The sequence below is a fragment of the Oreochromis niloticus genome, linkage group LG9 (genome assembly GCF_001858045.2).
Source record: "Oreochromis niloticus isolate F11D_XX linkage group LG9, O_niloticus_UMD_NMBU, whole genome shotgun sequence".
NCBI classification, from domain to species: domain Eukaryota; kingdom Metazoa; phylum Chordata; class Actinopteri; order Cichliformes; family Cichlidae; genus Oreochromis; species Oreochromis niloticus.
This window is the reverse complement of record NC_031974.2, coordinates 27,400,009-27,458,926: the sequence shown is the minus strand read 5'-3', so window position 1 is coordinate 27,458,926 and position 58,918 is coordinate 27,400,009. Positions and strand designations below refer to the sequence as shown.

Here is a 58,918-nt window from a genome sequence, read left to right as displayed (position 1 = left end):
GCACATTTATTTTCAGAGATATAATAAATATAGGCTGTGTCTGAATGGCAATATTCTACAAACAGTGTAAATATGTAAAAAAGAAATAGAAAAAGTATAAAAGACAAAGTTGACAAAGATGTGAAAGAGATTCTAAAATGTCTAATTAAGATGTAAATTAAAGTCTATGAAGAATTGCTGCTAAGGTCTGTAAATTGCACTTCAGTAACAAATACAAAGTGAATGTTTGTACTGTATATGTGAATAAAACCTCAAAATCTTGTAATTTTATTTTGGTCTTTAAAGTTTTTTTTCTCGTCACATCTACTGTCAGTTTGATTGGAGGGTGAAAGAGAACGTTTGACCCGGTAGAAGGAGAATATTTGGTCTATACTGAGCACTGATATTGGCCTGTTCCCATTTTCTCATGGCCACCTTTTTGTGCCATCATTTTCTGAGGCTCAGAGCATCCAGACTATTATTAAAGAGGCCTCCCTTCTCCTGCATCTCCCAGGGGAAATCCATGGGGAAATGGTTAATCTCTGTTAAGCTCAGTGGCAGGTGTCACACAGACCAGCCACCAAAAATTAGCCTGGAGGAAGAATCAAGTGAGGACGAAGAGGGGGAGGCGCAGGGAGTTTAAGGTATGTCTCCTCAGTAGCTTCCACCCCTTCCCCTAAGGCCACGGAGTCGGCTGTGTGCTCAACAATATACATCGTAATTGACAATTTGCTCCAGCGGCTGGTCACGGCCAGCCAGCTCTAATCTAATGGACGAGGACGGAGAGGTGAAGCTCCACAGTGTATTCTGACTCCCAGTTTCATGCTGCTTCTCAATGAAATCTAAGAACAGGAACACAGGATACTGTGTCATCATGAAGGGTTACACCAGCGGGGTACGGTCTACAACAGTTTCAGATTAAAAAAAAAATAGATTATGTTTAATATGGAAATAAAACAGAGTGTAATAACTCCTTTATTATATTCAAGTATAAGGTAAACATTAAAAATGCACTGGGGCAAAGAAGTTGTTCTCAGTTTCTGACAGATGGTTACAATATGTCAAAACTAAATAGGGATAAGTGGCTCAAGATTAGCAGGAACGTGTGAACTTGTTAAATTTGGGGAAAAAAACAATCTGTGATGGCGTTTCATTGCGTGGTGCATTTCATGATGAACTTGTTTGGAGGAACATTACGCCACCATCGGAGGGCGTCTTTTTTTAAAGAAAGCTAATGCTAATCTTCACAAAATGATGCCACTTTTGTTTGTTTTTTTTCCAAGGGTACGTGTTATTGCCCGGACTTACTAAACCACAGCCCCGTGACCTCAGTATTCCCAACCTTTAATTTCTGCAAAAACATAAAAGCTTCATATGAAAACTTTCAGTTTGTGTTATCCACAGACTTTATTTCAGAGATCAAATCAGAAAATCATTGATTTCAAGATGAGGGACCCACAAGCATAAAAATACTCTTTTCCAGGTTTCCAATATTATTTACTTTGTTAAGGTGAACTTTGTCTTAACTCAGTAGATTAAAACTTATTTATGTTGAATCGTGTGCTTCAGAGAAGCTGCCACATTGTTACTGATTGGAGATATAATCATAACTTAAATCATTATAAGTTGTTGAATTTTTAATCAAATCCTTAGCTTTTTTGCTTTGGTGTTATCACTGATAACATGTCTGATTTCCAATAGCCTTCTGACTCTTCTTGGCATCCTGAGCCAAGCCCCTTGTTGACCTGGGGAAGCAAAAGAAGCAGACGGATCCTTTTTATGTTCTTGGACATTAGCGAAAAAGAGAAATAGAAGAAGTTGTTGAGCACTAAGAAATAAAGTAGCTGCATGCCTGCTATGTGCAACGCTGTGGCTGCCACATGGCTTCCTTTAAAAACGAGTTAACAAGCAAATTAAAAGTCTCATTAAATCCACACACCTCTTAAATCCGTTCTCATCAACACCATTTTTACATTGTTTTTCGAAGCTACCTGATGAATAAAGTGCGACTTTCAAAAACACATCTGAAGTGATCAAAAGTGAACAAGGGACTTGTGTTTGAATAGGATGAAAAAGAGATGTGAGACTGGAAAAAGGAAATCACACGTTTTATTGGAAAGTGTCAAGAGAGCACATACCCGTCACAATAAAGTATGCAAAGTAGATCACATAATGAAGTTTGAGGTGAATATGATTCGCTACAGTGAAGCGAAGCCCATCCACTCTCTTTTTTTTTTTTTTACCCCTACAGCCTGGCACGCAATAATTTAATGTATCAATCCAAAATCATATTTCCTCCAGGTTGAAATTCATAAGCGGGGCACGAATCGGGCCGTGCCGTTCTACCTGCAGATTAAAATGACATTGATACCGGTGGGCGCCAAATTGAGTTCCCTGAATGAAACAGGAATAAAAATCCTATCTTTGCTGCGCTCGGGAACACAATTAGTTCTTTAACAAGCATTTGGAAAAGTGCACTGATGCTTGGATGGATAAGGCCCATGCACCGGGTTTTTTCTCCTCAATGCAATGTAAGGCATTTCAATAAGATTATTACACTTTCAGGTTCATGCTACTTCAAAATGCATCCCGTTTGTGTTGTGGGTAGAAACAGCAGTGAAGTCTGAAGCCAGCTTTTTCAGTAAGTTACCTTTATACACTGAGCTACAGCTACAGCAGTCACACAGGTACACAGAGTCATTTGTATGGGTTTTACAGCACTGAAGTCGATTAAACGTGTGAGAAACTACAGCATGACTTCATGTTTAAAATATTGCACAAGTGTAACAATTGGAGCTTCCTGGAATCCAGTTAAGCCTAATTCTAGACAAGTCAGAACTCAAACTGAGATTCAGTGTGTATTTCAAGTTCTAGTCACTGATTTCAAAATGGAAGAAAACAAGAAAGAAAGACCCGGGCTTCACTCCGAGCACCAGAAACATCGAGTCAAGCTGGGTTATTGCTTCTGTTTTTGGATAAAGAGCGCTCCTTGCAGAGAGTAAAAGCGCCGTCAGCGACAAAGATGCAGGAAGTTATAGAAGACTGAGGGCTCAACACAAACTGCGAGAGCATGTTGACAGGAGCGCTACTGAAGCACAGAAATGACCTGACAAGTTCACTTAAGGATCACACAGTACAGCAACGCAGGGCTCAGGAGCTGGCAGCAAGCTAAAGAGGACGAGTCTATACTGAGCTTATGGACACACAGACCAGCAGCACGTAGGGAATACTGGATTATGATAATGCACAACACATTCCCGTTCACAGAGAGTCATTATTGCTATGCTCTTGACACTTTACATCCTCACAGAAAAGGCAGAATAAAGCAACATGTTTAAAAAACATAAAAATCCACTGTAAACACAGAACAAGGCAGAGTTACAGTTTCAACTATTTCTGGAAATATGGAGGCTGGCTGTGAAACTGAAAGCATCAAAGGTAACAGGCAAGGGAGCGAATCTCAATCTGTCAAAAGCTTCCCACAACGGCTCAGACGCCGTTTGAAGCGCTCGCCGACTGGCCCGGCAGCCCGCTCGCTGCACAGGTGATATGGCGGAGATTTGTGATATGTTTCTGCGATAAGAAATCTTCCAAATATTTGACCAAAAGGATAAAATAAAATAATCACAGAACTGTCTCTGCCAAACTGTAAGACACATTAGCTAACAACAACCTGCAACACAGGTCACTTAAAACAGGCCACAATATATTATTTACACATCGTATTCTACAAATTCTATTCTCTTGTGACTTTACAAGTAACATTTGCAAACTGGGTTTATCTACATGCAAGAGCGACCATTCAGCAGTAACTAAACAACAGTGCCGTGATCGGCAGCCCCGCGGCACACGGGTCAGAAATATATAGAGGAGGCTCGGGGCGGACAGATCGGACGAGCCTTGTCACAATTCACGATCCATGCTAAATAAGTGAAGGGTCAGACGCAGAAGGTCGGCTGTGTGGCCTCGTACACGCGTGCTCAGATGACCTGAAAAGGCTTTCATGTGAGAGTAATTGAGGAGCAATTATTGTCTGAACTTGTAGCTCACTGTTGGAAAGCTGTGAAGCACATGACAACCAAACTGCTCGACAGAGGAAACACGCGTGTGCGAGGCCACGGGTTACAGTGCAGACGTGTGCTGCGCCGTCTGTACACGGAGGGACTCTGATCACTTCTCCTGCAGCAGGGCGGGGATGTTGATGTTCCAGCCGATAGCCTGGCGGTCGAAGCCGCACGTGAACAGGTTGCATGACTGGTTTTCTTCATTCCACGTCGTGCAACACACCATTCGCCTGTGACCCTGCATGCGCACACACACACAGGTTTTAGTTCATGGTAACTGATGCCGAGCTAACAACCGCCTCCCAGTCAGGGTTATTCTGCTCTTACCATTCTGTTGCTGCGTGGAAGTCTGGCCAGCCTCACCCCACTCATGTCAAACAGGCGTACTTGTCGATTGTCGTGTGGCAGAGCAATGATCTTCTGGTTGGCAGACACGCTGATCCTGAAAGATCAGATGTAGTCGCACTTTAAACTGGAGCCAGAGTTTATCTGCTGACCTGAGTTCTCCTGATTGACTGGACCGACTCTATGTCAGTGATTTACTGAAAGAATAGAATTTAAATCTAGCGACGTCTGAAGCACATTTTCACTTTCTGTTTGAACAAACAGCACAACGATGACATAAACCACTTACAATCTTCTCTGGTAAATGGTGGTGTGGTGCACTTTAAAGGGAGGACTGCACTAACAGTACATACAATGCTTAACAAGTTTATTAGACCAGTGTTTCCCAACCACTGTCCCGCGGCACATAGGTGTGCCGTGGAATATTATCTGGTTCCACCTGATTAGTACTCTAAGCCATTGGCGTGAGTAACATGCAGAACAATTACATTCTCTTCCACTAGAGGGCAGAACTACCTGCTCTAATTAAATGGGATGCCAACTGCCAGTAAAACAGAATTAGATGAAGAAAAAAATTACATAATAGTCATGCTGTGAGACGGCACAGCGCGTAATAGCAATAGATAGTTATTTGAAAAGAAAAAGTAGTCAGTCTGACCTGGGTCCTGGAGAAAATTGCGACCCAGATGAAGGCCCTAGCATGAGTAGCGGTCAGAAGAAAGCAAAAAGGTACACTGGGGACAAACCGAGCCAATTCCACTATATTTGGTGCGTAGGGAAAAATGATGAATATGCTTTTTGTGGTATTTTTGTTATGTGGTGTGCCGTGTGATTTTTCTAATGTGAAATATGTGCCGTGGCTCCAAAAGGTTGGGAAACACTGTTTTAGATCACCAGTCACTAACAGAAAAAACAAGTATTTTAAAAAAAATCTACTCTTATTTATTATACAAATGACAAAGTGAATTTAAACCCAAATTTAAGCCGGCATGCTGGACTCCTCCGAGAAGTCCGAAATTAATCAAGTGTAACATTCATCCATCTATCCATCCTGCTGCTTATCCAGGTTCAGGTCACGGGGGCAGCGGTCTAAGCAGAGAAGTTCAGAATTCCCTCACCCTGGCCATCTCTTCCAGCTCAGACGAGAGGCCTCCTACCAGCAGGACATGCACTAAACACCTTGCCAAGGATGCATTTAGGAACCATACTGCTTAAACCACCTCAACTGGCTCTATTCGATGTGGAGGAGCAGCACCTCTACCCTAAGTCCTTCTCAAATGACCGAGCTCCTCCACCTATCTGTAAGGGAGAGCCCAGCAACCCTTTGAATCAAACTAATTTCCACCACTTGCATCTGCGACCTCATTCAAGAACATTCAATAGCTAAAACTATTTTTTCTATTCAGGAATGGAAGTGAATAACTGTAATTTGACATTTAATCAAAAATAACAGTGTGCTATATTATTTTTTCAGCTTTTTTAAAAAAAACTCCAGTGAATTTCAAATTTCATGGATAACAACAGTAATTACATTTTAGCATTAAAAATATCATTTTGACTAAAGAGCTTGAGCATACTGGCAATTACCAGTATTGGTAGTTACCATCACTTCTAATTTAGAGCAGCGGTTGCATAAACAGTACATCAGGTGGTTTTCTAATACATTTGTTAGGCATAGAGTATAAGGAACAGTATAATACACAAAACAAATGTGATGCCCAGAATGCTGACTTTAACTACATCAGCCTAATTTAATTACTTGTAAACTTTTCATTCAATTTATACTTTATATTGAATAAATAAACCTCAGAGCAATCTATGACTTTAAATTAATTTATAGTGTTGACAATCAGTGACAGAGTGCTCAACCAGCCAACATATCAATTTAACACCATAGTTTGTAACGTGCAGCACCGAGTGCTACAGTTTCTCTCCTCCTTTCACCTACCTGTTCACAGCTGAGTCAGTGCGGATGGTTGCTATAGGTGACCTCATGTTCTTCAGATCCCACACCTTGACAGTACGGTCATCACTTCCTGAAACCACATTGTCACCCACTGTGAACACCGCAGATGTCACCGTGCTGCAAGACAAACACACACAACAGCGTTACACACTTGTTACGCACGAAAACGTGTAAGCAGCAAACGGAGGTGGTAATGAGCTGCTGTATGGTTTTCTATTTCAGAGATCATAGTTACAAATCTCTACCAGTCACAGAAAGAAGAAAGTTTTCTGAGTGACAAGTTATTAGTCACCCCCTGCCACAGGGCAGTGCTATTATTGTTAATGTATAAAAGATGACACAATCCGCACACATGCGTCACAGAGGGTGTGTCAGGTACAACACTGTAAAGCTGACACTGTGTGCTTCTTCATTTATAATGCGACTCTGCATTGTTAAAACCTTACAACGTGTCATTTTGCCACTTGAAGTTGGCAGGATCTCACTCATGCACAGAGGACATCACAGAGATGCGGCAGTCGGGACAAAGTGAAGAGCTAAATAATGACTTGAAAGCATTCACACCACCAAACGTGTTTGAGCCATCAGGATGCTGTGAACGATGATTTCCTCTCTATGCACTGGCATTTAGTCACGTTTTCTTTCTTTCGGTTTACGATTAAATATGATGAACCACATGCTCCGAAGTTTGGGAACATTATACATATAACATAATACATACATGTGTAATCCATAGTTGCTCCTGATGCAGTCATCAGAGCATGAACATTAGACAGAAAGCACTTAGAAATGTAGAACAAAGTGCTTGTATGAATGTAAAGCTCTTTGAGTACTCAAGTCGAGTACACAAGCACTATATAAGAACCAGTCCGTTTACCGTGTCCTCTCTGAGCCTTTTGAGGTAACCTCAAGTACCCCATTACTTGCAGCACTTTTGATATATGCTTGGGCACAACGGAGCCACACCAATACAGTATATATATAGATCCACGATAACTCACTAACATTTGATACCAGTGTTAACTTTATAGTGGAAATCTCCATGTGTTCACAAACTTAAATGTTCTTTTGTCATATTGTTAACAAAAACAAATATGTGTGCTCAAATTCAGGCAGTACTTTATTTGGTTGATCCTGTTGACAGGAATGTTGGGCACACTGGAGGCAGTAGTGCATACACCCATCCCCTCCTCCGCCACCCTATATTCAGCCAGGCATGATTCCTCTTTCCCCACGGTAGGACTAAGGTCAGGCCTAGCCATACATGTAACAGATCTTTAATATTTTGAATCTATTTAATATGACGATACATCAGTTCTCTTTTGTTCCTACTCATTCATGGAGGTAAGTAAAACCAAAAACCTGAATAGGATTTCTCATTCTTCATTAAGGTTAGTGTTGCCTTTATACACACACACACACACACACACACACACACACTATCTTGGGTTCTACATCCCATCTTTTTAGCTAAAACTGGCTTCCTGCTTAATTCAAATCGACATGGCATTAAGGGCTAATTAGCGGACTAAACTTTGTGCTATTAGGGAGGCTGCGGCTCAAAGAAACTGCTCTATCGTTACAGGCACCTTCTGACATTGCAGGGTACAGCCCACCTGGGAATACACGAAGAGCAGGGAGAGATAGCGAAGAGGAAAGATAGGAGGTGTGTTCGGTGGGAGGTGTGAGGGGAGTGTAATCAGACGAGATAATTGATTAAAAGGTTGATTAAGGTTAAAGGGTTTTTAGAATGGGTGTGAGGAAGGAGGGAGTGTTCAGTAGTACTTAATGCTTTGCAGTGTCTCTGACAGCCAAGGTCGAGACTCTTTGTGAGACTTAGGGTGCTGGAGAAGAAGCGAGAGATGGGGTCCGTTCATGCACACAAATACTGACGTTGCCACGGTTCAGTAGGATTTACACCAGCGCTGAGCGTGCGAGTACAGGCTGCAGTATTCTCCTGAACAATAGGTGTCGTGACTCCGATAAAACCTCGACCGAGTTTTAACTCACAAAGAGGCCTTTGAACAGATGTGAAGGAAATGAGCACAATGCAAAACTTCCAACTTTTGACCAACTCTGATGGTCTGAAACTCAAACTTGTTCTCACAAAGAAAGCAGATCATTTCAATTCAGTTCAATTTTATTTCTACAGCAACAAATCACAACAACAGTCACTTCAAGGTGCTTTACATTATAAGGTAAAGACCCTACAATACATCGTTTTATCTCGCTGTCACTCACTCATGATGTGTGAAAGAGTGAATCTCGAGAAGGCAGAAAGCTACAATCTGCCCGTGCACAGCCACATAAACACACACTCGGGGCTGTGCTTTTTCAAAAGAGAAACTTTATGACAGCCTCATGTGATACATTTAAGGGACATCACAGCCCAGGACACACCTGTAGCTTTAGCATCTACAAAGAAAGCCATTTGGACAGTTATAGCTAGTCTTCACCGTGAAGCTTCAGTCCAATCTTCAAATGAAAATACTTTCCCAAAATATGTTTTTGGGAAATTTTTAACAGCACTCTGAATGCCTTTGCGTTGCTGCGTTCAATTTTTCTGTGCATTATAAATGCAAATATCACATGAAAGCAGTGTGTAAAATGATCTAACCAGACTTATTACAACAGTTTGTAAGACTCCTTTGTGTTGTTGATATTGACCCCAAACTGCATGTTAATTTTTCTTACATAAAACTGTTAAGTGGACTGGAGCTTTTTGTTCTGGCACTGAGGCTTTGAGCTAAATGACTGCATTTAAATGTATGGAAATCTCAAAGAACCTTAACATGTACTCACTGTTGAGTGGGTGAGAGCATAAGCCTAAAATGTTAATGAAAATATTCAGGTAGAGACGACTAAGAGGTTTAAGAGCACTCTGTTATTTTGCCATGCTGCAGATCTGACAGTCGCTGAGAACCCGGTAAGTGCTGTTGTATTCCTCCAGAGACAGGATGTCACATCTGCATGCAGACACACACACACACACACACACACACACACACACACACACACACACACGTACAGAGTTGCATTTCTCCAAAACTGCAATCAGATGTCACCGAAAGCTGTCGACGGCAGCAGAGACAAACGTGACATGGCAGTCCGTCTGTAGAGCAAGTCCACTGTCATTTCTCGTTTGCTCTCGGTCGTTTTGTTAGCTCACGCGCAGTTGTCATTACACTGCAATTACGGCGGGGGTGGCGGGACAGAGGGGGCGCGCGGCACTTTTAGCTGCCAAGGTTCGCTGTCAGGGAGCGTTAGCTGTAATTGCCAGTGAAGACGGTGAAAACGAGAGGCTGTCTCCCCTCTAGCTCTCAACCTCGTCTGCCTATTAAACCATTCACACTCTACTCTCTCTGATGTTTCCACAGGAGGGACGGGGAGATTATGCCATTTATGCCACACCATTATGTCATATTGGAGATCCTGGGAAATTAGAAGGAGGAATGGCAACCTGTTAGTGCTCTAAGGCACTGTTAAAACAAGGATACCTCACAAGTAGTAAAGTGGGGAAACTGTAAAAACACACACAGAGTCAATGAGCTTCTTTCCAGTCTCCTGTCCATTATACTCTACTACTCGCCCAAACATACAGCAAAAGCAATGAGTTGATAAACAGAGTACGCCTGTCTCAACTCCTCTTCTGCTTACTACTCTTCCAAACCATTAAAGCGAGTATTTATGAGTCTTTAGCATATTTGTTGGACCAAACTCACCAAGATATCAACACTGAGATCTAATCAGATTCTGTGTCTTATTATGTTTACAGACACTTCGCAGCAGTGTCACCATGTTCTTTAATAAAGTAAATAACAAGACTAAATATATTTAATAATTACTGAGCGAAAGGCAGAGAATGGATTTGCAAGCAATTAACAAACTAAATCAATTAATTAATCTTTGAAGTCATTTTTAGCAAAGTCTGCATTGTGTTACTTGTTTATATCTTAGCTAAATGAGTATTGTTGGGTTTTCAACTCACTGATGCACACCTCATGAGTGAAAACATGACATCTGTGTTCTTCTGAGATGGGCATTGTCCTCCATTTACACATATTTACAATACTAGACTATCAATCAGTAACTTGAAAAACAGCTCAGCTGCATTCTTATTTACACTGAGTGTGTCAAGTGGCAGAAATACTATTACAGACTAGGCTTTTTGCAGTCTTGTAATGAGCCTGCAGAAGTTTGGGGAATCATTACATCTGCCTGAAGGTCTACTTGTTGCTTTAAATGCAGCGCCACAAAGAAAGTGGCCATTTGTGAAGGAAATAAGGATGGAGGGAAGGAAAGGAGGGGAGGAGGGCTGTTGTTAACTGTGAAACACTGGTGCTTAATCTCATTACAGCAATTGTCTATGGGAGAGAATTAGAGTGGGATCTGCGGGAATTATACATGTTGGGGTCGTACATAATGAGCTCTGCCATAATCCCCCCACTTGCAATCAAAGGCTGCCAGCCAGCCGGCACACGCATGTAGACACACACACACACACACACTTACACTTCTTGCGCCTTTTAAAGAGCACTGCCATTGAAAGCCACAGACAAGCCTGACAGTCATCGTTTTGAAATGAGCGGCTGCAATTGAGTGTTAACAGCGAGCGAAGTGCCAAATTACACAGAGTGGGGGGATTAACGCAGAAACGGACAGATAAATGAACGGGAGAGGGAGGGAGAACGAGAGGTACGAAGAGCAGAGAGAGGAGAAAGAGAAGCAAACTGTTGAAGTGAGGAGAAGTGCTCCGTAATGAATGAGAGGCAAGTGGAGGATTTGGCTTAGAGCAACAGGGTCTGTAAATTAATGTAAAAGGAAAAAGAAAATGTTGGAGGGATTTATGGAGAGGTGAGATGCTACAGCACCACCCTGTGGGCAAATTATAAACTGCACCCACATTTAAGTATCTGTCAAGGAACCAGGAAGGAGGAGCGTGTGTGAGAGAGAAAGACTCACTCGGTGTGTCCCTGGAAGACGTTGACAGAGTGGATGGATGGGTCTCTGAAGTCCCACAGTCTGAAGGTGGTGTCTCTGGATGAAGTGACCACCAGCCGCTGGGTTGGGTGGGTACAGCAGTGAGTCAGCTCCTGGTCATGGCCTGAACACACACACACAGCACATTGTGTTGCATAAAATCACACCTTTTTAAGTAATCTCAACATAAAAAAACAACAGCATGTGATTTTTACACTTCAGATTTTCTTTGGATTAAACCAGTGTAGGTGGAGCGTGGACAAGAAGGTGAAAAAATATGAGGCTGAATGTGATTTCATGGAAAAGAAGAAAGCTTGTTGGTGCTATTGCTCTGACCTTTTTAGTAAAATTCAACCTGGATCGTTTAGTATTAATAATGACTTTTAAAAGTTGTAAGTTGGCAGCTTTTGAAAAGAGTTTGAGAAACACTGAAAGAAGCAAGCTGGCTCCACAAACTACACAGATTTTACACATGACATCAAACATCAGCATGGAGGAAAGCACTCACATCGTTTAGTAATGACAACATTATCACCTGTCCAACAGACAAGGGTAGGTGCACGGTTTTGCTAAACCAGAAAGACTATCATGAGAAACTTTTGTCCCTGCTCAATGACAAAATTACTTATGAGCCCCTGAAACGAGACCCAGGAAGCGGCTACAGGAAGAGGGTGATAGATTGTCTGAAGCAGTTAGAACAAGACAAGGCTATTGACCGGACCTGATACCACAGGCTGTACCCAGGGGAGTCTACACCAAGTCTGTATGGTTTACTGAAGATAAATGTATGATTTCTGTATGATCATCTTTGATATGTCAACACACTTTGTTGAGAAGGTGTGTTTGCGCTTGGAACTGTGTCTTAATTACAAGGTTCAGTACTACAGGCAGAAACATGGGTGTGCCATGGGTTCCCCAGTTTCACACGGTGTGGACAACGTATACATGGAAGAAGTGGAAAAGAGGGCTTTGTTATCCTACCCTGGAACACCACCAAGCCATTGGTTCAGGTATGTGGATGACACCTGGGTGAAAATCAAATCTCAGGATGTATAGGTCACTGATCACATTAACTCATTACACCAACACATTAAATTCACCAGGGAGGATATGAAAAGTGGCAGGTTAGCTTTCTTAGACTGTGAGATTTCCATCAGCAATTGGGGACATTTAACAGTTGATGTGTACCATAAACCTACACATATGGATCAGTATTTAAGGTTTGACTCTCATCATCCACTGGAGCACAAACAGGGTGTCATCAGGACGCTACACGACAGATTGAACACCATCCCCACAGACACAGCGGCCAGGGAAGCTCCAGCTGATCCAGGAGAAAAGGACAACTGCTGCCTGAGCAAGAACCTGTAGTGATCCCGTATGTGTCAGGAGTATCAGAACAGCTGAGACACATTTTCTCTAAACGCCGTATCTCTGTGGCTTTCAAACCCCAAAACACGCTGCACCAAAAACAGGTCAACCCCAAGGATCGGGCCCTGACACAAACAGAGTAACATAGTCTACACTGTTAAGTGCCAGGAGGATTGCCATAATTTATACATCGGGGAAACCAAACAACCCCTGGCTAAGCAGATGGCACAACGCAGAAAAGCTAACTCATCAGGCCAGGACTCTGCAGTCTATTTACACCTACAGGCCAGTGGACACACTTTCAGTGATGAAGATGTACACATCCTGGACAGGGAGGAACGCTGGTTCGAGCGAGGAGTCAAGGAAAAGGGAAAAAACCATCTCTGAATTGAGGAGAGGTACATCTTTTACCATCCTACAATGCTGTGATTGCAGCCATTCCCCAACTCTCTGTTGGGGAATGGTACTCATGGTCATTGATCAGTGGTTGTTGATCAATGGTTATGAGATTTTGCATATTAATGACTGACCTCACAGCCCGTAGTTCAACAGTGGTGCTAGTTTCAGTCATTATGCAAATGTACTGTTTATAAGGTTAGGGAAACCTGCAGTCAGCTGAGACTGAAGAAGTCACTTCGATGATTGACGAAACGTTGTTCCCACTGAAAACGCTACATCCAGATGAAGAGAATCAACCTTTTGGGATTTCCTTATCTGGATGACTGAGCATGCATCAAGATAAAATGTCTATAGTTTCATATTTGACCTTTAAACAATAACGGTCTGCTTAAACTGTATTAATTCCTCCTTAGAGTGTCATACAAAGTACACTAATGAGGAAGAAAAATAACAAAAACACTGACTTCTGTTTACGACTCCTCTGCCATTACATACCAGTGAGCGTGTGAACCAGTTCAGAAGTCTCAACTTCGTACAGGTTGGCAGCACGATCCCAGGAAGCTGTCACCACTTGTCGGCCTCCCACTAACCAATCAGCTGCTATTACGACGCCCTGGTGGCTCTTGAGTGTTGCAGTAGCAACCCGGACCGTGGGCACTTCACAAGGGCCCTCGCCATCCACCTCGCCTTCCTCTCTGTCCGATGAATCCTGGTCTTCATCGCACGGAGCCTGTGGAAGTCACAAAACAAAAGCTCAATCGAGCTCCTGTCTTCTTTTGGTTTGATTCATTTGAGAGTAAAGTGACCTATTGTAGAAACACTGGGAAGAGAACAAGTTCAAAGCTACTCACACTGACATCTGGTGGTGGCTGTGGGGCTGGAAGCTGCACCATGTACCGCCAGATGTGAGCCGTCTGGTCCCCAGAGGCTGTGGAAAGTACAAATCAACAAAGAGCACAGCTCATTCACATCTACACATAAGTGACTGCTGGAGGCAACAGATGCAGCAGAAAACGGTTGAAACGACGACAAGGAGAACAAACCTGTTGAAACAGATGCTATATTTAACGTAGTCGATTTGACAAGTCAAACATGCATTCAAATGCATACCTGTGAGTGCCATCTGCTCTGTGGGGTGGAATTTGATGGAGTTGACTGTGGCAAAGGGAACAATGAAGAGACGTCATCTAACAAGCCGTGTAAGCAAATGTTGACAGACTGTGTTACATCTAAGAATAAGCTTCGAAATGCATCTGCGATGAGCCAGCCAGTGTTTATTAACAAGAGATGTTGCACGACAGGCTGTGCATCACACTATTGTTATTATAAGCACTCAGACAGGCTATTAAAACATTCTATTAGAAAAAATATAACCGCTTTAGGATAATTTTTTTGTATGGACTTTGAAAAGTGTGCATGTCTGTAAACAAATAAAGCTTTTGGTGGTGATTACCTGATCCTGCATGGCCAGCATACCTCAGCAGACATTTGCCAGTCTCTATACTCCACAGCAGCGCTGAGTGGTCTGTTAAGGGAGAGCAGGTATAAACAACACGTAGCCATTTCCATTTTTACAGTAACCAGCTAATGATTTCACGCTGTATGATCCTGCATTTACGTAATGGGCTGTATAGTCTGAGTGGATGTGGTAAGAAATTTCTGGATTGTTTAACAAGCTTCCTTAAAGATAAAACGAGGCCAACGAGTTGTTTCTGAAGGACTGGTTTGGATAAATATTGATACTAAAACACTACTTGCGCTGCATCAACAGATGTAATCAATCATCTTAAGTATGTTCTCATTTTCGGCTAATTGCACCGAGGCATCACAATTAATTTGACAAAGATATAATGAGGCAAATATTGCTTGCAGCACCTTTAGTCCTTGCTATTTATTCTTATTTAAAACTAGGGTGCCACATGCTGCCTGTGTGTACAACAAAGCTATAATGATTGATTTATATAGTCTGTGAATGGAGTTTTGGTTTTTTTTTTTACCTGCAGAGGCAGTGCCCAGCACCACTGGCTGAGTTCGGGTGACACTGAGGTCCCAGATCCCATCCCGATGGCCCACATACTCCTTGAGCAGCTGGCACAAAGCCCGGGAGCCGGTGGTGGCTTTGAAACTGGACACGATCTGAAGTGAGTATGACAGAGGGAAAAGTAAAATGGTTTAACAGCACTCAGTACCAGTTAAATTATCAAAAAATGAAAGTAACAGTAGGCTCGCAAGTATTACACTGATAACAAAATATAAGAATATATAGAGTTTAACTTGTAGTACTCCTGTCTTACTGCACAGCTTCATTTAGGTTCCATAAATGCTGATATAACTCCTAACACCTGGCTGCATACAGGTGTTGCCAGTTAACTGTTACTCGCTGTCAAACAGAATAAAAGCTAATGTATTGCTCGCCAGATTAGATCAAGGGTGTGTATCACAAAACAAGGTCACCTGGAAAGGCGTCTTCTTAGGAAACAGGTTAAATCTCTTTGAGATTTCATTAAACCTAACTGTACAGCTAAATGGCTCCAAAACAATTTAACTTAAGGACATGGGAACAAAGCCAGCCTGACATTTCTCCCACATGATCATAATGACAGCAAAGGTTTTCATTAAAGAGATGAGCAATAAGAATAATGAGTCGTTTTTACTTTTGGTGATAATTATGTCAGAGATAACACATTTTTTTTCGTGTCCGGTTTTACTACAAACTGAAGTTCAATAACCAATTACAATGGAATATTAACTGTGCATGCTGTTTATTAATTCAGTTAATTACAAAAGCAACATTACAGCATTATCGCGTACCTGTTTTATTTTTCAGCCCAGACTATCTGTACTGGTCACCCTCTGCATTGGCGGCAGGTCGAGCTTTCCTTAACTTTTAACTGTTTTTAATGTTTATCTGTTTATAACCGCTCTGTGTGAAAATGCCAAACACATTCACAGGACTTCACTTTGTGGTAATTCTGTTTGTTTAAACACATTAGTTATATTATCGGGAAGTTATGTAAATATCTCTATACTGTGTTCCTCTATTTAGAGTTATGCATTTTCATAGATAAATGTCAGCTTATCAGAATAATTTAAACTGGCTTTGTGATACAGACCCCAAGTGTGTTTGTACACTGCAAAAAAAGAGCTCTTCTTTTATGTTAACCACATTTGTAATTTCAGATTAATGACATGCAGTATGGTGCAGAGTATCAAATTATCAAGAGGACAGATTGTGATTGTCCTTGTAAACGACCGGTGCAACCTCTAAAAATAACCAGCGGTCTGATTGCACATGGACCTGTCACTGCAGGCTACCAGATAAACAAACTAAAGTGCAGTTTCACTTGTCACAGAGCTGTCACAGCCAGTACATTACATGCTGCTGCAGACAGCTGACCACAGCAACAAGCTAACAACATTGCTAGACATTAGATGCAGCAGCAGCAAAGTATTTGGTTCACGAGTGCCAGACTGTGTTAATATAAACCCTTGTTCTGTCCCGAGTGTTTATATTCACTTTGCACTCTGATGCAACCTTATTATACACCTCCTGTTGTTAGAGCAAAATAAGCAGACAAGATGAGCCCATTCCAGTCTATGTCAACCCCGTACAACACTGAAGCTATAGTTAGTGAGAATCATTAGTTTCAAGTCCCCTCCATTTTCCAAAATTAGTTTTTGGTCATGTTTCTTAGCCAGCTGAGAGGTTAGTGGTATTGTACATAGCTGCTACTTCTGTCATGGGGTTAATTCAAGAAGCCTTTCCTTGATTCCCTCAATGCTCTTTTCACTGTGGCTATATTCAAGGTGTTTCTCTGCACTGAAAAAGCAAAACAGCATTTTACATAGAAGACAAAAGAGAAAAACGATTCTCCTACTACTGTAAATACAGCAATTAAAAAAGATAAATATTTTAGGTATTTTTCTATTTTACTAATTTTATCTGCACTCATGTGATTTTTAGCTCACACCAGTTTCCTCTCCTCTGCTCTCACTGTGTGTGCATGAATGTGGAGAGGAGCAGAGCAAAGTAGGTAAAGTGAAGATAAAATATGGTTGCTTTTTCATTACAACAGATTTCGATCAGACAGAGGTCAGCCCTAAACATTTTAACCAGATGTTTAGATGCTGATTTTTCATCTGTAACCTGATGGCAAGCACAGATACAGGTTTTTACCAATTAGAGAGGAAACACTTCATCTAGCTTTAGAAGACAAAAGGCATCAATTTGTCAGATTAATGAAAATATCTGATGGGGGTTTTTTTTTTTCAAAATCCAAATTTTCTGAAATACTTTTACAAAAACTATCTGTTAATTTCAAAGGCAGAATAATAGTAATTGTTACTAACAACATCGGTATGGGAAAGACAACAAAAAGAAGCTGAAGCACACCTGTCCAACATAAGTCAGTTCGGGGGAACACTGATCAAAACAAACAAACAACAACAACAACAACAACAAAAAACACTGATCACTGGTCAAGTTGTCAGTTAACTTTGGATAACATAAAATCTGAAAACAGGAAAAACAGCTAGCTGGCTCAGTCAAAAGGAAGCATAATCTGCTTCCTGGCACACAAAATCTTTTATATCAATTGTTTGAACTGTGCAAAAACTTAACTGTAAAAACAACAAAACTTTATGAAGGCAGGGATCATGTGCCAGACTAGTTTTTTAAGGCAACCAGCAGAAACTTGAAATTACTAGCACACAAGTTGCACAGAAATAATTGTTGATAGATGTATTTTGTTACCTTTCGGGCAATACAATGTTGCTTCCTCATTACAAGTCTTTAGGCCTAGTCTTTGTGCTTAGCTAAGCTATCCAGCTACTAACGTCAGCTACCCCAAAAAATTGGGACTGATTTTGATCTTCTCATCTAGCAAGAAGGCAAATGTAGCCAACTGACACGCTGTTTGAAATAGCTGATGAAAAGTGACTCAAAGAATCGCCAAAGTAATGAAAGGTGATACAAAAAAGGATAAACAAATAAAATACAAAGTAACACTTTGTACATCTAACAAATGCAGCTTTGCCCAAATGACTTCAGTAGGAGTGCAGAGCAGAGAAGGAGTCAAGTTCAGACTGCAGTTAAAGAGACATTCAAGCCACCACTGCCTCCCCCATGATGCTTAGTGGCAAACAGAGCATTCAGGAAGTTACCCATGAATCTCCGCCCCACAACTCCCATGTTGCCACACTGAAGTTGCGAGGTCCACCTATTTTGCCCTGGAAAGTGTACAAGCACTGAGTCAGAGAGTCAAGAAATTACAAAGGATAAATTCATGGGAGATGACATTTTGTGGTAAATGCTGTAGTAAACATATGATTTCTTTTACCCCTGTGATTAAAATCCTCAATCATAACAGTGAATTATTTGTTTACCCACTTTTTAGAAACACATTATGATCTCCTCAGAGGAAGATTCTTCCTTCCTCTCACTCAGCATTACAGGGGCTTTCCACAGTCAGTTACTTCACACAGGCCTGAATCCCAAAAGCTCAAATATTTACACACATGACACGTCTTACGAGCTCTATTGAACAGGCTAACATGGCTTGTGCCAGGTACCTTGCTGGTAGAGGCTTTGTAGGTCGTCTTCAGCTTCTGTGACAGTTGACTGGTGCTGTGGCTGGCTGTGTGACAAAGACACAAAGAACAATGAATGAAATTCATTACCCAGTGACAGAACTCTTGCTTGCTTTTATTCACTGCTGCAGTAACGGCCTCATAAAGTGTCAAGATTTTAAAATAGCACACACCTCGACAATACAAAGCCTTGTTGAGCGTTTCTAGTTATGAGTTGTTAATACTATCTGGACTGCTGCTAATGACTTTTGAACATTTATGCAGTGTAAATGTCCCTGTGTCCAGCAAGGACGGAGCTGTGAAAATACTGTCGAGAGCTCAGCTTCACAAAGTGCGATCACCAGTTAAACTGAGCTTATTTTAGAAATCCAGGCTGGCTTTAAGGATATTAGGTGTCATAATAGAGAGTTTACATAAGTCTGACCTATGTGAGTGTCTCACCCCAAGCAGTAATGAACATCAGTTTACAGAACGTGTCATTATTGTTTGTACAATTTTTATATGGCATCTTATAGTGATTCACAGATTTCAGTCATGTGGCCAACTTGCTAACCTGGAGGGCAAACGTTACTCCATCATGACAGTCGATAGTGGGCACTCAGTAGTACTGCAGGACTAAAGTGTTTGGGGGTATTTTTACCTTGCATTGCTGCCAGGTTGGAAGCTTACAGCTACATGTATTTTCATATGTATTCGAATCTCATGTCTTGTGGAAATTTACAGTGTCGTGTCAGAAAAGTTCCAGTAACCTTAATTTGTCACATTTGTCATACATCCAATTTAAGGTAAATTGTTCCAACAGTCCAACTGAGACGCTGCTGACAGTGACAGCTGTGGAGAAACAGGGACTGGCGCGTTTGGCCTGTAAGTCAGGGTTAGGAGAGGTGAGTTCACAAGGTGAAGCTTTAAATTAATGCTCAGATAGCACAGGAACTTTCTGGTATTTTCAGTAAGTTAAACTTAAAGACTTTCAAAGGGCCGCCATACTGTTTTTGCCCTCCAGGTGGGCATGTCCCTCGAGCTCTGATGTCAAATGAAAACTATGGATACTGCAGTTAAAATCGAGGTAACTGTTGGCATTGAAAACACATTTACTAAAAACAGGGATACACAGCCAGGCTGAGGGTTACTGGAGAGTATTTTCACCTTATGGAGGCTGCTGGATGCCCAAATAGTAAAATCCAAGTAAACATTAGCTCCTAGAAAATGTTCACTCACCCCGTATCATCATACAAAGAAAAACAGGTGGCTCATGCAAATGTGTAGCCATGTCATATAGCAGCCTGGTCAGCATATAGACACAACATAAATAAACACAGCTGGTACAAACGCCTGCCATGAAAAGGAATTTTAAAAAATGAAATGTTAAATCTACTTTTTAGGCTGTGCAGGTAGTGTCTGCCTGTCTGAGAGAGCTGATAAAACATCTCAAATTAAACTTTGTTGTACTAATATGCTTTCATTACCTTCAATCTCATTCTTATTCGTTACAGCATTTTTTTAAAGGTAGAAAATATCCGTGACTTTGAGTCCTTCACTATTTTATCTTGAATTTTGGTATAATCTATAATTTTTTGAACATTTAATTCCTTGTATCTTTGTACTTTTCTTCTTCTCGAATGCTATACTATGTTTGATTGATTTTGGAGCACATTTCCCTTCAATTTATGTTCCTGGACTCCTGGTAGTTTGGATCCAAAATGTTTTTTGCGATACTTTTTGAGAAATTCCATGACATGCATGTGATGCAGAACACGAAAAGCTGGCTAGAAACAGGGTGGAAATCTCACTGTCTGTAATATCGCTCAGATCTATGCAGGAGAAATCAGTTTACTGAAAAGTCCAACAGATCTTTGTGGGTGTTATGGTGCCACTCAGCCGGCGCAATTCACCGCCTTTGTGATGCTGGCGACTTCTCTGTCTTTAGCCTGTGGCGATAACACTGTGTGGACTGTGATCAACAACTTCTTGGAGTTTTAATCAGCAGTTTAATCATTTACGAACGCCCTGAAAGTCACCATTTATCTATCTGCATCGTGACTAAACCACAGTAACTCAAAGAACAAACACAGTTTGGCTAAAAATAAAAACAACTGCTCATATGCGTACAGCTGTTTTATGACAGTCTGTCAAAAAGATGACACATAAGTAACATGTCAATTTAAATCTTTATGTTTAGGGAGATTACTTCAGCCACCATGAGATGAGATATCCACTTTAAACACAATCAATATTTTCCATTTCAATTTCCAAAGACTTCTATTAACTGTACTCAGTGTAAATTACAGACTTAAATAGATTGGGGTTGGAAATTACGGACCTTTTGTTTTCAAGGCTCCCTTGGTGGGGTCTCCTCCCTCAACAGCCTGTCCATCTCCAGTCAGCCGCTCATTCAGTGATTCAATTTCCCGACGTACTGCAACATAAGCACAGCGATGACGTGTCAGTAATTAAACACTGAAAACGTCCACTCAGTAAATGAACACTGAAGCGTACACTGTCAGTTACTCACATTCAAGGTTTTCTATGTAGAGATTCTCAAACTCCCGTTCAATCTGACCAAACAGGTCAAGAAGATTGCTCCGCAAAGCAAGAGGCAGCTTGGAGTCCTGGAGAGACAGACAGAAAACAGAACCAAACACACAGTAAGTTCATACACACGGCACGCTTCAAGGTCAGGAATGTAGAGCAGGAATTCACTACACATAATGTAGCATAATGCTATGCCAAAAATGCAGAACAGTTGTATAACAACAATGTTCTGTTATTACAGTCAGAAGTTTGTGACTCTGAAAGGTAAAATGATTAACTGAACACACGTGTTTACACAATTTAATCGGGCAGCAGATGAACTCTGCCATAGTTTGAGCTACAAAGCTACAAGCTAAAAACAAATAACTACACAACAGGAGTGTCCACCCAGCCTCTACTAACTTACCTCCATGGTGCAGTCCTAGATGTACCCAGTTACCAGCTGACCACCAATCTCTACCAGACTAGCATGTGAAGACACATAAATGCTGCCATGAAAACACTAGATTCAGAAGGCTGCGTCTCACAGCTCGCCCTGAGAGCTGCTGCTCAGTCCTTCAGCCGTCCAAAAGACAACGATACCAAACACTTCACTTGTCACCCTTCAGCTGAGGCACGTGTTAAAAAAAACCAACCGCTTGGCACAATGACGCTAGCCACATGACCATTCTGTCATCACCACGTTCACACACTTTATCAAAAAAAAAAAAGCCGAAACAAATAAATAAAGGTCATTTAAGAAGTAACAGGCAGGCCTTATGAATTTAAAGCTGCTTTAGTAGTGGCACTTAAACCTGCAGCTTACTCAGGCCAAAGCCGGCACCGTTAAAAGTGAGGAAGAATATCTGTTCTGTGTAAAATATGGGTCCATAAAACTGTCTGTGTATGTGTAGCTAGTGCTGCAGGGAATAGAGGAGGTACATAAACAGCGCCAGCCAGTCTTGGCAATAAACAAAAAAGGACTGTTGAAAAGACTAATCAGACCTGAACAAGCGGCCCATATTAAAACTTGATGAGACAACAGGCGAGTGCAAGCTGAGCTCTAGTTTTAGTGGCTGACAAAGTGCAGAAAGTAAAAGGGAAAGGATTTCCATGGTCTCGCACATGGACAAATTCAACCATCCGATTTTTGAGAGCAACTGATAAGTAGGTCTTCCAACGTGTTTTTCATTTTAATCCCACACGCTGTCTATCATCTACCCTGATAAGAGAAACCTGTCAATACAATGTAAAACACTCACAAACCATCTGTTCATCTTATCTGGGAGATGACTTTCAATAAGGTCGCTGTAAAGCCAACTCCCAAAAGTTAACAACCAGGATATTCTTGATCAAACAGAAACAGTTTTTATTATCTCAGCAGGGAAGAAGCAACTGGTCTGCACCAGGAAATGGCTGCTCGTGAACAGGTTCTCAGTCTTCCCTTTTCTGGAAGAAATAAATCAATTGTAGCCCTAATTTAGAGAACCGTGTTTGGAGAAAGTTAATAACCAACTTGATACCAGAGACACAGGCGAGCACTTTGTTTTAAAACAAAGAAATGAGTAACCAAAGTCTAAACCCACAGAGGACAGAGACAGCATTAACTCTTTGACTAAGAAATATCTGCCCAAAAGTAAGAAACTGCAGCCACTGTTTCACAAAGAGGGAGAAACTCACAAACACATGAAAGCATGGCGTTGTTGATGTTGCAATGTCAAGTACAAAATAAAAGAAATGCTGCTTAACCGGCTCGTACTGTACTCTTGCGAATGAAAGAACCAGCCTAGCACCAAAACAGCCTAACAATAAAAATGCTAATTATGCGAGAACAGCCTGCTCGGTGTTTTAAAGTGAAACTCCGTGTGTCTTGCCCGTAACATATGTTATTACGCTGTCTTCAAAGGTTCAAGTTAACATAGATTGCTTGTCTGCTGTTGTCGATTTGCTTGTGTGTAAATGAGAAAACCCATGGATCCATGACTTTGTGTATTTCCCCCTCACCTGTCCATCCAGCATGTCTCCTCTTTGGATGCCTCCCGGCCTCTCCTCTGTGCTGTTGGTGCGCCTGATAGACAAACTGTGAGCCTTGCGCTTCTGCTTGGGGTGACGGGCAGCTGAAGCAGAGCCGCTGCTGCTTCCGCCCTCCACGGGCATCCCTCCTACCTCGTGGGTGGCCCTGCCCCCTGTTCACACCCTACCTGAGAAACAGGTAAACACTGGCTGGACTTTCTGGTTGGCTGGTTCAGGCTTTCAGTTATTGCCACCTGTCTGTCAGTGAAATGAAAGTAAAGTGCAGGTTTAGCCCCATTAAGGTAAAACAACCTAAATCCTAAATCAATTCAAAATCCCAACAATTTAACGATGTGTTCACGTTACTCTTTTACACAGGGAAATAATAAACACATTTATACATTTGCATAAATGTGTTTATGTGTCATTTGTACATTTATAGACCTTTTGTCCAATTAATAAAGAGTCCCGAGGTAAATGGTGTCGCCTGAATTTACAATAGACAGCCAGTAAAGCCTTAAAGACCCGTGATCATCTACTAAATCGTACATGTCTTTGCCAGCAGACATTACCACATTAATTACAGGATATTATTGAAGTTCTGCAGCGCTATATGGGGCTCTGTGTGTCCGCTACTTCCGTTATTATAGCGCAGTATGATAGTAAGCCAGAGGACAACGGGTAATAAATATAAGCCAAAAGAAATTTTACAGGCCAGGCAATGATGTGTAATAAATATTAGCTCGCTTGTTAGTATATATTTGAGCGTGAAACTGATACTGGAAACGGTAAACGCGCCTGAACGCGTCAATTCATAAAACATTACGTCTATTAACTACCTTAAAAGGTAATTTGACATCATTTTGATATACAGGTACACGAAACAAGACAACACTCACCACTGTCATTGCCTGACTGAATTTATACACGCCAAGCAGCCCGAGAAATTACAAGAGCTAAACGCTAGCACAAGCTAACTGCCACATATCAGCTTCCTCGCGGCATCTTAGACCAAACAGCGCACAGCAGCTAAAGGACACGACGGGTTATATCATCCCTAACGTCACACGAGCTCGTGTACAACGAGTTTGCAATTTTTACAAGGCTGTGACGCATGAGTTTGGAAAATGGGTGATAAATTATAGTTTTATTACAAAAAGTATCAGAATTTTGTTAGAAAATTTTGACACATGACGTATATTATTTGTGCACTCTACTTCCGTGTAACGTAGACCGTGTTTGCACTTTGTTAGCCAATGAGCTGTCACGCGGCTGGGAGGACAACGAATGAAAAACCGTGAGGTTAGTAACTGGAAGCGGTAGTTGGTCCGACAGACTGCGCTCTAAAACACCGTCGAAACACGGTAAAAGACGTGATTTGCAAACCTTAAAGAAAGCACAGCTTTCGTGAGTAACTGAATGGTTTATCGCTTTCTCCGTAGCGTGTACATACAACAGCCGGTGCATACTTATGTTCAGTTGACAGAAGCCTGGGTGGCGCAGAAGTGCTGTGCAGTGGTCTGATGGCGTGTTGACAGTCAGGGCTTGGAGGAAAACATGAAGCAGAGTCTACGGGAACGGAGCTGTTGGGTCGTTACCATTTTCAGCTTAGACCTTAAAGTTGTTTTATGCAATTGCATTTTAACTTGGGGTGTTTGAGGATTTGTACTTCTTATTTGCTCCTTTATTCCTTTTATTTTATGTGGCCACTATTAAAAATAAGAGTTACCTGGTAGAATAAATGTTAGATGGAGTCATTGCGCCATCTTGTGGTACAACTTGGTATTGCCCTTCTTTCGTCACCTCTTGATAGCTTTAGTAAACAGGTAAGGAAGAAGGTTTTGACGATGCAAATTGAAAATAAGTAACTTTAATGTTTTATTAATACATAACTACACTAAAATGATTAATATAACGCAATCATACCATGGTCCTAATTTTTTTTTTTTTATCAAAGTTGCATCATCTAAATATGTCCTCCTCACTGAATTAAATATATGTAATATGATGCAGTTCCATTATAAATGCAGGGCCAGGCTGTCACAAGTTGTTCGGGTTCCCTTTTAAAGATGGCTGTCTGCATATTTATAAGCATATATGCATAGTACACTTATGGAGAGGTGTAGCCACAGTTATAAAAGTGCAAAAATGTCTCTCTAAGATTGCAGAGGCAAAACAAGAGAGGCATTTTCCTGGGTGTAGAAGTGGATCACTAGCACAATAGCCTCATCATATTTTCATTTTATTTGTTTTGCCATTTTTGAGTAGAGCCATGCTTTAAAGCTAGCTGTACACCTGGTGAATCACTTTGTAGTGGTTTGAAAGATACTTCCCAAAATCTGACCGTATCGGCTCAGTGTTCTCTTGGTTACCGTGAATGTTGCAGAAGCAATCATGTGAATAATTGGTTGGAATAATTAATGGAGCTTGAATTGCATTAATTTACCAGAAATATAGGTATTTAAGAGTTTCACTACCAATTTGTATGAATTAGTTTAACTTACAGTCAAAACGGATCAGTAGAATTCAGTTGAAGGGACACAGTGGGCTTGGTAAGCAGGCCTGCATGTACAGTATATATGCATTCCCAGTGACAACACTGCTGGAGAACGTCTTGTAATATACGACTAGCAGACCCAGACTCAAAGTCATATAGTACATTTAGTTATCAGGTAAGGACAAACACCTGGAAAAAAGAACACTTATTACAGTTCTTTGATCCTGTCACTGGCCTTTGGTTAGGCCCTGGATTAAGTTCTATGGCTTTCCTATATGGATGTAACATGAACTGCACTTGATCTAAAACAGGAACCTTAATGCTAAAACATCGAGTGTTTGAACAGCACTTGATAGCCGAGCTCTCTCTCTTGTGTCATTGTAAGTTAAATATATCTGAATTATAGGGTGGTGGTAATCTGGCAGAATAACCTTGTCAAGAAGCGTGATTTAACCTTCCGATCCCGACCCACTGCGATCCTGGCCGTTTTTTACCGACAGCCACACCCCCGGTCCCTATGATTGGTTTTCTGTTTCTCTCAGGCCATGGCGCGGGCTGTGTGGGCGGTCCTCCGGGTGCTATCCAGGGAGGGAGCCGCTGTGCTGAAATCAAACGCACCTTGTGCCGCCACAGGAGCTTTACGGAGATCCAGACCTGCGTGCGCAGCTGTTACTACCTGCGGCAGAGCGATATCCAGGTAAGATGGAAGACGTAGGGTTCTGAAACAGGCCCAAAATAGTGAGTTTAAAAGCCAGCTAACGGTTAAGCTTATTAGCCGTAAACAGGAAGTAACGCTGTTTTTTTGGGCTATTGATAGCTGAGTGCCGCAGCGCGTTTGTTTGTATGCTCCGGGTAATCACAGCTACTAACAAAACTCAGGCCAAATTCTGTCTAAAACAAAGTCTTGCACTTGACATAGCTTTACATAATTGTTAAAGAACACACTGTTATGATCGTGGCTCAAATCCTCAGTATATTGTCGCCAGTACGGCATGCTTTATATGTTGTAGCAGGTGTATTTAGTAAACTTTGGTCTTAATGTAAAAGCTATAGAATCAGCGCTAGCAAGATACCAACATTTCATGTGTTTCACTGTTTCAAAGAAGGCTTCTTGATCATTTCAAGGAGTGTCTCTTGGTTTTGGATTTTCAGTGTTCTTGCTATACGATATTCCTTGAGTATGAATATTGAATCCTAAACTTGGAATAAAACGTCCACTTTCTAGAGCTTTCAGAAGCACCTCACAGCAATCCTTTTTTCATCTACTGTGAAACTACAGAAGAAATACTATGATGAAGCCTCTCAGTCAAATGAAAAGTGCCATTTAAAAGCCAACGCTGATAAATTGGTGAATCATCAACTGTTTCCTACCCTGTGCTCCGCAGTGAAGTTAGACATCTGCAGTCTGCAGCCAGAATGCCTGAAGTAACCACCGATCACCTGGATGAGAAGCAGGTGCAGCTTCTGTCCGAGATGTGCATCCTCATCGACGAGAATGACCGCAAGATCGGAGCGGACACTAAGAAAAACTGCCACCTCAACTCCAACATCGACAAAGGTGCCTGTCTGCCACATTGGGATCCACACAGATCCACACAGGCTCTGTTCTGCATCACTCATTTCTATGCATTTTGTTTGTTCTTGCCAACAGGTTTGCTGCACAGAGCTTTCAGCGTCTTCATTTTCAACAGCGAGGAGAAGCTGCTTTTACAGCAGAGGTCTGACGCCAAAATCACTTTTCCAGGTCAGTCTCACTACTTTTAAATTCTCCTGTGGTCCCCTCAGATGCTGCTATATCGAGGATAAGCAGTATTTATAGGTTTTAACAATCCTCTGTGTCTCTGTGTGTGTTTTTGTGCAGGTTGCTTCACAAACACATGCTGCAGTCATCCTCTACACACAGACAGTGAGCTGGAGGAGAAGGATGCATTGGGGGTGAGGAGAGCTGCTCAGAGGAGACTCGGAGCAGAGCTCGGTATTCCCATGGAGCAGGTGTGTATTTCAATTCTGGCTTTTACCCACACTGGAAGAGGATTACTAAGGATTGTGGCAAATCTTCGCTTGTGTGTGATCTCCTCCGCTTTCCTATTTCTCTTCAGGTGACTCCAGATGAAATGACGTACCTAACAAGAATCCATTACAAGGCCCAGTCCGATGGGGTTTGGGGAGAACATGAAATTGACTACATCCTTTTTGTGCAGAAGGTAGTGCTGTAGTATCTGTTAGACCTCAAATATATGCAGTGGATATAAATGGTGTGCACGACACTCAAAGGTTTTCCCATGTGTAATGTGCATACAGCCTGAACAGTTCAGTTGAAAAACATTCAAATCTGTTATGGGAAAAATGTCATTTTTTTGTCTTTTGCAACAGGCTGCTTGCATAAGCATGCACACCTTTAAACTAAAACTGTGTTGAAGCAACTTTTTTATTTAATTACAGCATTAACCTTTTTTAGGCAAGAATCCATCTGCATGGCACTTCTTGATTTGGCAATATTTGCCACTCTTCCTTGTAAAAGTGCTCCAGCTGTCAGATTGTGAGGTCATCTCCTGTGCAAAACTTTCACTAAAAGTTTCACTAGAAGAAAATATTTCTTATCTTGATCTGGATATATGCTTGGGGTCATTGGGGGTGAAATTCCTCTTCATCTTCAGCTTTCAAGCAGATGACTGAAGGTTTTGAGCCAAAAGCGATTGGTATTTGGTGTTCATAATTTCCTCCACCTCGACTAAAGCTCCAGTTTCTGCTGATAAAAATCAACTTCAAAGCATGATACCGCCACCACCATGGCTCACCATGGGTATGGTAACATGCTTTTGAGAGACTTTAGCTTTTTTTTTTTTTTTTTTTTTTTTTGCAAATTGTGCCTGGGCTTGGATGTCTTGAAACCCTGCCCCATAGTCCACTCATATGACAACATCCTGTATGTTGTCATATGTAGCACACAACCACGCCAGAAATACCTGCACATCCTTCAGTATTGCTGGAGGTGTCTTGGCAGCCTCCCTTATTGTATGTTTTTAATTATTCATATTTTTTCCCCACAACAGATGTGTTTGTTTTTCAGTAGAATTGTGCAGAGGTCAAAGGTCACTTTAATGGTGGGAAGTGATTTGAAATAATTTTATTGTGGTCTTTCTTTTTTTTAACATCACAAAAACCTGGCATTTTAACAGGGATGTGTACACTTTTTATATCCACTGTACTGTAGTGATTTTTGTTTTAACCTGAAAGGCTAAATCTACTTTGTACAGCGTGCAGGTATGATGTGAGAGCTTCATTTCACCTGTGTGAATAACAAGCCTTGGCCTGAGTTTACCTCTGAGTAAATGAGTTCTGTGGATTTAAAATAATAGCTTCATTTAGGAATATTCTCCATGTACAAACGATGCAATCATTAAGCTCTTCAAACTAAATTGTGGACACTGCAGGACACTGATGTGAGGTGGACCTGCCTAAGGTGAAACTGCTCTAATGTGTGTGTTTGTGACTGGCATGCAAAAATTAAAATATAATTAGGTTCATGTTAGCTCAGTGAGTCACTGACCACAATCATACAACTGAATATTATCACCTTAAATTTTAAGGTGTTCCTACCGATACGGATACAATTCTGTGATGATTTAAAGTTAAGCATGGAAACTGTGACAAACTGTGATGTAATCACTGTTATTGAAGCTCACATTAAACTTGGCCAGTTTTTCCTATAATGAGGTCAAGTAATGACTCCTGACTCTGTATGTTATAGAGAGCATCCCTAATGTGGTCTCACAGGCACACAGCTCTGGGTATGAGCTCAGAGGCCTCATGTTTACAAGGTGCAGACAATATGAGAGAGCACCGGCTTAGAGGAAGCAGGAATGGAGCAAAAACATGATTACTCCTGAGCAAATTAACTTTACAGACAGCTGTATTCATTTATCTTGATGTAGCGTGTGTCTGGATTTCATTTGTCTGTGAGTCTGCCTTTTGTCTATCAGTCATGCATCAAAGACAATCCTTTCGTATGCCTCTCTACAGGACGTGGACTTGAATCCAGACCCCAATGAGATCAAAAGCCACTGTTATGTAAGCAAAGAGGAGCTGAAGGAGATGTTGGGGAAGGCCAAGCGCAAAGAACTGGAGATCACGCCCTGGTTCAGTCTCATTGCAGAGACCTTCCTCTTTACGTGGTGGGACAACCTGCAGAACCTCAAACAGTTCATGGATCACCACAAAATCCACCGCATGTAATTACAACCAGTATCAGGCTCCTCCTCCAGCATTTCAAGCTCTTTGATTTATGCAGAACTGACATAAAAATACAGTCGGCTGAGCTGCCGGAGACCTGAAAATAAACCTCCACTCAAGATGTGAGGTTTCCACTGGCTACTTTGGAGAAGGTGTAGAGCTTCTGCACTAAAACACAAAGTAAAGAATGTCTTAGTCATGTGATCTATAAGGTGATTTACGTAGGTTTGTAGCACTGAGATGCATCCATCTTCACGGTAGATCAGATGTTTGCTGTAGTGCTCACGTGTCATCTTTCAGGCAATAGTTCAGATAAGCTGGGTTCACGGCCTGAGCAGAAGGTGATGTTAGCAGGAAATGTGACACTAATTAAGAAGAGCTCCACAAAGGCAGTAACCTATTTTTATATAAAAATAAAAAGTGCCTGATTATAGGTCGTTAGCTTGAGGGGATTAGTATCTCTAAGTCACAACTGCTATCACTCTACATTGTTGACAGTGACATCAGTGAACAAGCTGTATCTTTTTACACTTTTACACAATAAAGTATTTGTGTGAACTTTGCACGAGCATTTATTTTTTAATTTTAGAGAAAAAATCAGGTTTATAAAGTCCTGAGTTGAGCTTTTTGAAACCAGACCTCAACTGAAGTGGTTAGGTCTGACTGAGAAGCCAAGCGAGTGATTATACTGTGGTGATTTGGCAATATCGTGGGAGGTATGCCCTTAAGTATACTTTGCTTTATAATTTCTTTGACTCACGGGGGGAATGTAACTCACAAAATGAACGTGTTATTCAATAAGACTTAAATCTAGAGAATGCTGATATGTGAATATTTTTTTAGCTGAAATCCTGTAATTGGTGAATCTTGAATCATTTACTTTGTGGACAGAAAAACACCTTCGTAGACTAGGGTCACTTTTCATAATGTGGAACTTTGTGGAATATTTCAGTACTGAATTTTCTGCTTTTAGTTGTATTTAACAACTGAAAATATTATGGCAACACTGAGAAGACAAATCATTAACAGTGTGTTGTCAGATAGAGGTGCAGGTGTTGCCGTCTTGGTTCTCTTTCTATAGAAAAACTTCAAAAACCTGACTCAGTTCTTCTGACCATTTCTTGTCTGAGGTTCAGACCAGGAAGAAGGAACTATAATATTGAACCTGAAGTATGATCCTCCCGCCCACCAGGGAATAGCTCCCAGCTGTAGGTTCACGTCCTGCTGAACTCACAGAGCAGCAAACCAGTCCAGAGACAGACTCTAATGTAGCATCACTTTCATGGGTCACTCCTGAGAACCATAACGATTGTGGCCTCTCTAAACATCAGTAACTAAGAAAACGCATCAGTAGGTACCCTAGTAATTAATGACTTAATTATTTAGGGTATTATTGTTATTGTGCTTTAGACTCTACAGATTACACAGAGGTCTCTCCCTATGGACAGTTTAAAGGGCCAGCTTATCCAAATGACCAAAGCTCTATATACCACATGCTGTTGGGCTTCAAATGTATGCATTAGTCCTCTCCACAGTCCAGTGTATGTATGTATGTATGCCATTGTTGTACTGCTCAAGTTCACGCAATTTTTGGAGAGTATTTGACAGTTTTTGTTCCAGACTGTGATACAACAGTAACATTTCAATGGAAGCGAGTAGAGTAATCTACAAACCCATCAGGGTAGGTGAGTTTTTGTTTTTACTGCATTTTAACAGTTTAAAGTATTTGATGTAGTTTTCAAAGCTGACTGAGAATCAGCTTAAGTAACAATGAGTAACTTCTTATTTCCTTGACAGATGTTGTTCATTTACGACACAGCTGTGAAAATCTGTTGGTATCTTCCCGACTAGAAAACTCCCAAGACTTGTAATAATTTGGAGATGTTTTTCATTATGTTCACATAATATCTGCACTGTAGATGTGTTTTCTGTTCCAGGTGTGGGCAGTGAATGTCATTAATAAAATGAGGGACATAGAGTTTCAAGTCCGGATGCTCCTTAGATTTCCAGAGACCATACCTCCTATAATTTTAGTGAATCACATCTTACATACAATTATTAACAGTCCAGCTACAGTGTTTCAATATTTCTGTGATTCTTTAAATAGGTTTAAAAGATCATTCTTATAACTTTATTCTACAGAGCACCTAAACTCAGCATGGAGAGAAATTACATTCAAATTCTTAAAGAGAAGCAGCAGGTAAAGCATAGCTTTAAAAAGCTCACTGCACAGGAAGGTGACAGAGGTATTTCCCCACATCCTGCAGGGCCTCTGGGAGCTTCCTCCTCACCCCCTCTTGAGCATGGCCACCCAGAGTCTGAGCATACTCTCCACCAGTGTCCCAAAGGCTATATAGACACTCATTATAAACTCTGAAACAGGTGGGGAAAAAAGCATGAAACTTAAACTGGAACTGAAGAAAAATGGTAAAAGATATTGAGAAGATAAATACAAGCTGAATAGCTCTATGTCTTGGCTTGAATGATTTTTCTAAGTTGAACTGCGTTTTGTTTTGTTTTTTTAACAAAGGAACATTTGCATAAGACATGACAAGAAAGACAGGACTGTGTTAGGTCTAATTGTTGAATGTTGCCATTGTGTTTCTTAAATTTGTACAGTCTTAGTTCAAGCAGTATTATCAAAGCTATTCCTTTGATCCTGAGCACCTCTAACCACTTTGTGTTGGGGGAGGTTTTATAGCAGATACATCCTATCTGGAAGATCTACTTCCTTTGATGTAAGCTTCCTGCGTTTACGACCCTTTGGTCAGCAGGAGGACACACACACACACACACACCTGCATGCATATACATACAGTGCCTTGTCTTTGTAACCAAAGGGGGTTGCGAGGGGAGGTGTTTTGTAAACTATTGTTTGAAGTTTGTCAATAAAAGCCAGCGAGAGGAGGCCCTCATCGGGGTCACTTCCATGCTGGACATAGACGAGGCCTCCCTTGCGCAAGTAATCGATCGATCGCTGACTGTCTTGTTTTCATTCATGATGAATAAGTCTCTAGAATTAGCGGGGTTTGTGGGAACAGACCCAACATTTATTTGGTCCTTCGAGCCGGATCCCAACACATTGCCTCCATCGCGAGGAGAGGGAGAGGACGCCACCGCAACGTCTGGGATGATTGACGGAAAGCCCTGGTGCCTTGATGCTTGTCACCAGGCCGGGAAGTTTGCGTCTGAACTCCCCTCGGGATGGATGGCGATTGACGGGATACAGAGACTCTTCCCATGAACGGAAACAACACGAACAGTAAGTACAGAAGGCCTTAGAGAGCGGCTACGTGACCCTGCGTTGATCGCAGGTACGGGAGCGCGCTAGCCGCGTGAGAGAGACGCAGGCTTCTCCGCCGTGTGGGGCGTGGAGATAACCTAGGTTCGGTAGCTCCGCCGTGAGGAGTGTTCGGAATCTCCGCCATTTGGGGCGTTTGGAGAGTGTCCGAAGGTTGGAATCTCCGCCATTTGGGGCGTTTGGAGAGTGTCCGACGGTTGAATTCTCCGCCATATGGGGCGTTTGAGAGTTTTCAACAGAGCGCGCTAGCTGTGCGTGTAGACGCAAGCGATAGGCCTATGTTGTGTGTGTGCGGGCCAGACGTGGTCTGCGTGAGTGTGGCTGATTGTTGTCTTGTGTGAGAATAAAATGTGTAAGTCTGCCTTAGAAGGGGATGTAAAATTTATGGAGAAATATTCACCGGGCAGCATGCAGTATGTAGGTTGTTGGTGTATTTGAAGGGATATTAGTGGAAGTTCAGTGTAAAATGCTTGTAGAAAGAATAACTCTAAGTGCAGCAGGTAAAACAGGGACAGCTAAGCAGAGGAAGGAATTGCAGTTAGCAGTCGCTAAGTTGTGGAACAACACCGTGGAAAAGCATTAGAAAGAGCAAGAATGTTAGCAGAAAAAAAAGAGCCAGAGAAGAGCGTAAGAGGCAGAGGTGGAGGAGAGACTAAAGGCTGAGTATGGAGAGGCATTAGGAGCAGCGTTGAGTCCAAAACAGACTAGGCAGGAGAGGAGACAGAAAGGAAAGAAAGTGAACATAAACGTTGCAACCACATATCCATCCCTGATACAACAGAAAAAAAACCATATGGTGTTTAAGTCTGCCTTGAAAGAGGATGAAATACACTGCAAAGTTTTATTGGGCAGCACGTGGTGTGTGGATCGTTGATGAATGAAGTGAAATTGTGCTCTAAGCAGAAGCGAGTGTGAGTGTGTCTGACGTCATGGTGTGTGTGAAAAGGCATCCAGCTGGGGCAGACGTGATTCTGCAGGTCACCTGCCCAGCGGACAAAGAAATAACATAATTTGTGTGGTGAATGATAGCACGAAGAGTGTTTGGTGTTTCTCAGCCTGAAACAGCTATAATGCTACTTTCTGTTTATGAGAGAAGGATAGTTTAAAAGAGAGAGAGAGAGAGAGAGAGAGAGAGAGAGAGAGAGAGAGATGTGTGTGGTTTTAAGCAGTGATGAGATTAATGAAATGTGATGAGAGGAACACAAAAACATACAGAAAATACATCAACCATACTAACCCTACATGCATATACACAATAAATGATACTCATGAAGACCAGACAGCATCTTAAGCATGAGATTCTGTTTGTCATCTTGTCCAAGTCACTAGTAAGATGAAAGTGATACATAGACTAGTGGACTGAATATTATAGGAGGAGAGATGACTGCATCATAGAGGAAAACAGAATGCTGATGAGGGGTTTTAACTGAGTGAGCTGATTGTGAGTTTCTGGTGTATGAAGAAGTTTTACCACGGCAAACATTTTTTTGGTTACATGAGAAGAAACTTATTATGTGATGAGACAACAGGGTTATGCTGTATGTTGTGTGTGTGACTGATTGGATGAATGTTTGAGGTTAAACTGGCTGTTGATTTGTCTTTTGTTACCAAGTTGAGCCTGCCAAATGGGTTGTTACGATTTATCCCCCTGGCATGAAGAACACGTGTCATGACTTAAACAAGGCCTTTCTTTCCTTTGCTTTCCTTTCTTTTTTATTTTGTTACTTTCATGGTGCACTGAAGGTTTCGGTTGATGATCTCTGTTTGAGCAGATATCCACGATTAGAATAAAAGAGCTATACGACTCATCGTCGAGAAAACTGTTGCAAAAGTGAGTTTCTCCAAAAAATTAAAATGAGCTCAGGAGAAAGCCACTTATTTGGGACAATCAGAAAACAAGTCCCTGTCAAAAAGGATTCAGAGAGGGAATCCAATTTGGAGTTTTTCTTTTTCCTTTTGAAATGACGTTATTTTGCTGTGGGTGAAAATGAAAATGCGACGATAAAATTCCACAATCAGCAAAAAGAAAGAATGGATGACTGTGTGAATGAGTGAGAATTTTAAAATAAATGGGGAACTAACTAACTGACTGACAAAAGCTGACAAGACTGACTGACTTAACACCATTGTGTGAAGTTAACCCCCACCTGACAAAGGTGTGGATGTATCTCTGTGTGTGTCTCTGTTGCAGGAGCAGAAGGAGACCACAGGAGGAAACTTGGGTCACATGACTATGTGAACTCTGCAAATTTAACCTTTTGGTTTAAAATTTTCTGTGTCTGTGAATTCACCATGGGTGTGTTATTAACTACTTTGTGTTGCTCACAGAGATCACTGTGAGAAAGAGTGTATACACCTGCGCAGCGCTAACATTAACATTTCTTTTTACAGCAGATGGTTAATCATGTGATTTGATCATGTGATTTATAGCAGGACACAACTTAATGTGTTTTTTCTACCACAGGATTACTGAGATTTTGTGTGAAGAAAACTGTGGTTACAGGCTGTGTGTTGATGATGAAATTACACTGTGTTGTAGAGAAAATATGAATGTTACAGGGGAGAAGTGAATACAGTTTGAGACATACTGTGATGAAACTATTGTTACTTTTTCTACAGCGAGTGTTAACTTTATGACTTTTCACAGCTTCTCTGGAATCTGAATGGCCGACACCTGATAACCAGGATGAACTGTGTTTGGCTAATGTTTGTTTTTCTTTAAGAGTGCTTGTAAAGGATTCAGCACAGACAGAGAAGTGACAATTGAACAAATGTGCAGTGGTTACAGAATAGTTGAATATGGGGCTCATTAGCTGGCCACTACTGAGCTCATAGTGATAAAATGAGTGGAGTGACATTGCTTAAGGAAAGTCACCGATTAAATTGTGGAATAAATTGGGATGATTCATGATTTGGGACAAATTGTGATAATAATAGTGATTTAATGATTGGGGAAAACCTGCACATGATATTTGTCTTTTATGCTGAATACTTTATTATTCCTTTGATCTATAGTCGGTTGAAAATGTGAAGTTTGATTTAACGGATTTGTCTTCCAGGATACAGGCTCCAGGTGGAGCTGAGAGTTAGACAAGCTAAACATTTAATTGCTGACTAATGTTTTTACACAGGGTTACAGGTTGGAGTGAAGCTGCTCCAAGGGACAAACCCTGGAGATTGTTTTAGGGAGAATGTGCAACATTCTTGTACATGTCTCATTGGGGAGTTGACACATGGCGGAAGCCATGTGGCAAGAGGAGTGTCATTTTAATTTGCAGATGTCGTGAGATGCCATGACGAGAGAAGTGACTGAGAGGATCGTCCACAAGATGGGAGCTGAGGCCTGGAGAGAGTCTTCAGGAGGATCAGAGATCGCCTTCAGCACAGAGAGCTGTGCTACTGAGCTTCCAGGAGATCGTCATGAGGAGACTCTGCACAGCAAAATCTTAAAATAAAATGAAAGAGTTTCGACGTTGACGTTGAGGAAGACAACTAAGGTGTACGACGTGCTCTGCCTTTAAAATCTTCAGCAACGTTGAATCATGAGGATTTGAGGGAGCGTGCCAGGCTCCATAAGTGACAGCGCAGAGGAGGTCCAGCGATGGACTTGTGGTTCTGTGAACAGCATAAATGCCAGGTGACTGTGAAATAACTAACAGCACTTTTTTTTTCCACAAGTGAAGCCAGTAACTTACTATCCTAAAAGATTAGCTCTAGTTGCTTGTGCTTTACCTCCATGCGTGAGATCAGTATGTGCAGCAGCCTAAGCTGTACAATGTTTCAGGAAATAGTTTATTTCACCTTTTGACATTGTTAGTTTCACACGAGGTAGATGTCTACTACTGCAGACTAAAATTACATTTCTGTCACCTACAAGACACTTGTCTTTAATGTTACTGTTACTCTCACAACCACATATAACCATAAAGTGATGCACAATTCTGAATCCATCAAACCTTTTGCCAACGAAAGAAGAGGGCACTTCTCATGAGTGTAGACAGCGCGTAGAGAGGAGTATAAGCCGAGGGATGACTTAACAGATGTGCCACTTGGTGAGGGAAAGGTTTGGTTTGTTGGTGGTTGAGTTCTACAACAGTAGAGGGACAAACTAAAACGGGTTTACTGTAGTAGATAGTGAGAAAGTTATTTATGCAGGACAACTAGCATGTTTTATATTTGCTTGAGTAGCAGAGATGCTAGCTTTAACGGAAGTGTCTAATTCTGCAGAGAAATAAGATGTGACGATATACACTGATAGCCAGTATGCATTTGCTACATTACATTTCTTCGTGGTACAGTGGGTGAGCTGAGGTGTGACAGCCTCTACAGGGAAACCTGTAGAACATGCCAAACTCTTGCAAAATCTGCTGGAGGCAGTGTTATTACCCAGTAGAATTGCCGTTTGTAAATGTGTAGCACACATGTGAGGGAAAGATCCAGATGCATTAGAGAATGCTTTTGCAGATAAGATCGCGAAAGAGGCAACTTTAGGAGAACATGGTGTTAACGTTTTAGCAGTGCACCGCCAGCAGACGTTGGCTATTATGCGGGATGCACTGGCAGACATGCAGGGCCACTCATCTACTGCAGGGAAACAGTTGTGACTTACAGTAGGAGCGAGCTTGCAGGATGGTGTTTGTTATCTGTGTGATAAACCAATACTGCCTTAGAATTGGTATAAAACTGTTGCTATTTTGCGCCATGGGCTTTGCCATGTCGCAACAGGAGCGAGATAATGAGTAGTTTATACTTTAAGATTAAATACCCTTAAAAAAAAAAATTTTGCAGGTCATGTATGATATGCTGCAAATATTTGGAACATGGGATTCCCGAGACCATTTATAGTGATAATGGTCCACAATTTGTAAATAAAGTGATTAGATTAATGGCACAACATCTAGGGATAACATTAACAACATAATTGTTTATATCATCCACAAAGTGCAGGGTTGGTAGAGAGACCTAATGGAACAGTAAAGTTAAAACTTAGGAAGACTTTGGAAGAGACACGCAGGACATGGTTAGACTGTGTAGAATTAGTTAAGATGTATATGAATGTACATGAGGATTACTCCAACAGAGAATGGTCTGATTCTTTGAGATTATATATGTTAGAGCATTTAGAGTTCTAGTCTTCTGTAGTGATGATAGGAGAGCAGAAGAGAGAGCATATTAGCAGGTTAGATGCTTAAAGTGTTTAAAAGTAAAAAAGTCTTGAGAACAAATGATCTGCCAGATGATTCTGTTCTCCACAGGAGCAGAGTCTGAAGTCTGGAGATTGGATGTGGACAAGGCCATGGAGAGGAAGTGCTGGTCCAGTCCACGGTGGGAAGGTCCATATCGGGTGCTGCTGACGACGACCACAGCAGTGAAGGTTGCTGAAAGGACACTTGGATACATCAAGCGCACTGCAAGAAGGTGACACACATCCAGGCCAGCTCGGAGTAAGTGGCAGGAAGACCGGGTACAAAGGGGGGGGAAAGCCTCCAGGGCCCCTCGTCTCAATCCGGTGAAGAAACCAACTGAGCCACAGGTACTCATCAGATGGCTGGGAATGTGCTGTGCGCCTTCTTGTGCCTGTGGACCCAGAGTGGGATGACAGGAGCGCACTGGGACAGAGCAAACCACACCCAGTGCCTGCATGGGGTTTTCAACCAACTATTGGTGGCAGTTTGTGAACACAACCGCTCACATAAAGAACGAGACCAATGGTTATGCTTGTGAAGCCACTGTCTACACATTCTTCTGGACTGTGGCCATATAGCATCACTGAGAGCGAGACAGTTTGTTTGGTTGCCGTAGCAACACATCCAGGAGTAAACATACTTGGAACACTGCCAACTTTTCAACTTCTGAACCTGACGGTTGATTCACCAGTAGCTGGGAAGGTGAACTGCTCTGGTAAGACAGACCTGCTAGTCCGACTCCAACTATCTGACTTGCTGCAGGACATTGAACAGCTAAATAAACTGGAAACAGGCCAGTTGCCTATGTGTATGAAGGGCAATGGATTAGTCCAAGTTGGAGATTTACCATGAAATCTGAGCAACGTCACCTATTCTTGTGTCCTCTGCAAGAAGGATGCAAACAGAGAAGCCCTTTGTCTACATCTACATCATCTACATCTACATCAAGCTGGCTGAGGTTTTGAGCCAAGAAGATCAAAACACCTTGATCCAATTTCCTTTACAAAGGTTTTCCTGTGGTGACAACATGACAGGAGAAGTTGTAAATGCGGATAATTTACCAGTTGACTCTAACCCCCACAGGATGCCTACAGTGAGAAGATTTGGGGGTTGATAGGAGTCATAAAGAAGGGTGTTGACCAGGCTACAGCTTTGAAGTTAGCTGAGAGCCACATGGACAAACAATAAAGTCAACTGATGTGTTTGAATGTCTATGTCTGTATACAGTTGTATTGTAGTGACATATGATTTTTGAGAATGTTGATTCTTCTTGTTTGACTGTTACATTCAGTTGTTTACTTGCAGGAATACATAATGAATTGCACGACAGGAGTAGATGCACCACAAGGCTGGATAACTTGGTGAATGTCTGGTCCTTGGTGGCATCTTCTTTTGAAAATATTAATTCCTGTTTTTGGACTGTTGATACTGATTTGCTTACGTATAGGATGTAGTTTACTGTGTATGAGATCAATGAGAAGCAGGTTAACTGCTTACATGTATTAACTGTGAACTTTTGCATCGATAGAAGGTGAATGAAGAGGAGTTGTGTATGAATGAAATCTACACTGTCACTGTCCAAACAAAGGGTGCATAAGTTGAAATTTAAGTATATACAATGACAAAAAGGGGGGAAATGTTAGGTCTAATTGTTGAATGTTGCCATTGTGTTTCTTAAATTTGTACAGTCTTAGTTCAAGCAGTATTATCAAAGCTATTCCTTTGATCCTGAGCACCTCTAACCACTTTGTGTTGGGGGAGGTTTTATAGCAGATACATCCTATCTGGAAGATCTACTTCCTTTGATGTAAGCTTCCTGCGTTTACGACCCTTTGGTCAGCAGGAGGACACACACACACACACACACCTGCATGCATATACATACAGTGCCTTGTCTTTGTAACCAAAGGGGGTTGCGAGGGGAGGTGTTTTGTAAACTATTGTTTGAAGTTTGTCAATAAAAGCCAGCGAGAGGAGGCCCTCATCGGGGTCACTTCCATGCTGGACATAGACGAGGCCTCCCTTGCGCAAGTAATCGATCGATCGCTGACTGTCTTGTTTTCATTCATGATGAATAAGTCTCTAGAATTAGCGGGGTTTGTGGGAACAGACCCAACAGACTGTAAAGCTGTAAAGTACAGAATAGATGGGGGATAGACAGCTGGGTACTGGGGTGCAATCAATGGAAAATTGATAGTAATAAACTTAATCCTGATATACATGTTCAGCTGCAAAGAAACAGAAACATGGACAAATCTGCACATCTACATTCATATGTATATACATGAATACATTCACAAATATACATACATATGTGCACACGCACACACCCATGCATTTATAAACATATTTCTTCAGTATAAACATGTATACTGTACCCAATTCCTTCACCCCCTGGTGGCCATTAGAAAGAATGCATTTTCAGGGCACTTCCACACTGGCTTTACTTTGTAGAGTTGAAAGCCTCATCTGTCTTTTAAATACTGTATATGACTGTATCCACAAATCCTTACACTTTATAAGACCAGCAGAGTGGATCAACATCCTAAACTAAGCTGTGGAATTAACATAACACTAACATTGGTAGCAACAGAAATGCCTTCAACTTTACTGTTTGCATGAGAAATAAACAGTTTCTCGTTCTTTGCAAGGGTTAAATGATGTTCTGATTCAATTTGTTTGAATAAAATAGGCTTTATTTGCATGCTTAATGCACGATGAAGGCACAGTTCCCACTTCTTTTAGACCACAAAGCAGATGAAACGTGATACATTTCTTTCATTGTAAAACCATATAAAAACAAAAAGGTAAAAACAAACAAACAAAAAAAAAAAACACATGTACATGACTAGGACCTGACCCATTTATCACCCGAACAATGTTTGCCATTTGCCAATCCCTCAGTATCAGGTAAAGAAGTTACGGTAGATATGCCCTTGAAACATGCAGCTTCCCTGTTGGCAGCACATATGTTTGGAATGAAACAAAGCAAGCAAAGGCCAGCAGAGTAAACAAGGTAAGAGAAGAAAAGACAAAAAAGTCTGCCTATATATCAAAGTATCAGATTATTAAACTCACCAAATATCGTCATCGATCTTAAAAACTACTGTAATCAGACTCTATATATGACTGAAAAGATCGGTCCTGAGTTTGGCTTCTACTGTGCCAGCATGATTAATACTGATTTATGTTCCTCTTAGTTGTTGGTCCAGTTGAGGAAATGATCCCGTGGTACCTTTGCTAATCTTCATCCAAGAGATAAAGTATCCTAAATGTAGCTGACACAAAACTAGAAACTGGCATTATACATTCCAGTTATCACAACATCATTTCAGAACAATACATTTTGGCATTTCATTCTAACTAAACAGATTAATATAATGTTTTGTTATATATGTGCAATAATGCCACAGCTTTTAGAAGAAGCTCCACGTGCCAAAAACAACAAGAATAAACATGTGGTATGATGCTATCAAAAGTTAATCTTTATTATTCTACATTTTACCTCCATCCATCCATTTTTTTCTGCTTATCTGGGGCCGGGTCGTGGGGGCAGCAGCCTAAGCAGAGAAGCCCAGAACTCCCCATTCTACATTTTGCCTAATTATTATAATTTGGTTCTGGAGCCAACACATTTAAAAAAAAAAAAAAAATCTATCTCACTGCTTTGCAGTGTTTTATCTTGTAAATCTGAATATCCTGTTATTCAGTAAATATTACATTAACACTAAAGCCTTAAATCTTAGTGTTGGTTATCTTGCAGTTGCTTTAGAATTCACTGTCATAAGCACCAAGCCTGTTTTAGCATCTAAAAGCAATAACAGATTATTCAACCTAGGAGAGTGATTGTGTAGGGTGTGTGTTTTCTTTAATCTCAGTGTGGTGATTCCATAATGTGATGAAGCTGTGAGGTGATCTATAGCTGTTGGAGATGAGGTGAGTCTGCTACACAGTGCCTGCAGGGTTGGCTGCAGGGTGGGAGTTGGGTGGACTCAGTTTCATGGTATTAAAAAAATCCACCAGCTGACCCGGTACTTCAGCTAGCACAGTCTTTGCCAGCGCTTCCTTCGGGGCCTGAAGAGCAAAAAGAGCTAAGTCAAAAACAGTGAAGAGGAAAATAATTCTACATGTTTTTAATTGATTCCTTGTGCGATTATTGAACACAGCAAGGAGAGAGTCATGGAGATAAAGAGAGCTTAAAGGAAAATTCCACATATTTTAATAAACATTGCATTTCAGATGTTATCTTGACACTTTCTGAGGCTGTAATTCTGTCAAACTCCAGCAGAGATGATTATACTTTTGAGGCCGGTGGTCAGCTAAGATTAACCAAAACCTGTTAAAACACTCCTGGACCGATCAAAGATGTGTTCAACTGCTTATCACTTTAACAACAAAGTGCCGCTTTAACAGCGTTATGTAAATAGAGGAATTTTCCTTTAATATAAGTCAGAGTGCCACCAGTGCCTTTAACCAGAGCCATGGATCCTCAGTCAGACAGTACAACAGACTTTGTTGTACCAGACTGATGATGAATCGCATGCAGTGATTCATTGCTGCAGTTTTTCATGCAGGTGAAGGAGAAGTTAGATGAAAGCACGGTTTATGACTTAAGATTTCTGAGGTACCCCTATGAAGGACTAGGATCTTGGGGAGGCTTCAGTTTCAATGAACTGAAGAAGGAGGTCACTTGCTGAGGTAACTCGGCCAATACACTTTGGGCAAGAGCCTGGCTGGGCGCCTGAAAAGAAATGGATAAAACAAAGCAAACAGATAAGCTAAAGCTGTTTTCACACATGCACTGTAGCTCTGCATGTTTCCAGACATTACACAGTGAGCTGGTTTTGGTAATGCAAGTGTCAGTCTCAGTCAGACTGGACATTAAACGGCCGTCAGCCTCCCGGCTCTCTAGTAACAATGCATTCATGTGGGAAGAGCCCATGCAACCACCTCTCCTACACCAAACAGCATATTTCACTGGCATGAAATGTAAGGTTCCAGTGAGGCAGCCAGTAGTGTGGACTACACAAAGCAGAGATGGGCCCAGCCAGGAGAGATGGTCCCAACTTGGGACTTACATGGTGTAAGTGTGGGTTTGCCCCACCTACACAACCCCACAGTTCACCCACACTTTCCCACTGTGGACCCACATGGGCATTGTTCTTGGGATGTGGAAAATGTGAGAAGGGACATTCTCTGGTTGTCCTAACAGGTTTCCCGCAACATCGTCCAGAGTTCATGTGTGAAAACAGCTTAGATGATTTTTAGGCTGAGGCGCAGGCAATCCCTCACTTTGGACATATATATGATTAACTGGTATTGGCTCGAGAAGCACTCTGCTCCGTTTAGTTTGTAATTTTAATGTCAGCTTAGAAAAAAAAAAAAAGTACATGCAATGTGGACAGAAAATCAGGGGGGACACCCAAAGCTAACACCATCCAGAAACCTGGTACATATTGATATATAATAAAAGCAACAGAAACTTTTTATGTTTTTACTTCACTTACATTTTGAAACTGCCTGAATGGTACAAACTGGACAATGTCTCTCATGGCAGCCTCGCCAGTGAGAGAGCGCAGACGACCATCGTCTCCATCCAGGAACTCCATGGCACTGAAGTCCGCCCCTCCGACCCCAACGATGATGATAGACATGGGCAGGCGAGAGGCGTTGACGATAGCGTTGCGCGTCTCGTCCATGTCCGTGATCACACCATCAGTGATGATCAGCAGAACAAAATATTGCTACAAGAAGACAAAAATAACAAAAACAATTATTACAGCAATGTGTAAGCAAGAAGCTTTTGAATCCTCATCAAAACTCTGATATTTGCTCAGTTTTACTGCTTAGTGCCCCTCAGGCATCGGAAAGCACTATCCCCTGTTATCCTGTAGCTTTGAAGCAGATGATCCAATGTGAAGATTATACAACCATTATACTGACAGGACTGCCCAAACCAAATGTTTACTGAGAGAATAAATGAGGTATTGAATTCATAACCCACTTCCAAGAAGCATTTTTTTCCTTATTAACAGGACAGCGTTTGTGGCCATGATGTAAGATTAATTATTTTCCCAAATACTGTACCCAATAATGGCTTACAAATTCCAAGAGATATTGCAAACACCTGCAGTTTTTGTTTTTTTATTTTTTTATTTGGAATGTTTAAAAAAAAAAAAAAAAAAAAAAAAACCAACATGTAGACTCGAGGCATTTTTGAGTTTGCCTGCATGGTTTTCAAGTTGAGTGCTAAGACTTTAACACACTATGATCTTACTAGAACCGATGACTAAACATATGAATTTGTAGACTGCACTACTCAATGACATTACTAATATCTCTTACTCTTCAGTGCAGGCCCATATCCCATGTGGGATATTGCAAATGCTCACAGGGTTGTATAGTAAAAGGTAACCTACTAGGCTCAAATCCTTCTACTCCATAATGTTATTCTTGGACTTTGCCAGAGTAGCTTTGCATTATTCACAGCATAGAAGAACCCTTATTTATCTTATACCAGCCCTTGGTGCAGTCCCTCAGTTCATCCACTGGGTGGGGTTGTATGTTAAGCATCCATCCATCTCTTGTCCATTGTAGATGGTCCGCATGTTAAAGCATTAAATTAAATTTCAAATATGAAACTGACAGCCCTTGCCTACAGTGAGTGAGCTGAAGAGATGAAATACTCACAGCTGCAGTGGTCTGCTGGAGGGCTTGCTTTGCAAAGCAGGCCACGTGGTTGATAATCGGGGAGAAATTGGTGGGACCGTACAGTTTGACTTGCGGCAGGCAGCTTCTGTAGGCTTCAACAACACCTTCAACACCTACACACCAATACAGACACCAGAGATCAAACACACTGCAAACTGAGAACTACAGTGTACTAGGGTGCATGTGTATAGTAAGTAATAAAGCATCAGCTCCAGTGCGTTTATCTGTAAACACACCTGCACAAAATGGATTTGATGGGTTGAAATTGAGCGGAAACTCATGGGAAACCTGTAACACAATAGAATTTAACAGAGACAAATCAGCAAATTAGAGCAAACATCACAGGTTCACAGTGTAATCTGACAATGTCAAAGCACAACCTACAGTGTGGTAACAAACAAAAAACTGTCTTATGTGGTGTGAAAATTTCTTGTTTTATATAAACAGAAACTTTACCTGCCATGTGGGTGGAATCTGGGCTCCAAAGCCAAATGCAGGAAACATCTTATCGCTACACATGAAAGATAAACCAAAAGCTTATTTGAATTATGAGCCATAGATTGCACTGCCAATAAAGTTGATACAGTTATCAGCCAAGTTAAATGAGTCCCTATCATACAACTCTACTTAAGTAGCTTTAAATATCTCATAGTTCACACTAATAATACCAGGTATGTGAAATATATTCCTACCTGTCATAGTCCTGGATGACATTACCCACTGACCAGATTGCAGTGAGGTACTCGTTAACACCCTGAGGACTAATGTAATGCAGAGACTGGGGTGACCGGGGATCCCCGTTGGAACCTGTGAAGTCAACGGCCACCTATTGGCAAACATGCAGGTGAAGCTATAGAAAACCTTACTGCAAAGATGAATGAATAAAAACGGGAAAGAAACAGAAGACGAGACTCACAGTGAAGTTAATCTGACAGCCTCCCATAATATAATCCAAGAAGGTATACTCCTTCACCACCTAGAACAAATATATTGGTCATCAAGTCCATTAAAAAAAATAAATAAATAAATTACAAGGTAAGAACATTCCAAAAAAACAGTACCACACCTGGCAAAGCTTTACGCTCACAACACCAGAGTTCTTGTAGCCTTTCTTCTTCTGTTTCTTTTTACTGTTGATACATTCAAACTCTGCCTGCAAGAATAAAACCACAGTAAAGGCCACAATCTGTTTTAGCCATCAACTCAAACACGGTGTAGAAATGTTTGAGCTGCCCACATATTGCAGTGCTCTCATACCGGAGAAGTGTGTGAGGCTTCTTGGAGGCGTTTCATTGTCGTCTCAAAGACTCCAATAAGATCATGTGATCCGTCATTGTCGTAGTCGTAACACTCAACCTATAAATGGGCAAAAACATTTGGTCATAATCGAGTTAAACTGGAAGGGAAAATCTTCCATTAAGGGTCAGTTCACCCACAGTAGAAGTAATAAATAACCAGACTTTGCTAAGAATGCTTTCTCTATGGAAATGGGATTATTCTCAGTAACTAGGAGGCCTCCAAATAAAAACTAAAACTATCTGCAGTGCTGGATGCCATTAGAGACAAATGAGAAAAGGTTTGGTGAAGTTCCTCTCTGCAGAAAAACAAAACAGAAGAAACAAACAACATGCAAAGGTAACATTCAAATGAAAACGCTGTACTCCACGTGTTCTTGAAGAGAGGTGGACAGCAAAATGACTGGACTTCTATGTGTTGCTTTTTACAAGAGGTAAACTTGATCAAAAATGAGCTTGCAGGGACACCGCCTCGCTGCCAATCTGCTCCTTTCACGCACACATCACACAGGAAACGATGGAGAGATGTAAAAATACAAATACTTTGATTCACAAATAACTCACTTGTCCTCTATGGTGGGAAAGTGCTTCCTTCCTGACATGTTTGCTTCAGAGGTTAAAAAAAAAATATCATCAAGCTAATTTGTAACACGCTAATTACTTTGTATGTTTTGAAGAACCACTTCTTCCAACAGCTCTAAAGTAAAACAGTGAACTTGAACTCAACAAGAAAAATCAGAGTGATTGTAGGTGCCCAGTGGAAGATTGAAATCATTTTACATCTTCAGTGCTTACTTTTATTGGCTTCTCCATGTCTCCTCCACAGAGAGACTGCAGAGGGATTCGAAACGGCCTCCATGTTGGATTCAAGTTGTTCTTCACCACCTGAGAAAAACAGTTCATCACAATCAGATACTGCAGACTACTACAAGTCCAGTCAGTCTGGTTTATTCAACATATCACTGGAGAAAATGTCAAATATGCTCCTTTTATCTCATCTGTGGTTTGTTGATGCTGTGTCACCAACTGGTAGGCTGACACCCTAATAACAACGCACAAACTACAGCTACAGTTTGTTATCCAACAAAGGAAATTTTAATATCAGAGATACAGTGAGTTCTTGATCAGGTGCTGGGGAGCACCACATGGAGGAGGAAAAATAATTCTCCCTTTCTGGAGCTTATTTGGTCTCAAACAAGAGCCCAGTCCTTCCTAGAAAAATCTATAAATACACCCTCACATTTAAATCAAAACCGGTTTTCAGCATTTGAGAAACAAAGCACAGGCTTAAGCAAATGCCGTGACTCACTGAACAACAACAATACAGAGTCTGGAGCCTGACTCCAAAACAGAGTCAACCCCCTTCTCAAAATGCCAAACTTGAAAATTTAAATTAAAAGGTTTACTGGTACAAAAAAAAAAAAAAATGTTTGTATCAGGCTCTCTAGCTTTTATAATCACTCACCTGTTTTGGTTTGGTTAAGGCTTAAAGTTAGGGTGTGGCCTCTTTGACAGGTAGATAAGGACAGACAGCCTAAAGCCATCTGCTACGCCTCACCTCCACTAAATCCAGTCACTAAACTGGAGTGTTCTGCTGTTAGTGCCTTATGGAACATTGTAATTGTATTATCAGATAAATAATACATCCTGTTGTGAGGTCCACACTGTCAAGAGAGAAGTGTATGTAATTCACCAGTAATTAGCAGCTATGTGCGTCTGTGCAGCTTGCTAACTAAGCTAGTATTAGCTAATAATTTCACCCTCTTGCTTAAGTATAGTCACTTCTGGCTCCAAAAAACAACCTCAGGCTTCAAAACACAGAGTCCTGAATCAAAGGATCCATCTTCTATATACAGTTTATATTTTAAAGCACAAGATTAAGATGGATGAAATGACTACAACAAATCACTTAGCTGATTTATGAATCCCAACCACAGACTTCTTTAATTTAATTGCATCCACAAATCAGATGAAAAAGAAATAAACAGCTCTCTATGGCCAAACACTTTTTTTCGTGAGTGGTTTGCTAAAAGCATGTTTCATCTCTCATCTCTGCCTAAATGCCATTATAGGCAGAAAATAATGGCATTTACTCTAACACTATGACTCTGACATTGGACAACAATTAGAGCCTGGCTTCACGTGGCATATTATGCAAAAGCTGTGTTTAACAGTTACACCATCAGAAGTTCCTCTTTTCACCCTGAATATTGAGGGTGAAGAGAAAAATCACTGTTCCTTTATCAGAGAAAAGTTAGAGATGAGGAGAAAATTATTTGTCCACTTTGGTCTTCTGCAGATAGTTCTTCGCCATGAGAGCCATAATTGATGGGTCACTGCTTTTACTTCCCACATCCTTCCTTCTTCATGATTTCAGACACACTGAAGCATCTTCCAGCATAATATTCCCACCACCGTGTTTCACTGTGGAGATGATAATCTTTGGGTTTTACGCCTCTCCATTCTTTCTCCAATCATAATGATAATGAATTGATACTTCTCACTCTTGACACTCGGAAATGCTGTGATAACTTTGTACATCCATCTCCTCCTCTATGAGCATCAACAATTCTTTTCTCAAGTCTAAACTGATTGCTTTCATTTTCGGCATGACGCTTTCTCCAGTCACAGCTCAAACTTCTCCTGATGTTTTTATACTATGTGTAAATTTAAAGATAGTCTTCCCCTCTTCATTTTACAAGCTCTGATCATTAATTAGTTAAATCACATCATTGCACAGCACTGGTCTGTGCTACAGCTCAATAAAAAGGTCAGTTTATCAGGGTGCTAGTAATATTGACCCTGGTCATATTTCTGGAGTAATTCTGTTAGAAATAATTTGAAAACTAATATATTTAGAAGTGGACTGTTAAAAAAAAGCACTTGGTAGAATTTTGATCATTTTGTCCTCATCTGTGTATCTAGTTACAACTTTTAGTTGTGTTATTTGGTTGCTTTTAGATAAGCAGGAGCAGTATAAAAGCTTTGTTTACCTCTGTTCTGTGAGCCAGCTGCCAGCCCGTTTCTGTCTGCTTGTAGAACTCCAGGTAGGGGTCGGACTTTCCAAACAAATCCTGTGTATGAAAATGAATAAAGGGAATGAGATCAATAACAAAAGTACCTAAAAATGAAAGAACAAATTTAAAGTTTGAAGCTGTATCAGCCATACCTTGTTGTCTAGTTTTCTTGCTGCCACTTCAAAATTCACCACCCTATTGTCTTTTATTTCCTCTGCATTGATCTACAACACAATTAAAGATAAATGACTGAGCCAAAAGTAAAACAACACCATCCAACTGTTTATCTGCAGCTTTCTGCATCACTCACTGTGATGGTCCCTTTCCCTGCTGGCGATTTGTTCTTCAACACAAGTGGTCTGGTCAGTTTCTTACTAGATACAACCTAAAAGAAAGCACACACAAAAAAAGCACTTTGACAAAGACAATTAGCCACAGCAAAAGAATTTGAATGAATAGGCTCAGAATGAAGACCAGAGAATAAATGAGTACTACACAGCAGGTTGCAGACCATAAAGCAAATGACAAATCAGGCATAATGAACACATGAGATCACATTACACTGATAAGAGTCAAACCAGCAACTGCTTATCAGGGATGTTAATGCTTCATCTGCAACATGGTAACACTGTAGTGTCTTCTTACAGCAAAGTCCTACCAGTTTTGCACCTGCAAAATCTTGTTTACTTCATCTAACAGAAGTGAATTCTGAAATGCTGAATGCTGAAAACCTTCAGCCTTACAGAAAGAGGAAAAGAGAAGGAAACCTTACTTGGCCCAGGGTGCATTCTAGTTCACCCAGGAAGTCATCGTCAGTCAGGTCAATTGTCTTGTTGTCAATGTCATAAACCCCAAACTTCAGCTTTTGCACTATTTCAAAGTAGTAGTCAACGACAAACTTCTTGGCAAACTTTGGGCTGAGACAATTCTGGACTTTCTCTGTGCGACCCACCTGTTTGAAAAGATTGCATCAGTTAGTTAGAGAAAAATTAGTGCTGTGAACTTTTAACAAAGCAGTAGTTTGTATTGAGACACACACAGTGAGGAAACAGGAAATGGAAACTATCCCCTCAGGGGGCTTTTAACACTGTTAACAATTAACACTGCCCTGTAGCTTTTCTCCTACTAGAGTGATATAGCTGATTGCACCTAGAGAACATGCAGGCTTTCCGATATCCTCTCTTATCAACTTTCCAGTGTAGGGAGAGACTCTTAGGAATCCATCTGTTCCTTTCAAAGTACGTTAGTATGGAATACAGGTTCATGATGGTGGGTTTGACACTCAAATCATTTAGACCTGCTAAACAGACTGACCTCATACCACTGAGAATCAGAGCTGTTCATTAACAGGACACACAGGGGGTCTGACTTTGAGCCGACGTCTTTGTCCAAGAGGTTCTCACAGGACACAGTCAGCTCCACCTTGGTTACACACTGGGCAGCCATGTCTGACTGTTAATAAGCTGGGAAGACAACAACATAGAGGTGTTAAAACAAAAAAAAAAAGCAGCACATTGCACTACATAGTACTATAAGCCCTGATTTAACTGTAAGTGGCTGTGGTAATGTTTAGTGAAGATCGTCCTGAAATACTGACATTTTTGCGCTTGTTTACGTAGGTATACATTTGTGACGCTACAGTTAGCCCTCCCAACCTCACTCTAAATGAAACCATTCGTGCTACTATGCAGTGATATTGTTCTAACACACAGACGGTTTTGTTTTGGGTTTTGTTTTCGGGGGAATTTTTTTGCATCGACACTACGTTTAACTGTCCTATCTATTAGCGGTCTAATAGGTAGGAGCTAATGTTACACTATCCCGTTATGACTAACGTAGCCACTGAATTCACTTATGTACAACGTATGATGCTTCTCTGCTGAACAGTGTCTTGGAAAATGTGCCACAACCATTAATGCCGTGCAGTGGCTGTGGAGCAGAAAAGCTAAAGAGCACTTTAAAAATAAGACTGCTAGTAGGCTCACAGGGCTAATAAAAGCTAACAACTGACAACTACCTAGGTTAGCTGGTATACCACGTCAACTTCCGCATAAGTACGGGCTAGTTTAAATTTAGGCTTACCTTTCAAAGTGTTAGACTCACGGGAAGAAAATTTTGAATAATATAACCGACACTGGTAACACTCCCTTGGCACAGTGCTCCCTGTAAGTAAAAGTAGTTCCAGTCCTACTGCTTCGCTCTATGACGAAACCACGCCCACTAGTTTCAAAGGAACAGAGGTGTCATCAGGAATTTTTGAACGCCATAGAATAGTGTGTGTGGTGGGGGTGAGGGGGGGCAAGAGGGGAGAGGAATATATGATCAATCTGAAATCAAACCACTGTGAACTGGTCAAAATCCCCCATATGTAAATGGAGTCAACAAAATATCCACAAAAACACTTTAAAACTATTTATTGCATCATTACCTCTTCTAAGGAAACAAAGACAATTTTTAGGTATAAATGAGACCAAAAAGTTTCCCAAAAGTAAATATGGAAATATATAAATATAGAACACAAGTACAGAAAAATAATTTCAATTACTGCACAACACTGATTTCAGCCATCACTTTTAGGAGAGTTTAAGGTGACGATTGTTGTCCTGGTCAGTAAAACGTCTCACAAAGACATCCAAATCTACTGCTTTGGCACGCTGCTTCTCTATACTAAGGCTAGCTAAATTTCTCAGACGATCACCTGCCATGGTTGAGCGCAGGTGTTTTTTTACAAGCTTTAAAGTAGAAACCCTTTGCTCTCACCCTCTAGTACTCACTGGCAAAACAATAGCGATCTTGCACAAGAGAAATAATTCCAAGAAGACCTCCTTCAGGTTCCAGGAATGTCACAAACTCAGTCAGACTGGATGGGCACTCTCTGCCATTTGCTTTGTTTCTTTCAAGAAGTCTTATTGTATGGCACATCTTAGTTTTTAGCAGTGTTGGGTAAGTTACTTTAAATTAGTAACTTAGTTACATTACTAGTTACTTCTCTAAAAAAGTAACTCAGTTACTTCAAGTTACTCGTTACTTTCAGAGTAACTAGTTACTAGGGAAAGTAACTTTGGTTTTACTCAGAATTCTCTTGTTAATGTGTTGCTTCTGTAACTGGATACCCAGCCAGACTGCCAGTCTTCTAGCTTGCTTACTTGCCACAAGTGCACTGTGCCACCTACCAATAGAAAGGAAAAAATAATGTGCACATTTCCACGAGAGAAATCCCACGCCTGGACCGTCGTTGACCGCCCCCATGATTCTAGCCTGCTTTTTACATCCAACACAAAAACTGCAGTCATGGTGCTTTTGATTGTACTCAGAACTTGGAAATTCTGCCTTCTGAATAGGAAGATGTAGGTAACACCAGACTGCAGATGAGCTGCATCCAGGGCTGGACTGGGACAAAACAATCGTCCCGGGCATTTTGACTAAAGACCGGCCCACCATTATAGGAAAAATCATAAAGCCTTTGAATGAAAATAAACACTGTTGTGACAGTGATGTACACTGTTCTGATGGTATATATGTATCTATCAATTGTTTGTTGTAAGACTCAGATAATTATTTTTTTAAAAGCGAGACATTTTAAATGAGAATAATAAAGAAAACTATTTCCTTGTCCCCCCCTTTCCCTGTTAATGCCCTACCTGGCCCCCTGGCAACACTTTGCTAGACCCGCCCCTGCACAGTTACCAGCTGTCAGCTACATAGAAAAGCATCCTGGTGTTATTTGTCTCTCAGAAACAGCTCATAACTTCCCTTCAACTCATTCATGTCACCTAAAAGGTAAACCTGTTTCTACATCACCTGTTCAGCTCTGATGATTCAGTAAGGACATCTCCTGGTTTCATCTGCATGTTTCCCTCTCACCAGATAACCAAACCGATATCATGACCAGCAGCTTTACAGCTGTGGCTCCAGCAAACATCAGCTGATACTAGAAATTAATATTAAATAAATTCTAACAACAGCTGATCAAGCTTAAACGTGCTGCTGTTGTTTAACGCGACATCCGCTGGTTTCCTCTTTCTGGCGCAAAGTGGGCGATAAATAAACAAGAGAGAAAAGCCGATCAGCTGATCATTGATCAGTTTTGTGATTGAAGTAGCAACAGGAGAGAGAGGTGGAGAGAATGAGAGAAGAAGAGGCAGCTGTGCAGCTTCAGCTTTGTGTCTTTTTCATTGTAGCTGAAGTCCGGGACAAACTGTTCCTTTTCACCTCAGTACGAAACGCGTAATATTTTCTCTGAATACCAGACGATTCTGTTTTTTACGGGACGGTTGGCAACTCTAATAATTAACCGTATGAACAAAATAAAGTTCAACATCAGTAACATAGCACCCACCCAGCTGTATAGAAACTCCGTCATGCTAGCTAGCACGCAGTACGAAAATGTCAGCATACCGAAAATAAACTCCACCTAAACTTGGTTTATATCTGACTCAGATAGACTGCAGGTCATAACTTCTTACCTGAAGTTCAGTTCACCTGACACGCGGACCGGCGGCCGCTTCGGGTCTCTCCTCTTGCCTCCCTTTCCCTTCATCCACCTGCTGGCTTCCACCACTTGCTAATGTTATTGAATCTGTGGAAGCTCCGCGATGCCACCACACGAAGTAACGAGTAACGAGCCTATCTAAATCCCAGTAACGAGTAACGCGTTCCTGGTTTTGGCATAATAACTAGTTACCGTGCTCGTTACCACAATAATAACGTAGTTACTGTAACGCGTTACTTAATAACGCGTTAGTCCCAACACTGGTTTTTAGGTCTTGCAAGTCCATGTCATATGCGTCATCTACTAAAAACACTAATCCCTCCTTTAAGAAGTCATTGTTTGATGAGTTTAATGCTTGTATATCCTTCATCATCTTACAGCGAGAGTCTAAGAAGCATTTCTCCATCTAACCCATCTATAATGGAAAGGAATAGAGAGATTTTAAAGGCATCTTTGTTGTTGATATTTGTTTACTGTCCAAATGTAGATGTTACAAGACTATCAGACAGTCTGCTAGATGTTTGCTTCGGTCTTTGTGATTTGGCAATGGTAGAAAGATTGCAACTGTTGCCTATTTCAGTGACTATACGGCACAGCTCATCAAAGCTCTCCTGTTTGAGGCAGTCTTCTAAAGTCTGCCTGAGGGCTTTGGTAAGGTCAGCTACTTTGGCAAGGTCCACATTTATTGAGTGGAGCTTCTCAGATAAAATCTTTGTTTCACGTAGAACTTTTTTGAAGACCACAAGGAGTCCTGTGAAGTCAATCTGAGAGCGTAATCCTCTTGCATCTACAGCTCTTTTGTGGATTTTCCTCCAGCACTCTCATTACTGCAGACAACCTGCCCAGAAGGTTTTTATGTGTAGCAAAGCAACAGAACCACCTAGAGCAGGGGTGGGCAATTCCAGGCCTCAAGGGCCGGTGTCCTGCAGGTTTTAGATGTGTCCTTGATCCAACACAGCTGATTTAAATGGCTAAATTACCTCCTCAACATGTCTTCAAGTTCTCCAGAGGCCTGGTAATGAACTAATCATGTGATTCAGGTGTGTTGACCCAGGGTGAGATCTAAAACCTGAAGGACACCGGCCCTCGAGGCCTGGAGTGCCCCACCCCTGACCTAGAGTCACTCAGTTTTGGTCATTCTTGTGCTGGCTTACCGAACATTTCTTTTTCAAAATTAATCTGATTATTGTGAACATGTCAGCCTGACATGAATGTATACAGTCTTTCCAGCAGTGAAAAAAAGCATGCAGCTTCTGAGACATTTTTCACAGAGTCACCAATGACAAGATTTAAACACTGAGCACTGCAGTGAACATAAAATGTATATTTGGCAACATCCTTAACTCTTGTTTGGACACCAGAGCACCTGCCACTCATCACTGCGGCCCCATCATTTGGCCCACCAGGTTCTCTTTATATTACATCCCTTACTTCTCCAGACATCAAATGATCTTCTCTCTTAAACTGGAAGCATCCAAGTGTTCTGCTCTTTGGTATTCAAGGAAGCTCTCCTGAGTCACCATCATAATATCTTACAACTAAACACAACTGCTCAGTTTTTGTTTTTTTATGTCCTTTGTCTCATGTGTCAAAATAGAAAAATGTTCACTTTCTTTAACCTTTTTGAGGATTTCCTCACTCACCACTTCAGCTAAACATGCCAGAATCTCATTTTGAGTGCTTTTGCTGATGTATTTTGCATTTGTGGGACCTTGTGACAGTCGTCTTTTCACTAGTGCATCATGTTTGCTTATAAGATCTAAGATCTTAAGGAAATTCCTCTGGTTTTTTGAGGTTTCTGTTTCGTCATGGCCATGTTCAGAAATGTTTTGAGTGGAAAGCAAAATTTCAGTCAGAGTTTGAATATAATTCTGATTTTCAATAACTCACAGTTTGTACCACTTCTACCACTCACTGAGGAAATTTGTTTTTGTTGCTCCATGAAGTGTTTTGTTTTGGGTAATATTTTTAAATGGGGCCATACTACTGCATGTGATTAATGTATGTATTAAACTATCCGTAACCTTCAGCAGACATTTAATGAATTACAAAGTTATTTGTCTTAAACGTTTTGTGTTAAAACATCACCAGGAGAAACTGATTTCACCTGGAGAAAGTTGGGCTGCTCAGTGGCTTCACTCCGCTGGGTTGCAGATCATCGCGTTTGATGTTTTTCAGAGACCTAAGATTATATTTACAAGTATTTAATTTTAATGAATTAAAATTTAACTTGAAGGCTATAAGAGGCTTTTGGACAAACAAGCAAGTATTTTAAAAGCAGTTGGGGGGCAGCACTCTACAACAGGGGGCAACACAAATTAGCATAATATAGAAATACCTAAATGAAGTAATAGTGGATTAAAGTAGTAAATGTAATTAGTGACATTCCTACTGGTTAAACGCTTGTTCTAATCTCATGTTAATGAAAAATAACAGTACTTAAGCCCAATAGCATGATCAAGTCTTTGAGTCATATTTGCCTCCAGACTTTTGAAAATGATGCTGCCTTAATATATATCAATGCTCTGTCTAGGTCAGCGTTCTTCTAAGTTTGCAGTCATGGCATTTCATTCTGTCGCAGTATCTAATGAGTTATTTTGTAGGTATTACTGGAAAATAAAAGCATACGAGACACACTTCAATATATTTATATTTATTATTGTTACTTATATTGTATTACCTGCAAAAAAATATATAAAGAGAAAATAAAATTGAATAATAAGTAATATAAATAGCAGAGAATAAAAAACAGAACACCAAAAATTCATTTTTTTTAAATATAGATTTATACCAAAACTGACAGGGAAGAGATTTTGCTTTAGTTGCACCAGTTGAGTTGAAGTCTCACATGTAAAGCTAAGAAATATTTCTTGAACTGGATTACACACAGACACAAATAACAACATGCAAACTGGCTGTTGCAGTATTTTTTCACCATGACAAGAATGCAGAAGGATAACTCATGGTATTTTTCCTTCCTTTGTGTTTTATAACAAAGTAAAATACTGACAAAGTTAGCGTCCATTACAAAGACAAGTATAGTGCATAAGGCAATGCCACAGTCATCAGTGTAAACAGCTCCATATATCAACAATGAATTTACACATACACCAAGGGAAATGTATCGGCGGATTTAATAAATGTTGAAGTACATTTTTTTGCTACTTCCTCTTAAGACAAAGTAAAAATCAAAAAAATACACTGTGTAAAAAAAGGATCTTCTTAATCACTTTGATTCTTTTTGTTTAAGACATGCAAGCACATTTAGTATTTTAAATCAAAATCACATAACGGTAAAAAAGTATATAAAAACAGAACAACAAATGTATTATTTTGAACATAGGGATCAGTACATATGGATTCATTTTGTAAAACTTACTGCATCACACCTGAAATCTGCTGGAAATTTTAAATTGAAATATATTAAACTGAAATGTATACCTTCCATTACAATGTGAAATGATGAAAACCAACAAAGAAGTGATGGCTGTAATACAGAGGAGACGATATAAGCACAAACTTGGAGTACCCAGTTAAATACTCCAGACCCTGTCATGTGACTAACAGTCGATAACAACTCACCCAATGCAACAAAGTTACAATAAATCCTTTAATAAAGGTAATAAAATAAACGCAACATTTATATCTGGCACTTAACTGACATAAATTTCCACATATTAGCATATATTAGGAAATCTTTGATAACATTAATGCAGTATGGCTTTACCCTGTAGCTGCAGGAAGCTTTCCTAAAAAAATTCCGGGTGAGGAATCACAAGACATTTGTAGGTAAGACATTGAGAAGGAAAGATAGTTTTCAGAATAAATCACAGGAGGGGTGGCGCAGATGCTGAGAGGTCAGAAGTAGGTGTGCAGCTCTCAAGCGGCTTCAAATTCATGGTGTTGAAGAAGCCAGACACCTGATCTGGGATTTCTGCCAGGACGCTCTGAGCAAGCAGTTCTTTAGGACACTGAGACAAAGGGCAGAGACAGAGCAACAGTGAAAGTCTGCCAATCACACACACAGACACATGCAGTTAGAAAAGAAAGCAGGGAGGTTGCAGAGCTGCAGCTGTAATTTGAGCATAGTACCCAAGAGAAGGTGTTTAAAGTTTAAGCTAGTCACATGTTCTGACAGCCAATAAAACCAGAGCCTCATGTCAGCTAGAAAAGCTAGAAACTTCACATGGCGTTGACAGAATCATGCATCATCAAGTTACCGTTTTGTGCTCATACAAACCTACAGTATATGATGACTTATTGCACCACGTACTGTGAACAATCAAGGCATGACATAACCTTGAAAAAGCAAGGTTACTATGATATTTATGAATCCTGATTGCAGCTCGGATCAAATGAAGGGAAGGATGAGGGGCACGATCAGCGTGTTGGTTGGGGTACTCCTACACATTTTATATAGGAGTCGGTTCAGTGGGGGGCTTCAGGTCAAATAGCTTGAAGAAGGAGGCCAGTTGGTCAGGCAACTCTGCCAGCACACTTTGTGCAAGGGCTGCACTGCCCGCCTGAAATAAGATGTGCAAACGTTCAAATGTTGGTGGTGTTGGTGCATCTGGACAAAGAGTGTGTTGTATAACTTGCCACGGCTTACATTTTGGAACTTCCGGAATGGCACAAACTGCACGATGTCCCGCATGGCGTTCTCTCCTGTTGTCGAACGCAAAACTCCATCGTCTCCATCCAGGAACTCCATGGCACTGAAGTCCGCCCCTCCGACCCCGACGATGATGATAGACATGGGCAAACGAGAGGCGTTGACGATGGCGTTGCGTGTCTCGTCCATGTCTGTGATTACTCCATCAGTGATGATCAGGAGAACAAAGTATTGCTGTGAATCATCAGGACAACAGGAACAAAAAAAAGCAGCAGAGTGGAACAGTCAGTTGACATTAGGACTGCTTTGATTGATTCCAAACTTTCTGTAACTCACAGACGCAGTTTGCTGCTGCAG

At 41.0% G+C, this 58,918-nt stretch overlaps 4 protein-coding genes across 12 annotated transcripts in view; 1 reads left to right on the top strand and 3 right to left on the bottom strand.

The window, feature by feature from the left end:
• Positions 1–2,070: 2,070 nt before the first annotated feature.
• On the bottom strand, positions 2,071–25,004 carry wdr37 (WD repeat domain 37). 5 transcript variants are annotated; one of them, XM_005471676.4, is made up of 15 exons: positions 24,604–25,004; positions 23,209–23,475; positions 21,206–21,302; positions 21,014–21,109; positions 18,676–18,740; positions 18,268–18,333; positions 15,102–15,240; positions 14,558–14,629; positions 14,215–14,259; positions 13,956–14,032; positions 13,600–13,834; positions 11,317–11,458; positions 6,337–6,471; positions 4,371–4,485; positions 2,071–4,281 (listed from the first exon to the last, which is right to left on the bottom strand). In XM_005471676.4, exons 2-15 carry the CDS (start codon positions 23,359–23,361, stop codon positions 4,150–4,152), a joined length of 1,569 nt encoding a protein of 522 aa, XP_005471733.1. In that variant the 5' UTR covers positions 23,362–23,475; positions 24,604–25,004; the 3' UTR covers positions 2,071–4,149. The 5 variants fall into 5 exon arrangements, with proteins under 5 accessions (XP_005471733.1, XP_005471731.1, XP_005471732.1 ...); XM_005471674.4 differs by having other exon boundaries at positions 24,687–25,004; XM_005471675.4 differs by lacking the exon at positions 24,604–25,004 and adding an exon at positions 24,117–24,356.
• On the top strand, positions 24,490–30,510 carry idi1 (isopentenyl-diphosphate delta isomerase 1). Of its 3 annotated transcripts, none has more exons than XM_005471672.4 (7): positions 24,490–24,519; positions 26,257–26,411; positions 27,100–27,272; positions 27,366–27,458; positions 27,576–27,706; positions 27,814–27,918; positions 29,738–30,335. In XM_005471672.4, exons 1-7 carry the CDS (start codon positions 24,505–24,507, stop codon positions 29,948–29,950), a joined length of 885 nt encoding a protein of 294 aa, XP_005471729.1. In that variant the 5' UTR covers positions 24,490–24,504; the 3' UTR covers positions 29,951–30,335. The 3 variants fall into 3 exon arrangements, with proteins under 3 accessions (XP_005471729.1, XP_003450277.1, XP_005471730.1); XM_003450229.4 differs by lacking the exon at positions 24,490–24,519 and adding an exon at positions 24,530–24,581 and having other exon boundaries at positions 29,738–30,510; XM_005471673.4 differs by lacking the exon at positions 24,490–24,519 and adding an exon at positions 24,531–24,624.
• Positions 30,511–41,108: 10,598 nt separating this feature from the next.
• Positions 41,109–51,687, bottom strand: LOC100701839 (copine-3). 2 transcript variants are annotated; one of them, XM_005471680.3, is made up of 17 exons: positions 51,540–51,687; positions 50,772–50,920; positions 50,230–50,409; positions 49,768–49,842; positions 49,610–49,681; positions 49,434–49,514; positions 47,236–47,325; positions 46,403–46,501; positions 46,212–46,298; positions 46,062–46,121; positions 45,838–45,971; positions 45,602–45,656; positions 45,382–45,433; positions 45,125–45,258; positions 43,942–44,178; positions 43,063–43,175; positions 42,370–42,508 (listed from the first exon to the last, which is right to left on the bottom strand). In XM_005471680.3, exons 2-16 carry the CDS (start codon positions 50,901–50,903, stop codon positions 43,065–43,067), a joined length of 1,599 nt encoding a protein of 532 aa, XP_005471737.1. In that variant the 5' UTR covers positions 50,904–50,920; positions 51,540–51,687; the 3' UTR covers positions 42,370–42,508; positions 43,063–43,064. The 2 variants fall into 2 exon arrangements, with proteins under 2 accessions (XP_003450261.1, XP_005471737.1); XM_003450213.4 differs by lacking the exon at positions 43,063–43,175 and having other exon boundaries at positions 41,109–42,508.
• Positions 51,688–56,963: 5,276 nt separating this feature from the next.
• The window catches only part of LOC100701568 (copine-3), a 13,831-nt gene continuing 11,876 nt past the window's right edge, over positions 56,964–58,918 (bottom strand). The window contains exons 14-17 of one of the 2 annotated variants that reach the window (XM_025910158.1): positions 58,898–58,918; positions 58,559–58,795; positions 58,357–58,472; positions 57,844–57,920 (exon numbers count right to left, since the gene is read on the bottom strand). The exon at positions 58,898–58,918 is cut by the window's right edge and continues 113 nt beyond it. In XM_025910158.1, coding sequence (XP_025765943.1) covers positions 58,362–58,472; positions 58,559–58,795; positions 58,898–58,918 — 369 coding nt within the window. In that variant the 3' untranslated portion in view covers positions 57,844–57,920; positions 58,357–58,361. Of the gene's footprint in view, positions 57,921–58,356; positions 58,473–58,558; positions 58,796–58,897 lie in introns of both variants that reach the window. The other variant, XM_003450212.5, reaches the window with a different exon arrangement.

What these genes read in the sequence shown, in the direction of transcription:
- wdr37 (XM_005471676.4), bottom strand. Translation starts at nt 23,361, where the DNA reads ATGCCCGTGGAGGGCGGAAGCAGCAGCGGCTCTGCTTCAGCTGCCCGT. An exon ending in GTCTTCCAGGGACACACCGA is followed by an intron (nt 6,472 to 11,316) that starts GTGAGTCTTTCT and finishes TTTGTCTTGCAG; the next exon opens with CACGGTGACATCTGCGGTGT. An exon ending in TTCCACGCAGCAACAGAATG is followed by an intron (nt 4,282 to 4,370) that starts GTAAGAGCAGAA and finishes GTGCGCATGCAG; the next exon opens with GGTCACAGGCGAATGGTGTG.
- LOC100701839 (XM_003450213.4), bottom strand. Translation starts at nt 50,903, where the DNA reads ATGGCTGCCCAGTGTGTAACCAAGGTGGAGCTGACTGTGTCCTGTGAG. An exon ending in AGATTCCACCCACATGGCAG is followed by an intron (nt 45,434 to 45,601) that starts GTAAAGTTTCTG and finishes ATTGTGTTACAG; the next exon opens with GTTTCCCATGAGTTTCCGCT. An exon ending in CATTCAGGCAGTTTCAAAAT is followed by an intron (nt 42,509 to 43,941) that starts GTAAGTGAAGTA and finishes TTTGCTCTTCAG; the next exon opens with GCCCCGAAGGAAGCGCTGGC.
- idi1 (XM_005471672.4), top strand. An exon ending in CAACTCCAACATCGACAAAG is followed by an intron (nt 27,273 to 27,365) that starts GTGCCTGTCTGC and finishes TCTTGCCAACAG; the next exon opens with GTTTGCTGCACAGAGCTTTC. An exon ending in ACATCCTTTTTGTGCAGAAG is followed by an intron (nt 27,919 to 29,737) that starts GTAGTGCTGTAG and finishes GCCTCTCTACAG; the next exon opens with GACGTGGACTTGAATCCAGA.